This window comes from Mixophyes fleayi, chromosome 7 (genome assembly GCF_038048845.1).
Source record: "Mixophyes fleayi isolate aMixFle1 chromosome 7, aMixFle1.hap1, whole genome shotgun sequence".
NCBI classification, from domain to species: domain Eukaryota; kingdom Metazoa; phylum Chordata; class Amphibia; order Anura; family Limnodynastidae; genus Mixophyes; species Mixophyes fleayi.
Window position 1 is genome coordinate 12,516,501 of NC_134408.1, and position 58,743 is coordinate 12,575,243.

The 58,743-nt window shown below is 44.8% G+C and overlaps 3 protein-coding genes across 6 annotated transcripts; 2 read left to right on the forward strand and 1 right to left on the reverse strand.

Moving 5' to 3' along the window:
• The first annotated feature begins 823 nt into the window (after positions 1 to 823).
• ATXN2L (ataxin 2 like) lies at positions 824 to 19,873 on the forward strand. Of its 2 annotated transcripts, none has more exons than XM_075179082.1 (23): positions 824 to 1,272; positions 8,839 to 8,872; positions 9,828 to 9,884; positions 11,950 to 12,021; positions 12,104 to 12,254; positions 12,543 to 12,667; positions 13,140 to 13,231; positions 13,339 to 13,539; positions 13,706 to 13,884; positions 14,071 to 14,172; positions 14,283 to 14,447; positions 15,667 to 15,735; positions 15,823 to 15,887; positions 16,055 to 16,314; positions 16,436 to 16,505; positions 16,770 to 16,916; positions 17,183 to 17,273; positions 17,437 to 17,612; positions 17,701 to 17,830; positions 17,914 to 18,026; positions 18,127 to 18,336; positions 18,429 to 18,624; positions 19,237 to 19,873. In XM_075179082.1, exons 1-23 carry the CDS (start codon positions 1,124 to 1,126, stop codon positions 19,284 to 19,286), a joined length of 2,904 nt encoding a protein of 967 aa, XP_075035183.1. In that variant the 5' UTR covers positions 824 to 1,123; the 3' UTR covers positions 19,287 to 19,873. The 2 variants fall into 2 exon arrangements, with proteins under 2 accessions (XP_075035183.1, XP_075035184.1); XM_075179083.1 differs by having other exon boundaries at positions 17,204 to 17,273.
• A 3,199-nt stretch (positions 19,874 to 23,072) lies between these two features.
• On the forward strand, positions 23,073 to 30,999 carry TUFM (Tu translation elongation factor, mitochondrial). The gene is made up of 11 exons (XM_075179084.1): positions 23,073 to 23,145; positions 25,453 to 25,490; positions 25,917 to 26,076; positions 26,519 to 26,685; positions 26,781 to 26,885; positions 27,478 to 27,642; positions 28,012 to 28,144; positions 29,296 to 29,400; positions 29,479 to 29,630; positions 29,720 to 29,839; positions 30,366 to 30,999. Exons 1-11 carry the CDS (start codon positions 23,106 to 23,108, stop codon positions 30,537 to 30,539), a joined length of 1,359 nt encoding a protein of 452 aa, XP_075035185.1. The 5' UTR covers positions 23,073 to 23,105; the 3' UTR covers positions 30,540 to 30,999.
• A 3,295-nt stretch (positions 31,000 to 34,294) lies between these two features.
• On the reverse strand, positions 34,295 to 48,091 carry CDKL4 (cyclin dependent kinase like 4). 3 transcript variants are annotated; one of them, XM_075179086.1, is made up of 10 exons: positions 48,040 to 48,091; positions 44,032 to 44,223; positions 43,505 to 43,626; positions 42,356 to 42,428; positions 40,444 to 40,534; positions 38,433 to 38,633; positions 37,788 to 37,876; positions 37,049 to 37,105; positions 36,204 to 36,323; positions 34,295 to 34,959 (listed from the first exon to the last, which is right to left on the reverse strand). In XM_075179086.1, the coding sequence occupies exons 2-10, from the start codon at positions 44,197 to 44,199 to the stop codon at positions 34,858 to 34,860; spliced, it is 1,023 nt and encodes a 340-aa protein (XP_075035187.1). In that variant the 5' UTR covers positions 44,200 to 44,223; positions 48,040 to 48,091; the 3' UTR covers positions 34,295 to 34,857. The 3 variants fall into 3 exon arrangements, with proteins under 3 accessions (XP_075035187.1, XP_075035188.1, XP_075035186.1); XM_075179087.1 differs by lacking the exon at positions 48,040 to 48,091 and adding an exon at positions 47,938 to 47,982; XM_075179085.1 differs by lacking the exon at positions 48,040 to 48,091 and adding an exon at positions 47,655 to 47,930.
• Between the last annotated feature and the right edge of the window lie 10,652 nt (positions 48,092 to 58,743).

The window sequence follows — 58,743 nt, forward strand, 5'->3', positions numbered from 1 at the left end:
TGCATATGTCCTGCCCCCACGCTGAATCTTGTGGGCACAGCAGGAGCGACACAAATTGTCTCTGAGTTACAGGACAATAGACAATGCACATGTATAATACACGCCATAGACATATGTTCTGATGCCATTGCAGAGAACCATTATGATCTGAGGACATTAAGTTTTCATTAGGAAAACCAGTGTATAAGGAACAGCATACACCTTGCTATAAAGAATTTATCATGCCTTTATATTATAATAAAATGTTAAGGATCACCCTGACAAGAGAGCAAATTACCAGTGGGTTGCATGGTAACTTGGTCTTCTTAAATAAATATAATTAAACACGCTCAATAGTCTTTGAAATGGCGGGGAAAGCACCACGCCACGGACTAGGTTTGCTCGTCTGAGGGATATTGTGCACAGGTGTGACGTCATGCTACAGAATACATGACGCAGGGACCGGCTGCTGCCGGTGATGACGCAGCCAATGAGCTACGGTAACGCTATGGAGGGGGGAAGGGCGCTGCTACGAGCCTCCAGTCACGTCTCTCTCCGCGCACCGGCATCACCTCAGCTCTTGGCCGCGTGACGTACGCCTGGTGCGAGGGGAGGGAAGTCGCTACCGCCGCCATTTTGTAGCTCCGCCTTTTTTCCTCCCCATGCACGAGCTCCGCTCCCTCCTCCCCTCTGAGCCAGCAGCCAGGTAGGCAGCCGTGGTCCGGCCCACCACCTCAGCCCTCCCTACGCCATTGGCCGCTGGCATGGTAGCCCCTCCTCCCTCGCGCTCTCCCATTGGCCCGCATTCTCGGCCCAGGCCACGCCGCATCCTTGCCGCGCGTTGAAGGTGCACTGGTGGAGACGAAGAAGGGTCAGCAGCAAACCAGCGAGAGCTTTCCAGGCAGCGGGGTTGGACGGCCAGCGCCCCGCCCTTCACAGCCGGCTGCTGCCATTGGTCGTTTGCGCTGCGCTCTGTCCCGCCTGCTCTCTCGCCCGTCCACGCGCAGTGTCTCGCGGCGGCGGCGGTTGGAGCGAGTAAGGCGCGCGCCGCTGTTGGACCATTCTCCCGGCAGCCCCCGCGCCCCCCGTCCTCCTCCCGCTCGGTGTCCGCTGTCCCCGGCAGCACCGGAGCTCTCCGCACAACATGCTGAAGCAGCAGCCGCCACCGCCTCAGGCCAACCGCAAACCTGCCGCAGCGGCCATGGCTGTCTCCACGCCGGGAAGTGGCTCTCCGGGGAGCCCCAACGGCAGCCTGCCCCCATCCGGGAGCCAGGAGCGAGCTGGAGCCGGCAGGTAAGAACGGGAGAGGGGGGCGGGATGTTCTGGGGAAAATGCCTGTTTACCGGGAAAGATCCGGCTGATTGATGGGTTGTGAGGCCAATGGAGCGGCTGCCGGAGAGGGGCGTGTCTGCTCCGGGGTCACATGGTCTCAAATCCCCCCCACCTTCCAGCACCGCAGTCTTCAGCGTTACCGACCATGCGCTGCCCTGCCTGGGCCTTGTACGGGCACCAACCCTGTGCCCCCCCCCCCACCCCTAGATGTACGGGCACCACCCCCTCCCCCCCCGCACCTAGATGTACGGGCACCAGCCCTGTGTACCCCCAACCCCTGCACCTAGATGTACGGGCACCAGCCCTGTGCCACCCCCCTCCCCCCCCGCACCTAGATGTACGGGCACCAGCCCTGTGTACCCTCCCCTGCACCTAGATGTACGGGCACCAGCCCTGTGTACCCCCCTGCACCTAGATGTACGGGCACCAGCCCTGTGCCACCCCCCTCCCCCTAGATGTACGGGCACCAGCCCTGTGTACCCCCCCCAACCATTGTATTTAGATGTACAGATATGATCTCTGTGCCCCCCTTGAACCTAGCTATACAGGTATTATCACTGAGACCTCTCCCTCCCTGAACCTATGTGTACAGGTATTATCTCTGTGACCTTCTCCCTCTCTGTGCCCTCCCTGCACCTAGACGCACAGGCATTAGCTATGTGACCTCCCCTCCCTACATCTAGATGCACAGGCATTAGCTATGTGATCTCCCCGCCCTACATCTAGATGCACAGGCATTAGCTATGTGACCTCGCCGCCCTACGTCTAGATGCACAGGCATTAGCTATGTGACCTCCCCTCCCTACATCTAGATGCACAGGCATTAGCTATGTGACCTCCCCTCCCTACGTCTAGATGCACAGGCATTAGCTATGTGACCTCCCCTCCCTACATCTAGATTCTAGATGCACAGGCATTAGCTATGTGACCTCCCCTCCCTACATCTAGATGCACAGGCATTAGCTATGTGACCTCCCCGCCCTACATCTGGATGCACAGGCATTAGCTATGTGACCTCCCCTCCCTACATCTAGATTCTAGATGCACAGGCATTAGCTATGTGACCTCCCCTCCCTACATCTAGATTCTAGATGCACAGGCATTAGCTATGTGACCTCCCCCCCCTCCCTACATCTACATTCTAGATGCACAAGCATTAGCTATGTGACCTCCCCCCCTCTGCATCTATATGCACAGGCATTAGCTATGTGCCCCCCCCCCCCTGCACCTAGATGCACAGGCATTAGCTATGTGAACCCCCGACCCCACGCACCTAGATGCACAGGCATTAGACCACTGACCACCAGTTGTGGGCACTAACCTCCCAACATTTTTCAATGCTATTAGTATTACTATTGCCCCCACCCGGGTGTTTCTTAATGTTTTCTGGGAACAACACTGCAGTCATTAACTCGGTGGCCCTTATAGCCACATCATCATCTATTTATATAGTGCTACTAATTCCGCAGCGCTGTACAGAGAACTCACTCACATCAGTCCCTGCCCCCATTGGAGCTTACAGTCTAAATTCTCTAACATACACACAGACAGACTAGGGTCAATTTGTTAGCAGACAATTAACCTATTAGTATGTTTTTGGAATGTGGGAGGAAACCGGAGCACCCGGAGGAAACCCACGCAAACACAGGGAGAACATACAAACTCCACACAGATAAGGCCATGGTTGGGAATTGAACTCATGACCCCACTGTGAGGGAGAAGTGCTAACCACTTAGCCATCGTGCTGGACACACATCTGCACTCGTCACCAGCCAGTGGGACCCCATGCACCCAGATCTAAAGTCATTAGTTCAGTGCCCCCAAAACTTATAACTACTATCATAAGTGATCTACACCCAGACCGATGGTTATATTAGCTCTGCCCTTGTCATATGGCAATGTGTATTATTTTCTAGAGTACAAAGTTAATGGCCTCCTGCACCCAGGTACCTCCCAGGCCAGTATTAATTTCTACAGATCAGTAATGCCTATACCCAGATCTGTATACATCATACACTATTATTAATGCTTTGTGCACAGATAATACTCAAATCGTTCTGGGTTCAGTACTGCAATCATCCCAATTTTTAGGGGCACTGTGGTGGTGGTGGTGGGTCTATGGACTTCTTAGATGGTACTGTGCCAGGAGTTCTGCCCTGCGAAATACCTGGTTTAAGCTACACCCATAAAAGTCTAAGGGTATTCCTTACATTAGTAAAATACTTTGTATAATGCAAGCAAATAAAGCTAAGATTAGTACTCATCAGACAGTTACTGACATGAAGAGTAAACCTGAACTAAGGGGGGAATTCCGTTCCCCCCAGAATATCGCCACGGTTAGTGTATTACCGTTAATATGATAAATTTAACCTGGCTTTTGGATCGGGGAGCTGCAAGCAAAAAGCCGGTGTTGAAATTACCGTATGAACTGTAATTGCGCACACTGTTACCGTAATAGTGCGCAGGTAGCGTTATAGTAATGAATCTCCCCCCCCCCCCCCTTCCCCTATCTGTTCATTTTGACCACATTGCCATGTTAGGAGGCATGTGCTTTTCTAAACAGTGGTGAATGATACATTCACTGTGCTGGTTCACAGCGGCAAATCACAAGCAGCCTTCAACCCCCCCTCCTGTTTAAATCAAACTAAATTGATTTGCCATTTCTGTGAATGGCAGAGCCCTGTGGGTGCTGTCCTGGGGCCTTGGCGAGGGGATGGGGTGTGTTAGTACATAAGTTGCTATAGTTCTTAAATGTTTCTGTTGGCATACCTTTGCTTCCTGTACTAGCATATAATTGGGACAGGAAGGCAGGGGTGTATATGTAAATTACCCTACAGCAGATCTCTTTGAAAATCAGTCTGACCACGTCTCTCGGTCCTCCTCTTAGTTATCCTATGCTGGTCATGTATTCCCTGTTGGTTAATTACAGTCACAGTCAAGCTGATTATTTTTCTTGTCTTGTACTTGAGAGGTTCCTGAAATGCTTGAGCCATTTGGACTAGTCTGGGGGTGTTGGTGTGATCAGTAGGTTTATAACTGTCCTTTCTCTGTTTTTCTGTGTATCCTTGATGCAATTGACACTGATACTGTTATGCACTTTGCATTTTTCTTTGCTGAACTGTTTGTGTTTCTCCATTTACTGTATTAGTTTATTTATATTGCTCTATGGTGCCCCTACCAAAGTAGGGTTGGTTACTATAGGTGTTGACTATGGATAATTTAGAATGCAGGCACTAACCAGGGGTAGTATCTACCTTGTTTTCTACAATAGATATTCAAAATGTTTCATTTGCTTTTATGAATAGTGGTTTACTGTAACCCAAAGCATCCAATCAGATTTTTACTTTAATATTTTTATGTTGTGCTACAACAATACTGTTGCTACCAGCACACTTACTACTTCCCTTTTGCATGGTTAGCTATGCACCAGTATTCAGGTATGAACAATTCTCAGTTCCCTGTTGGGGTTACTGTACTGCTTGTGTATGAACTGAGACCATAGTTTAATCATGAGAACTTATCTTTACTGTCTGTTAAACAAGTTGCCTCTGTTCTGCATGTGGTATTGCTCATAGGTCACTTGCTATCTCTTGTCTTCTCTATGATTCGATTTCCCTCCAAGTATGTGTCAGATGGTGCCTCTGGTTTTTGTCTTCACATTTCTTTGACGAATTGAGTGACTCCCTCCTGTAGGTCACACTTAGGTGATCCGTGGTCCTCCAGGAGTTGTACAATCATTTTATGAGCTTGCAAAAATCAGAAAATATGCCTAATCAAATATCTGTAAGATGTATAAATGATACCATGATTGGCCAAATGTCCACTTTCTACAAGTGTAGATATATACCATCAGCCACAACATTAAAACCACTAACAAGTGAAGTTAATAACAGTGATTATCTTGTTACAATGGCACCTGTCGAGGGGTGGGATATATTAGGCAGCAAGTGAACAGTCCGTTCTTGAAGTTGATATGTTGGAAGCAGGAAAAATGGGCAAGTGTAAGGATCTGAGCAACTTTGAGAATGACCAAATTGTGATGGCTAGACTGGTTCACGGCATCTCCAAAATAGCAGGTCTTGTGGGATGTTCCCAGTATGCAGTGGTTAGAACCTACCAAAAGTGGTCCAAGGAAGGACAACCAGTAAACTGGTGACAGGGTCATGGGTGCCCAAGGCTCATTGATGCACCTGGAGAGTGAAGGCTAGCCCCTCTCTTCCATCCCACAGAAGAGCTACCGTAGCACAAATTGCTGAAAAAAGTTAATAGTGGCTATGATAGAAAGGTGTATTACACAGTGCATTGCGGCTTGCTGCATAACCACAGACTGGTCAGCGCCGTTGCTGACCCCTGTATAACGATGAAAGCGCCTACAATGGGCACGTGAGCGCCATAACTGGACCATGGAGCAATGGAAGAAGGTGGCCTGATCTGATGAATCACATTTTCCTTTACATCATGTGGATGGCCTGGAGTGTGTGCGTTGCTTACTTGGGGAAGAGAGAGCACCAGGATGCATTATGAAAAGAAGGCAAGCTGGCAGAGTCCGTGAGATGCTCTGGGCAATGTTATACAGGGAATCCTTGGGTCCTGGCATTCATGTGAAACTGATACGCATCGCCTACCTAAACAATGTTGCAGACCAAGTGCACCCCTTCATGGCAACGTTATTTCGTGATGGCAGTGGCCTTTTTTTGCAAGATAATGTGACTTGCCACACTGCAAAAATTGTTCAGGAATGGTTTAAGGAATATGAGAGAGTTCAAGGTGTTGACTTGGCCTCCAAATTCCCCGGATTTTCATCCAGTGGAGCATATGTGGGATGTGTTGGAAAAACAAGTCCGAGCTCGGGAGGCCCCACCTTGCAACTTACAGCATTGAAAGGATCTGCTGCTAACGTCTCTGTACCAGATACCACAGGACACTTTCAGAGGTCTTGTGGAGTCTATACCTTAATGTGTAAAAGGTGTTTTGGCGGCTTGAGGGGGACCTACACAATATTGGGCGAGATGATTTAATGTGTTAAGGTGTAAATATGCCTTTCCAAAAGTCTGATACTCTTCCAGATAACTCTCACACGTCGTACACATGAGACTGGTCATGTGGACTGTCGGAGAAAGGAAAACAGCAGTGCAGCTATAGAATCCTGCACTGTGTCTGTTGCTAGGGACAGAGCTGTTGCATTGCTAAGGAGGCTCTAGCACAAGCCCTGCCCCTCAAATGCTGCGTACAGTAATCTTGCATCATATTGTGCACATGGATTGTCCTGTTGGCTTTGCCTAGCCAGTCTCACATGGCTGGAACCCTCTAAGTTCTGGGGTGTGTGGTGGCTGTGTAAGATAGACATTTAGTACATGAACAGTGTCCATCATGCTAAGGTGTGTTGAACTGCTTGGGGTCCTGGTAAAATGCACTTAAAATAGACTTGATGACAGAACTGTACACCGTACAGGGAGGAATGTGTAACTTGCACTAAATATTGTGGTCTGTATTGTGACCCTTTCTATGCTGCCCCTGAACAGGGCTGTCCATGCCTGATGCATACTTTCAAGATGTAGATAAAGAAAATGTTTCCATACAGTCTATACAGCTGTGAATGCAACACATAGACTGGATTGGATAACTGACACTAACAATGTCTTTAACTTGAGAGGTTGGATAAGTGGTAAAGGCAATACTATTAAATCCAAGGTGTCAAATAAAAGAACATTTAGCTTACAACATCGGGATAGAAGTATAAACACTTTAGTCATTGTATATACCTCCTTTAGCTCCATACACTGCATATGGAATAGGTATACTGCCATACTACTTAAATAAGAAAAAGTTGAGGCGTAATCTTACGTCACAGGAGAAACCAGTATAACATATGTGAACATAACCGCGTACAAAGATGATGTATAATTAGCTCATGGTTCTTCTATGAATCATGGTGACATGGTTGGTGAGCAAAGTGTATAACCACAGATGCAATATACACATGAGATCTATTAATACCAAAACACAAAAAGCAGCAGAAGTGCCGGCAGAACAATGGGAAGGGAGAGGAAGACGACAGCTTGGTGTGGTGTTGCTTAGTGACGGTGACATCATGCACATGTGACAGCTGGTTATTCTCACGATATTTTGTTGCTTTTTATATAGTGGATGATTTGTGACCCTTATTAAAGGAGACCTTGTGAAAGGAATTATTATGAAAACATTAAGGTTTCTTTTCTGATTTACATTTGGTTGGTTTTATTCTGTGGTTCTGCACTTTGTTCTCTAATCATGTAACCATGAACTCCATAGGCTATGTGTACCTTAACTTTGTATTCTTTGTTCTGGTATAATGTTGTAACTACACACTTTCATAAAGCTGCTTTATAAAAATTTGATTATGTAGTAAAATTTTACATATTTCCCTCTTTCTTGTGAGTGTGCCATTATATATATGATATTACCTGTTTAAGCTGGTTTCTTTACTGTTTGCCACTAACGCTAGAGAATTAATAGGTTTCTTTTTCTTTAGTTTCACTGGTTTAAAGATTATCCCTATACTCAGTGTTTGGTCCTCAAGGAGACCCTGGTGTGGGTGGTGTAGTAAAATCGAGGCTCTATATTCAGCATTGTTAAATCTATAGGATATATTTTCCTAATTCATGTCTAATCTAAAATGTATGTTGATTTGTACAACTGTCGCAGATAGAGGAAGTGTAAATTGCTCAGTGTGTTTTTATTTATGAAATTTTCCTGCACACATCCAGCCTGATACCCTGCCTGAGTGGCAGAAACATTGTCCAGTTTATTTACACGTGGGTGGCAAAAGTAGACAAGATCAGGCAGTTTTGTGTTGAGGAAGGGGGTTTGGATCTTTCCCGGGCTGTTACTGCGGTCGGATTACTTGGCAGTGCATTGACCAATTTTATTGCTTTAGTCATTTGAATACTACCGGTTGGTGGTGTTGGTTGGCTACAGGTTGATGTAATGTGATAGTCATTTAAACACTGCAATGCTGACCTATAGACTGCCCATTATTGGGTACATGCCAAAAAACAATGTGCATATTGATTTAACTTTTGGTCTTGGCTTCTAATATTGGGATGAATTTTTTCCAGGCTTGGGTATAGTGATCCTGTTAGTGTCATTATGGAGCTTTGATAACCAGTGACTTCCTGGTGGTAAGAATTGCTGACTATAACATTTCTTGATTGGCACATCGTATTAATGTGAATGGTTCAATATTCTCTGGCAATCGCTGCATAATTTGGTGGCGCTATACAAAGGATGACGATAATAATTAGGAGTTATTTGCTGTACACCAATTACCTTCTTTATAGTCCAAACTTGGTCCGTATCCCAGCATTCTCTGTAGGAGTGATGAATTACCCGTTAATACACCTGCTGCTGTGCTTGTTGCACCAGATACCTCTTTAGGAAGTTTTCGGCTTTGTGTTTATGGATGCTAGGGGAATAAAACAGCTAAATGTCAAATTGTTTAGATTTGTGTTCTTGTTTCTGTACTTTAATCATTGTTGTCCATTCCAGGGGCCGAAGCATAGTGAAGGGACTCCAGCCTCCGGTAAGTCATATGAGAAAGTGGTTCAACTAATTCCTACATCACTCTGATGTATTACTTATAGGATTAAATGCTTGTTTAGTGCTTTTCCTGAACAGCCTAATGATCTACTCATCAAACCTTAATACATGTAGTGGAGCAACAGTAGGTGTAAGATCTGCTCTAGGATTGTTATTTGTGTATTCATTTGAAGTGGAAGACTAAATGGGAGTAGTTTCCTGCAAATTTGACCAGATATAAACTTATTGCAGCATTTGTTTAGTTTACTTGTCCACTACCTGTAACTAAATTTTCTATGAATATCGCCAATATAGCCATCTGTAATTGCTGTTGTAGTAATCGTAACTCTTGCCTGACTGAAGGCTTGCGGTTTGGGGAGTATCTGTTCATATGTTTAAAGGTGCAGTCCTATAGTCTTATTTTTTTTCTTATTGCAAGTTAGCTCTTTAATGTGATGTTGATAGTCATTTTTCCTTGAGGTCTTACTATAACTCGGTGTTCCTTTTGCTAAATCAATTTGTGGGGAAGATTGGTATGGCTGCCACAGCAATAAATTCTCTCATGGAAGTATTTGGTCTCTACTTGTTCCCAGAAGATTTTAACCCTACCTGAGTCTGAGCCAGTTGATCACCAAACTCCTTAGTGGTCACATGATGACTGAGGAAAAAGGGGGAGATTGGTTTTTGTGAATCGTTAATAGCAGCCTCAATAAAACCAGAACTCCATGTGTTTTTACAGGGAGTGTACCTTTAATTCCTATAGCAATATTACTTCTGCAGTTTTTTTTGCTTTGTTTAAATTTGATTTAATTTGCTTGGGGTATTATATAGTTTAGCCTCAGTTCTGGTGTTATATAAAGCTTGTTTGTTAAGTTAGATACTTTGATCATGTAGCCTGTTTCACTTAATGGTCAGTGTATGGAAACTGCTAATAGGGTTTCACATTTTTGTCTTTCTAGGTTTTTGAAGGAGTCTATAATAATTCTCGAATGCTGCATTTTTTAACTGCTGTGGTGGTAAGTAACTGGTTAAAGTATAACTGTCTCAATCATGATCTTATCCAGCATAGTGAAGGCATTTACTTGCATAATGTTTCTCAAATACTCTAACACAAGATGTTTGATGGGACATGATGGCTGCAGACACAAGTCATCTCTTTTGCAGTGTGAAGTATCCAGAGTAGAAGAGTGCAAGATATCTACATGTCCTATAGTAAGACACAGGTGGATTGTATTCCATCCTCATGGGTAAGGCCACTGGACATGAAACTTGTCCCCCATATAACAATCTGCTCCTCTGCTGAATGCTCACTCTTCAGTTGCTCCGCCTCTGCTGCTATTGGAGTTTTTGCAACAAGTCGGGGGTCGTCCCCTCCCCAGGAAGAGGGGAATGCAAGAATAGGGAGGATGTGGATGAGTCTGAAGCATATTTCTCTGCCCCATACGAATCCCACAATTCTCTTCCTGTTTCCGTTTTATTTCAGCATGCTCGATAGCTGATGTACCTTCATCACTGGGTCCAGGAGTCTTTGTACGAGTCCTTCTTACCAATTCATGTCTGGCAAGTTACCTGGAGCTGACCGCCACAACATGGCTCTTTGGCTAGTGTCCAGGTGGCTTACCTGTAGTGTCCAGGGCTGGTCCCACAGACCCCACATTGTGATGAAACCAACTAGAATTTGTCAATCTACATCCCAAGGTAGAAAACTAGGAGGTGGCCACTCGGCGTCCAACGCCTAGACTCGTCCTACTAACATCTTTTAAGATTCACCAGACATCTGCTGGCATCATGACTATAATATACTCCCTCGCTCCACTGTGACAGATCCTGTCAGTCATGCTGGTTGTTCCTTAGCTGTTCCAGTTAATCTTTACTCTTTCCATTGGTTCCCCTAATTCTCTGCAAAGTTAGATCTGGATATTTGTCACTGCCCCAGATTTTCCCAGTGTCTTCTCCAACCAGCCACGACATCTCTCCGCAGCCTGATCACCTCTCCCAAGGAACACACTCATTGGAACTGAAAGAAGTTTGCTTTAAACAATGTGGATCTTGAATCTGCTATTCTTAAATTGAAGGGCTTTGCCAATATTGAATCAGATGATGCTTAGGTGCGGAAACATTTCTTTTCCTGTGTGTACTGCAGGGTTTGGAATTCTGAGTTTGTTTGAGGGTTCCGTGTCTGTCTTGTACCCCATTCCACAAAACACTAAGAAGACGAAGCTTCACTATATTCTGTGGTTTGCCATTTCATAGTGGCCCTGTTTATTTTTTCCTCGAAAGCTGCAATTTGGATGTTACTGACTTGGTTTGAGCTGTCTGTGACTGTTGGCAAAACATTCCCCCTCCTGTGGAGTGGCTACGAGACATTTCATCACCTTTCCTAGTCTCTCTGCTGCTCATGGGGTGGCACAGACCAGTCCAACTAGGAATATCTGGTGTCTGTCCGCTGCAGGTGCTCACCTCCTTCTTGGGTTTTCTCCTTGCTTTGCGAAGTGTAAAATAAGGAGGAGCAGAGTGTTAAGGGAGAAGAGTTGTCACTGTGATATCCCCTGACCTGTCTCCTAGAAGGTGAAATATGACCCTGTCCTACAGATCCACATTCTCCTGCTGCCTCAGGGCTTGTGCACACAGACTCTGACATTAGGTGTTTAAGTTCTTCTTAAAGCCAACTAAATGCCCTTTAGAAGTCAAACAAGAATTTAAACCTGCACACACACTTGACGCTCTCAAATTCCCCCAGTGTAAACAAATTTTGTGCAAAAAAAACCAAAACTTAACTATATGCACATTGACATTTTTCAGTACCTTTTGCGGATGGTGTGGTATGACTGCTGCATCTTCAGAGTGAATTAATGCGTTTCATTTGTAACTTGGAAGTGTGAAGTTGCCTTCTTATAGGTCTCTCCTACAGTAGTGTTGTATTCTGCAGGAAGCCTTAGCCAATATTCATGATGAAGCCTACACCACACTGCGAACCATTAATGATGTTATGACAGGAGATTTGGGCTAATGGTACTTTAATGGAATAGGAGTTTGTAATGTAGTCGCCTGTGGTTAATAAAGCAATGCTTCTTTTTAAAGGGCTCCACATGTGATGTCAAGGTGAAAAATGGGACCACTTACCAAGGAATCTTTAAGACTTTAAGCTCCAAGGTAAGAAAAGCAGAATGAAAGCTGCCATATTGTTTTGCCTGCTGATATGTCACATACTTGAATGAAGCTTCTCTTCCTGCAGTTTGAGCTGGCTGTTGACGCAGTGCACAGGAAAGCGAATGAACAGGTGACGGGGCCGAAGCGTGAGGACATTGTGGACACCATGATCTTCAAACACTCTGATGTGGCGGTCGTTCATTTCCACAATGTTGATTTCAACTATGCTACGAAAGGTAGGAATCCTAGACCCACACAGCCCTATAGCTTAGTTTCACCAAGCTGATGACTCGAGTCCATCTAGTCCTACTCCTTAAAGCAGAATATACACGTTCTAATGAATAGGACTGGGTCGGATTGAGTCTTTGGGTACCGAGCTGCAGCCCCTCCATATGTATGTTTGAATCTGACATGTTGGCATTCTGAGTACTGAGAATTCTACCAGACTTTCGCTGTAGACACTTGTCAGGTTTTTTTTGCATTTAAACATCTTGCATGAACTTCCTATTCCCCTCATTTTGCAGATAAATTTACAGATTCTGCCATTGCTATGAATTCCAAAGTGAATGGGGAACACAAGGAGAAGGTTCTTATGCGCTGGGACGGGGGAGAAACTAACAGCGATGACTATGACTTGGAGTCTGACGTGGTATGTGAGAAGGGTGGTGAATATGGGTATTGGGTGGTGGTCCTGTGGTAATAAGTTTGACATGCTATCGCAGTCTATTCATTCTGGGTAAGGTTTAATCTAGCAAATTAACATTTTGAATCAGGAGAGATTAGCTGACATCCCCCCATTGGCAAAATCTAGACCGTACTGGTAAAAGCATCTCTAACATTAAACACACTCACTCCCTTGACTAAAATCCCTGCTGGAGAAAGCTTCAACACTGAGTCTGCCCCCTCTTTGGCTCAGCAGCCGTGCATGTTTGCACAGATGGCAGTCTTCACTTGCAGCCTGTAGACCAGCGATGGACAGCAGGGGACAAAGCACGGATGTTGCAAGGAATAGCTAGTTCACACTTTACTAAATGCATTTAGGGGAGGTTTATTGAGAACATATAGCTTTCTGGTGGAGTTCTCCTTTCCCCTGCTTTTCTAATACCCTGCTTCTTTTGCAGTCCAATGGCTGGGATCCCAATGACATGTTTAAGTTTAATGAGGATAACTATGGAGTGAAGACAACATATGACAGCAGTCTCTCCTCATACACGTAAGTTACACTGTTAGTGTTGTTGTAATGTAATAGAAGGGTTACATTGAGAGGGAATTACAGCACGTCACTACGAGGTATCACATACTATATTCTCTGTACTTCAGGGTCCCTCTAGAGAAAGATAACTCTGAGGAATTTAGACAGCGGGAAGCACGAGCTGCTCAGCTGGCCCGCGAGATAGAATCTAGTCCGCAGTACAGGGCACGGATCGCCATAGAGAATGATGACTGTCGGACAGAGGAAGAGAAACACAGCTCTGTCAATCGTCCAAACTCTGACCGTGACAGTCCCAGTCTTGGTTCCCGGTGAGTCTGAAGCCTCCGATTTGAGGCCTCTGTGTTATTCCAAGTGTTTACATCTAAAAAGAAAAATTTAAAATTTAAGAAACCAGTAGCACGAGTGGAGAAATTAGTTTAATTTTAGGTTCAGCATTAAGCCTGTACTAACAAATGGTTGTAACTGTCTACTCAGGGATGGAAAATACATTCCACTTCCACAGCGGGTCCGAGACGGATCACGTGGAGGACTCCGAACAAACTCCTCCAGAGGAGGTAGACCAGGCATGGGCTCCATTCCTCCCCGTGCCACCCCTCAACATTATCCTGAAACCAGTTCAAGCCCAGTGCCAGAGCAGAGAGGCATCAACGGAGGTAAGAGCTGGTTTGGGCTTGACTTGGAAGTGGATCATGGAGTACATTTCTGAAGCATTTAGTTGGCTTCAGTTCTTCCTCTCTTGTATATGCTCATTTTCATTCTTGGAGGGTCATTTTCTGCCTCATGGTCATTTTTGTTTTATTTTTCTATCTTTTTAATCATATTTTTTAACATATATTTAGGCCCTTCAAGGATGTCTCCCAAATCACAGCGCCCAGTCAGGTGTACTAAGACGATGTCTTCTCCGTCCAATCGTCCTATAGAAGTGTCCACATCCCCTTCAGGTTGGTTTTACATGCTTTAGATTAGTTATAAGTAAAAGGTCAAATAAAGGTTTAAATAATTACTGTAGCGCGTTTACAAATGAATTGTCTTAATTCCTCTCTCGATACAGCCGCCTCCCGAGTCTACGCACCCCTATCTCCAAAATCTGCCTCCTCCGTCAGTTCCATGGACTCTTCTCAGGCTTCCACCCCAGACCCTCGATCTGCCGTGGAGCCCAGCATCTCCACTAAACCCTCCTCTCCAAAGAATGTCACTCCCACCCTGATAGTGGAAGGTGAGGACATCTGATCAGCCTCGCACATTGAAGTGTTACTTTTTAATCTGGTTACTTCCATCTTTGTTTCGTGTTTTCACCTAATTTGATACGTTCACCTCTTAATAGATGTGTAAATAAAGTTCACTAAGATATTTCTCCTAACACCGCTGCACCGTTGGACTTGTTCTAGGGCAATAGTTATGGGAAGTTAATATTTCAATGTTTGAGTGAAATGGGAAGTACAGTGTCAGACTTCACCATTGTACACTAGATTTTAGTTTACATCCGAGTAGTAGATGAAGTGTGTAATGACGCTGACCTCGTGTGTATGTAAGACGTTTCTAATGTGCCATTTACTTTTCTTATGTGTTGTCTTGGAAAGATGGCACCTATTTAGAATGAAGAACATAAATAAACATGATTTGTTATCTGAGAATGTGCCTATATTTTAATATTACACATGGCTATTCAGTAAGAGGAATCCGTGCAAGACCGTTTTGAACTAATATCCAATGTATACACTTCTAGAATGCATAAGATTCTTATTTTCTTCCATGTTTATTGCATGGTTATTGCTAGTTCTTATTACTCCTGGGTTTTGCACTTCAAACATGTATGAAAGTGACCTCTTGCAATGTGTACTGAGTACATCGCTTTTATCCTTCTGGGTTCTGTGTCTTGTTTTTGTTGCCCTTGGATATGACGTAGCTCTGCTCTGCGCATTGCATACAGAAGCAGTGTTAGGTCCTATTTAACGGAATCAAAAATAACACTAACTGTAGATTAGGGAGAGAGGCTTTAGTTGAAGACCTAAAAGGGGTAAATAAAAGGAAAAACAATGTACTAGATAAAAATGAGTAAGACCCTATACATGGTCTGAAGGTGGGAAACTCCTTGAAGGGCGAGATATGTGCAAGTTACCTGCTAAAGCTGAATGCTTCAGTTCAGAACATTGATAGTTTATATTCCTCCTGACTCATACTGTGCAAATTACCTTTAGCCTATAATTAATACCTTTAGCCCCCACTTCCTTGTGAAAGCACATTTAGTAACTTGCTACCTGCCCGCTATAATGCCCCCTTCGGGTCAGGCTTTTATTTTTTTGCCACATAACAGCTTTAAAGATAGAATATTTTTGGAGGATTATGGGTTTAATGAGTAAAGTGCGGTTTAAGTTGTGTTTCCTATCGGTTGTATACAGAGATTTAGGACCTCATTCATTGTGTCTGTTATTTAGGAAAGGACATCTCGCCCTCTGTGATGAAGGAGCAGAACGCCCCGTGCGATGTGAAGCCGCCATGTAAAGGTTTGTGACTCCCTCCACATCCTGCAGTGATCGGTTACGTCTCTAGATTTACACGTTTCCTATAGTTCCCGTCTCTTCTCCCCGCAGTGCTGCAGACCGACCAGAAGAGGAACCAGCTGGATGAGCTGAGGAAATTTGGGGCCGAATTCCGGGTAAGAGATGGCAGGGAGACGGCTGTATTACCTTAACACAAATATTTTTCAATGCTTTAATGTGCAGGATTGTCCAACACAACGACGTGTATAATGCCGAGAGGCTGTATGTATGGAGGTGGTGAGATGGTCTTGGTCTGACTGGTTTATGTGTCTTCCCGCTCTAGCTGCAGGCAAGCGCATGCTCCGACTCCTCTATAGAAACGTTCCCATCGAGACAGCGGGAACCTCTAGAAAGTAAAATGGCTCCACAAGACCTAGCTCACTGCGATGGTGCCGAGCCGCATGATCTGGGGCAGAAAGTCCCGGAGCCAGCAGAAGAGACCAAGGAGGAGAGAGGATGCGAGATCAGTGAGCGGCAGGAGGAAGCAGCCAGTCCCGCTAGTAAACTGGAACCAGAAGAGAAAGAGGAGCCAGCAGTGTGCGAGTACGTGCTCCTGTATATATAGGTGGCTGGTGCTGGCGTACAGTACAGCTCTAAGTGATATACTGGGACGCTTCTCAGAACTCTGGTCCTAACTTTTCCTTTTTCTTCCCATTATTCTCAGCCAAGTGAAGAAATCCACTCTGAATCCCAACGCTAAGGAGTTCAATCCTTCCAAGCCCCTCCTGGTAGTGGTGAGTAGACAGACAGTGTTAGGAGCCCATATTGGTGTTGGTGTACTTGCTGCCTTGACACTCTTCATGGGTGTGTAGCATATCCACTAATGTGGATACAATGACCTCAGTGGTTGCTGGTGATTTATCATTGGTGCAGCTTAGGCTATGGTTTTCATGTGTGGAACAGGTACACTGAACCCTTTCTTGATGCAGGTTCACAATCTAGACTACTCACATTTTTAAAAATTATATATATTTACTTGTGTTTCCCCCTACCCCCAGAACAAAGCAACTAGCACACCTACATCCCCTGGACCAAGAAACCATTCTTCCACCACCACCATCCCGATGCTGACAGCGGGGCAGGGTGGGGTATACAGCCAGTATATCTCCTACATCCCCCAGATTCACATGAGTCCGGCCGTGCAGGTCAGTTACTACCCAGAGTCCTCCTCTTCCTGTCTTAGCCCAGTTTGGTATATTCCTAGTAGGATAGTGTTGGTGCATTAATCACATGAAGGAATGTACACCTTTATCTCTGTATTATACCAGTCCTTCGGTAATCACTGTAATAATACTGATCAGTAGATGTTATGGAATGTTAATTAAATATGAAATAATGTGACAATTATGAAGGGATATGGACATTACATATGATAAACAAATCAATCTTATTGTTCTATAATCTCATATAGCTGTATAACGGACTCTTCCAGGCTCCTCAGATGTACCAGTATCCAGTGTCTAACTCTGTACCAGGCCAGCAGGGAAAATATAGAGCTAAAGGTAAGAGGCCGGTGTGTGCGGATCAGCGCAATGCCGCCATTAGGGCTATACTCCCGGGCGCCATAGATCTCATTGTAAATACGTAGGGTTCTCCGCATAGGTAGACGTTGTACAGGACATTATAGTGTGTTCAATGTATGTTTATCTCCTGTCTCTCATGCAGGTCCTCCACAGCGCTCTGACCAGCCTAACTCTGCCCCTCCCATAATGCAAGCAGCGGCAGCCGCCGGGCCCCCCCTCGTGGCAGCCACACCGTATTCTTCCTACATCTCTTACAGCCCACAGCAGTTCCCAGGGCAGCCCACCATGATGCAGCCCATGGCCCATTATCCCTCACAGGTAGGTGTGGAAAGGGATTCAATGCTGTGACTCCATTGCTGCATCTTCTTACAGCCCGGTGTAATATTGTGGTGTCTTCCTCCCTCAGCCCATGTTTGCTCAGATGCTTCAGGGGAATCCACGCATGCTTACGTCTGGAAACCACCCCCAAGCCTTAGTTTCTTCCTCTAATCCTCAGTACCCTCAGACAGAGCAGCCCACTCCCCAGACACTATATGGTGAGTAGCCCTGTACCTGCCCACCAGTACCATGGCCACCCGTAATGCCAGACACTCATGGGTAACGCCTGTTTCTCTTTCAGCAACTGTCCATCAGTCCTACTCCCATCATGCAGCCCAGCTGCACCCACAGCCAGCCAGCACCCCTACCCAGAGTCAACAGCAGTCTCAGCATGCCAACCCCAGCCCCGTGCAGGTGAGTTCATGTTTGTGCTTAAAGTTCTTCATGTTCATAATGAAGTGTGTAAGAATGGCTCCTCGGTGCACAGAAGCCTGAACAGTATCTTTCTCTCTAGCACCAGGGAGGCCAACCTCCCCACCTGGGCAGTGCTCAACAGCAGCAGAATCTGTATCACACGGCAGCCCTGACGGCTACACCCCCCTCCCTGACTCCTGGACCCTCTGCGCAATCCCCCCAGAGCAGCTACCCGCAGCAGGCCGTGTATGCAATCCATGCCCATCAGCAGCTACAGCATGGCTACACCAACATGTCGCATGTGGCCCAGGTAACAATCTACGTGGATGGCAAAGCACACTTCCTCTATTTGTGGTTTGTTTTTGTTTTTTTCCTTCATAAATCTGTTTTTCTTCCTTCTAGGCCCACGTACAGTCTGGAATAACTGGAGCACCTCCCCACCCTGGAGCCCCCCACCCATCACATCCTGGAGCACCTCACCCTACACAAGTTATGCTCCTGCACCCCTCACAGACTCATGGCGGCCCCCCACAGGCTGCTGTGCAACAGACCAGTGTATCCACACCTTCTCCATACACTTATATACCACATCATCAAGGTGGGTGCAGCCATGTATGACTGGTGGTTATCTGCAGTGTAAAAGTGAGATGAATGACGACGATGTTGACACCAGCACGTGTGCCTGCGGAATAATAGCGCTGTTCTTTAGCAGTAATCTGCTGATGTGAGATCAGTCTGCCTGGGCCTCAGCCTTGTCCTAAAGTCCAGTATGAGCGACAGCCAAAGTGCCAAAGCACTCCGTATATATACATAACATTGCATGAGGTGGGGGGGGTAGCAAATTAAACATATCTTCAATTTTAGATAAAAATGAATTGTATAAAACATCCCAAGTATTATCAGAAGGGATTGCCAATCTTTATATAGAAATCGCACAAAATAAGATGAGCGCTGGGGAGTTAAATCTGAGAATCAGCATATAGAAGAGATGGATTGGAAACCACGTCCCATACAAATTGTCTTTTATCCGTTTATATAAACGGTAATATACCGATAAATATCTTTTTGTTTAAAAAGAAAAAAAAAAGTGTTTATTGCCGGGAAAGTAAGATACATTACAAGAGTCAAAATATATTTTACAACATATAGAAAATACTAGTTGAAAAGCCTTTGTGTCTGTGCTTCATCCATCTGTGTTACTTTCTTTCAGTTCAGTCTCATCCGTCTCAGCAACTCCCGTTCCACCCTCCTGGTAACTGAGCTTACTCCTGAGCTGTGATTCCAACCTCCACGCAGTCATATAACCCCGCAGCAGCCAGTCCTGCCTCTGGCTTCCCCTATCCACATTGTCCAGGATACTGACTGAGGCAGTGTTCACGGGCCCAGGGCCCCGCACAGACTTCCGACGAAGCGATGGCTCTGATGCTTCCACGGGCAGCGCAGTGGGGCCTAGCAGACAGGAGCGTCCGGCCACGTGGAGAACTTTCCTAGGTGTGGATCCTGCAGCCGGAGGCAGCCTTAGTCCCCATATTGGCACCACAAGGAGAATGTTTTAGTTTTTTGGTTTGATCTGCAGAGGGAAAGGGGTGCAGCCCTTCTCTCACAGAGACTGGAATAAAAACCAAGATTTTATTTTTTATTTATAACTAAAATCGGGCAGTTTCAAGGCAGAGTCCACTTTCATCTCCCACCCTCTTCCCTTCATCTCCTTCCCCCTCCCCTCAACTTGAACGGAGTGATGGACTACTTTTACTTTTTATTGAATAAAATATTTAAAAAGAGAGAAAAAAAACTACAAAAAAATTACAAAAAACACCAAAAACTAAAAAATAAAGTTTTAAACTAAACTAGATTCTTCTTTTTTGGGGGATTTGAGATTCTCTTGCTGAATGTGTAACAAGCTGCTCTTTCTGACAGTGTATGAGAGAGAGGGTTTTGATTTCTAGGATTTCATGAAAAGATTGGATTTGTGGGTGTTATATAAATATGGACCATGTGCTGCTGTAGGTGAGTTTGGCTGGTGATGTTTTTGAGATGGGAGTGCAGAAAGTTAGCACCTATACCTGCAGAAAGTTAGCACCTATACCTGCTTATTTCTATTACAGCGCTGGGACTCTGCAACTGTGACAGACTTTGCACTGTAGCTCTTGGGGTTCATACACAAGTCTTAAAACAAACAAAAAAAATTGTCTCTAATAAGTACAGATAAACCTGGTACTTAACCCTCGCTTCTAACATAAAGCCTGCCTATTGTAGGCTGCACTATGTGAGTGCTCCCATATTATAAAACATTGTGGTTGTATGATACGCTGCAAATTTGTCACAGTATTTGTGTCTGCACATGAATATATCATCACCATTTATTTATAATGTATAAGAATAACGCGTATAGGAAGCCTTTAAGAAGTAAGGTGGAACTGAGCAGAGCAAACAGCTGAAATAGCTAAGCACTGCATGTCTGCTTGCTTTGACTTCACTGGCTCAGCTGTTCGTGTAGGAATCTCCAGCCCTATGAAGCCCTTTTCCTTCAGAAACCAGGAAAAGCTCATTTCTAAGTTATGCTAGATAAAGAAGCCCCACCGACCTAGACAATGGCTGCTTTCTTTTAATGATTGAACAAATAGCTGGATAATGTAGTGCTATATTCTTGTATTAAAAATATTATTGGCTCCAAACCTATAAAAAAACAAACCCTGGAATAATAAACATCTGCCAGAGGTTCTTCCAGACTCACACTTTTATTTAGAATAATTGTTGAACAAACTAATTGGTCATTACAATAGTATCATACCTATTTTACTATTGGACAAAATTTTTTTTTTTTTTTTTTTGGTGCTGACATTTGTCTACTGGAGGAATAATGTGAGTTACTGGATTGCTTCATCTGATACCTATCCCCAACATTATAACCTTGACACTTGGTTGTATTTATACCACTGGAGGGCAGAAGTGAAGCAGAGTCCAAAACTAGCAGCTCCACTGACATCTGCTTCCTGAACTATAACTAACAGCTGATCTCTGCTGTCCATGTACCACGTTGTTATAGATATATTCATGGGGGGTGTATGTATATACACAATGTTTTGAAACAGACAGTGTCATGGCACTACAATATAGATGTGTGGATTAGAGGGATGACTATTCCCAAACTTAGATTGGCCTGTATTAAACGTGCATTCACAAATGTACATACAACAGTGTTAGGCCCAGGTGCGAGAGGCAAATATTAGAGATAATGGAGGGGGGAGGGAGATCATTTGCTGTGGACAGTGGCGTCCTTGTCTAATCTCACTGAAGGACACTGTGATCTGCCTTAGCTGAAAGTGGCTGAAAACTAAACTGCAAAAACGTGTTAAGGTATGGAATCTTTTATATGTGTACATGGTATACAAGTGTCAGTTACATTTATATATGAGGGTTAGAATTGCAGTGTGTGTGTGTGTATAATCTATATCTACTGCATGTGAGGAGGGGAATGGAGGCAGCAGGAAGCCACAGTTATATAGTGGAAGGAGCATGGTCCTCCAGCAGCACATAGTATATCAGGAGATGAGTGATGTGTCAGTGAGGACAGGGCTACATGTGACAGGGGCAGTGACATGATGTGAGGAGGGGAATGGAGGCAGCAGGAAGCCACAGGCTGAGAGTTATATAGTAGAAGGAGCAGGGTCCTCCAGCAGCACATAGTATAACAGGAGATGAGTGATGTGTTAGTGAGGACAGGGCTACATGTGACAGGGGCAGTGACATGATGTGAGGAGGGGAATGGAGGCAGCAGGAAGCCACAGGCTGAGAGTTATATAGTAGAAGGAGCAGGGTCCTCCAGCAGCACATAGTATAACAGGAGATGAGTGATGTGTTAGTGAGGACAGGGCTACATGTGACAGGGGCAGTGACATGATGTGAGGAGGGGAATGGAGGCAGCAGGAAGCCACAGACTGAGAGTTATATAGTGGAAGAAGCAGGGTCCTCCAGCAGCACATAGTATAACAGGAGATGAGTGATGTGTTAGTGAGGACAGGGCTGCATGTGACAGGGGGAGTGACATGATGTGAGGAGGGGAATGGAGGCAGCAGGAAGTCACAGACCGAGTTATAAAGTTGAACCGGGTCCCCAGCATTGATGGATGTGATTGGAGTTTGCCAGCACTCTATATGCCTCAAAACACCAGGGGAAAGAGTGTTTCAGTTTTGAGTATAGTTCTAAATTAATAAACTACAACTAAACTGTGAATTGTCTCTTCCACCATTTACATGGAAGTTGAGTGGTTTCAACACAGATATAGTACATTTTAGCTTCTTATCACAGCACTGAGTTTAATAATTGCAACATGAAACTGAAAATTATTAATTAAGCACTTGTCACCTGTCTGGTTTTCTGTGGTGAAGACAATATGCACTCTATTATACAGCGACCAATAGAATATGAGTTCTGCACTGTACTGTGGTCACGTAAACATGGTGGGGAAGTAGCAATCACAATAAAATACAAAATTATTATTGGGAGAGTACATGCATTTTATATAACAGGCTTATTTATGGCCTGACTCTATGTGACAAACCTCAGGCTACAAACTAGAATAATTCACAGGGGAATAAACACAATTCTGAAACAGAAATGTGTAATAATATAATACCCAGAGCTTGTATGGTTATTATGAATGTAAGAGCTAAACCATCACTTGTGTGATCTGATGTGAAAACTTACTATCAATAATGGATCAACTGAATATAAAAAAAAAATAAAGTGGTCATCAGTAAATTTACTGACAGAATAATATAGGTATAAAAACAAACACGTTCTATACATATGAGAGCCATACATTATTATTAATAATAATAATAACAACTGCTGCTTCAGTAATCCCTGCAAACAATGACAAGGATCTGGTATGTATAGAGCTGGCATTACTGCTAGGACATAATATATATATTAATGTACAATTACATTATCTGAGCATTGGATATGAACCCTGCCACCACCAAGATGGCCGCCGTCGCCGCGCTCGGCGGCCGCCATGTTGCTGGTGGCACAGGGCGCTATTTCCTATTCCGAGTCGCCGCTTCCGCAACTTCCAAGATGGCCGGGCGCGTGGTGCTGTCAGCATGCCGGGCGGCGGGTGAGGGACGGGTGCGGGATCCGGGCACCGGGGAGGCTGAGTGGTGCTAGGGGCCCAGGGGCGGAGCATTGAGGAGGGAGAGGGTGTGAGGGGCCACAGACCCCCGGGGCCAGTGACGAGTGAAGGTCATGTTAGTGTAAAGGTCACATTAGGAGCCTCATGTGTGGGGCAGTTACCTCCTCTGCACTGACCGCACCATCTAGATATTACCCCATATGCACTGCCCCCCCCCCTCCAGATCTCACCCCTCTGCACTGACCCCCACCCCTCCAGATCTCACCCCTCTGCACTGACCCCCACCCCTCCAGATCTCACCCCTCTGCACTGACCCCCCTCCAGATCTCACCCCTCTGCACTGACCCCCACCCCTCCAGATCTCACCCCTCTGTACTGACCCCCACCCCTCCAGATCTCACCCCTCTGCACTGACCCCCACCCCTCCAGATCTCACCCCTCTGCACTGACCCCCACCCCTCCAGATCTCACCCCTCTGCACTGACCCCCACCCCTCCAGATCTCACCCCTCTGCACTGACCCCCCTCCAGATCTCACCCCTCTGCACTGACCCCCACCCCTCCAGATCTCACCCCTCTGTACTGACCCCCACCCCTCCAGATCTCACCCCTCTGCACTGACCCCCACCCCTCCAAATCTCACCCTTCTGTACTGACCCCCCCCCCACCCCTCCAGATCTCACCCCTCTGCACTGACCCCCCACCCCTCCAGGTCTCACCCCTCTGCGCTGACCTCACCCCTCCAGGTCTCACCCCTCTGCACTGATCCCCCACCCCTCCAGGTCTCACCCCTCTGCACTGACCCCCCACCCCTCCAGATCTCACCCCTCTGCGCTGACCTCACCCCTCCAGGTCTCACCCCTCTGCACTGATCCCCACCCCTCCAGATTTCACCCCTCTGTACTGACCCCCACCCCTCCAGATCTCACCCCTCTGCACTGACCCCCACCCCTCCAGGTCTCACCCCTCTGCACTGATCCCCACCCCTCCAGATTTCACCCCTCTGTACTGACCCCCACCCCTCCAGATCTCACCCCTCTGCACTGACCCCCCTCCAGATCTCACCCCTCTGCACTGATCCCCACCCCTCCAGATTTCACCCCTCTGTACTGACCCCACCCCTCCAGATCTCACCCATCTGCACTGACCCCCACCCCTCCAGATCTCACCCCTCTGCACTGACCCCCACCCCTCCAGATCTCACCCCTCTGCACTGACCCCCACCCCTCCAGATCTCACCCCTCTGCACTGACCCCCTACCCTCCAGATCTCACCCCTCTGCACTGATCCCCCCCATCTAGATATAACCCCCTATGCACTGCCCCCCCCTCCAGATCTCACCCCTCTGCGCTGACCCCCCCCCCCCCTCCAGATCTCACCCCTCTGCACTGATCCCCCATCTAAATATTACCCCCTCTGCACTGACCCCCCCCCCCTCCAGGTCTCACCCCTCTGCACTGACCCCCACCCCTCTGCACTGACCCCCACCCCTCCAGATCTCACCCCTCTGCACTGACCCCCACTCCTCCAGATCTCACCCCTCTGCACTGACCCCCACCCCTCCAGATCTCACCCCTCTGCACTGATCCCCACCCCTCCAGATCTCACCCCTCTGTACTGACCCCTACCCCTTTAGATCTCACCCCTCTGTACTGACCCCCACCCCTCCAGATCTCACCCCTCTGCACTGACCACCACCCCTCCAGATCTCACCCTCTGCTCTGACCCCCACCATCTACAGATCTCACCCTTCTGTACTGACCCCCACCCCTCCAGATCTCACCCCTCTGCACTGACCCCCACCCCTTTAGAAATTCCCCCCTATGCTCTGACTGTCATCCCTCTAGAAATTACCCCCTCTGCACTAATCCCTTCTAGAAATGATCTCTCTGCACTGACTCTCCTGAACCCCCAAACAGTTATCCTCTGCATTTGCCCTGACACTCCTCATCCATCTAAATATGACCTCTCTGCATGGCTCCTAAAGATTATGGGATTGGGGGGGGAGGGGACATTTGTGATTCTTTTTTCAAAATATTAATCTTACACTATGTTATCAAATATGATTTATGTGCTTTACTTTGAACTCTTAATTCTTTTTCTTCAGATCTGTCACTGGGGCCCAGTTTACTCATTCAATAAACGTGTTATTACCCCCCCAAACAGGAACCAAATTATATCAATCGCTCACCCCACTATAGTCACTGTTAGGTTAAAGGCGGCTGCATGTACATATGCATCTGGAACCTGTTACATATCAATTCTTTAATTTGCCATCATGTCTGTGTTTCAGTTTTCAGCCGGCTCCCAGGCCACAGTCTGCGTATTGCGGTAAGTAAATTGTCGGATAAAACTCTTAACACTGTACAACAAATAACATTTAATTTTTTTTTTCTATTGTTAAATGTACAAAAGTAGGCCAAATCATTTATTTTGCAGATATTGCCCCTATACTAACAGAGGGTGTATAACCATCAGTTGGTAGGTTAGATACACTCTGCTAGAGGGTGTATCTAACCAACAGTTGGTAGGTTAGAGGTTATATTTGGAATATTGTTTTTACAGTTAATCAAACAGAAAGGTAATGAGTACAGGAAATTAATTCTGAATTTCAAGTGGTTTCTCTATAATATAATCTATTTACTGTGTGCATATCAAACAATCAGTCTGCCAACCCTAGGGCAAGACACTGGCTGGCAGGATCAAAGATTTTGCCTATTTCTTTATAAAAGTTGTGATAAATTCTCTTCCTGGCAGACATGGCCGAGCCCTGCTACCCGCTTCTGCCCCCTGCTGTACAGGAATTACGCCACAGAGGCCAAAAAGACATACTCGCGGGACAAGCCACATATTAATATCGGCACTATTGGGCACGTCGACCATGGGAAGACCACGCTGACGGCTGCTATTACTAAGAGTACGTTTTTACTAGAATACTTTGCACCGATTGTCTGGCTGAGGTGATATGATACCAACATAATGGTCTCCATAGAGGCTCTCTAACTAACGAACATCCGTAGGGGGTGACGGTGCTTGTGTTTTGATCATTGGCACCCCCTCTGCCCTGTACTAGACATTTCACTTACTATTCGGTATGATAGGATTGAATTGCTTTACCCCGATGTGAGACTCTGCTCCGGAGAGTGATAGACGTCCATAATTAGCAATTAATTGGAGATCCATACACAGAATGTATTGCTAATTGCAGAGTTTAGCAGAAATGAGCCTTCGTTACATTGTACAAGTTATGAAGAGAGCGTCAGGTGTCCTCCTCTTTTGTAGAGAGCTTTGTATAGAGTTTGATAACCGAATCGAGCCGCGCTGCACAGTTTGTTGACCCGGCACTTGTGTCCTTTCAGTCCTAGCAGAGGCTGGTGGGGCTCAGTTCAAGAAATATGAAGAAATTGACAATGCCCCAGAAGAGAAGGCACGTGGCATCACCATTAATGCGTCCCACGTAGAATATACCACCGCTAACCGCCATTATGCGCACACAGACTGCCCGGGACATGCTGACTATGTGAAGGTGGGTACTGCGTGTGACAGTGAGTACCTGCTCGGGTATGGTGGGCAGGTCTAGTTTGGTTTCTAAACTGATGATTATCTCTCTGTACCGCGCAGAATATGATAACGGGCACCTCTCAAATGGACGGCTGTATTCTGGTTGTGGCAGCAACGGACGGACAGATGCCGCAGACACGGGAACATTTGTTGTTAGCTAAACAGGTGGGTCTAGGTCTCCCCGACACTCTTCAAAAGAGTCGTTTTACAGTCTCCAGACTTTAGTCTTTGTTTTCCAGAACTCCCGGTCAGTAGCGATATGACACCTTCCTGAACTCTAATACCCTGAATATATTTAGATGTTTGTACATGTCCTGTGTCTGATCTCTCCTCCTAATGTTTAGCACCTTTAATTTTTTCCTGACAAGTTTTGTTCTCTATCTGTTCTCTGACTATTCTCTAGATTATTAATTTGCTTTTGAAGCTAGAGCCTCCAGAACTGTACACAATATAAAATAACCTCTCACTTCCTGTTATTGGTCTCTTCCTATACAACAATTCACGTCACGTCAAATAGCCTTGATGACATTACATTATCTTTCGCTCCCCATTCATTTAGTATCTGGATTTGTGCGTCCTACAAATTATTCCATTTCAGATATCAGAGTTTATATTGCCATAATATATATCGCTACACCGACTCGCCCCTTATTGAGTTATTGGTACTATTACAAATCTTTGGACGTAAACAAGTCCTCTCCGTCTCTCCTGAACCCCCTTATGCTGTTCTGAAACAATGTCTGTTTTCCTGCCGCAGATTGGGGTGCAGCACATTGTCGTGTACATTAACAAGGCGGACGCCATCGATGACAAGGAGATGCTGGATCTCGTAGAGCTCGAGATCCGAGAGCTGCTGACGGAATTTGGATACGACGGGGAGAACACGCCGGTGGTCACGGGATCCGCCCTCTGCGCTCTTGAGGTACATTTGGGAGTCGCCCGCTGGCTTCAGTCCAGTGTTTATAGCTTTGGTCCGTTGTCTAAGTGGCATTGTCTCCAGCCAGTGCTGGTTCAATGCCTGTACATGTTATTTGTTGGAGTCGGCGGTGGGGTTAAGGTGTTGAATATCATGGCTAGGTTGCTGTAGCGCTGGTTTTGGGGGATGTAACAGTCCTGACTGTTTGGATATATTGTTGGATTGGAGAACATGTTGCTGTTTGATATCGAAGTTTTTTTTTTATCTTGAAGTCTCAGTGACTTTAAAATGTTCTCTATTCAACTGATTATTGATTTGGCTTCTGAATTTGACAGTTTTCGGTTAGCTTATGACCGGCCGTTATTGCTTTTACAGAACCGCAATCCAGACATTGGCTTGAATTCTATTATGAAGCTTCTGGATGTTGTGGACAGTCACATTCCCGTCCCCGAGCGTGACTTGGACAAGCCTTTCCTGCTGCCAGTGGAGTCTGTGTACTCTATTCCAGGTAGGAGACCTCTGCTTTCAACTTAAAGTACCACTGAACCTCAAACTTCATGCTTTTCAGATATAAATCATGAAAGTACAATACATTATTTAGTGTTGCATTCCACTTCAATTAATCTATTACCTCCCCCACTCCATTAGAGGGCTCTGAAGCTCCTCCCAAATGTTTAGGACTGTGTCCTGATGGGATCAAAAAGCTGAGACTGCAGTCATTTGAGTTATGATAAAACTGGTCCATCCCCTTTATAGGAATCCACCAATCCACACATTGCAGTTCTGCAAAGCTGTCAGTCACTCTGTGCCTGCTGCAATTTCCTCCTAATATAGCAGCCTGCTGTAGAGATTTGGTGGAGAACACTGAGGACATGTTTAGTATAAACTTCACTGACTTTGATCAATGGACTGTTCCTCTAGCAGCTGCATATTCCATTTCAGTTGTTAACTGTTCAGTATAGACCAGTGGTTCCCAAACTGGGTGCCGTGGCTCCCTGGGGTGCCACAGCTAGGGCCGGTGGTAAGCAAGGCGGGTGCAACTTGGTAATTATTTTGGCTTGGGGGTGCCTTGAAAACATTATGGTTACCCTAAGGGTGCCTCCAACTGAGAAAGTTTGGGATCCACTGGTATAGACCATACGCTACTGTGCACTTTGAGAGTTATTATGACACAAACCAGATAAATACACAGTACTGTATGTGGCAGTAAAGAGGCCCCAGCAAGTTAATTGAAAATTGCATTTATTGGGAAACTTCTAAATAAGGCTGCCAATTTTATCCATTGGATCCACATCTCAGACTTCTAGAGAAGAAACTAATACAAACCAATCTTTTCTTAATTGCTGACACGGACATCCCGGAATTAAACAATTTTGGGAAGTAATTCAGAAATGTGACCACTTGTCCATAAAAGTGACACCGTGTTGATTACATACACCACTGTACTAGGCCACCAAAGGGGGGATCGCAAGAACTGGCTCCCACCTTATCTGCTCATGTTGCTCTAAGACGAAATGCCTCACACTCAACTGGATGCTTAAAATGAGCGTCTTCCAGGAATAAATGTGGTTTGTAGAAGACCGTGTACACTACACATGTATGACTACTATATTCTATTAGCCTTCTGCTCTTTCCAACATCCTGACTTCTGTGTTTCAGGCCGGGGTACGGTGGTGACCGGAACCATGGAGCGTGGTACAATTAAGAAAGGAGACGAATGCGAGTTCATTGGGCGCAGCAAGTACTTGAAATCGGTGGTAACAGGTACGGTCTCGGGCCTTGTTTTTAGGACTGTTTGACCCATCACTAGCAGACACCTGATCGATGTTCTCTCTAAACCAGGTATTGAGATGTTCCACAAGAGCTTGGACAGGGCAGAGGCTGGAGATAACCTCGGTGCTCTGGTCAGAGGGTTAAAGAGAGAAGACGTCCGGAGAGGGATGGTCATGTGCAAACCAGGCTCCATAAAAGCCCACCAGAAGGTGACGGCTCAGGTGGGTATCCATGTGTATGTAACATGACTCGGATATCGGTGTCTCTGATTACTCGGCCTTGGTGTAGTTACCATTTGTGTGTCTTGTAGGTGTACATCCTCAGCAAAGAGGAAGGTGGACGTCACAAGCCTTTCGTCAGTAACTACTTACCGGTGATGTTCTCTCTGACTTGGGACATGTCGTGCCGTATAACGCTCCCAGAGGGCAAGGTTCGTGGTGCTCCTTACAGTGTACATATTGACTGCATGGAGTGAGGGCGGCTGTCCTGTGGGCTGTACCAATATGTGTGAGAATATAACCTATTGGGTTAGTGAGGTGTGAGGCTATGGCTTGCTGACATAGGATCCTAGTGGCTGAATTTTGGCTAAGCCCACAAAATAACTGCCTCTATTGTACATATACGTCAAGTATAATAGGAGCTTAATTATGACCAGACAGTCGATAGGTTTTCTATTGGTGGGTGTACCCAAAGCCGTCCCTATTGGTGTGATGTCATTGAAGAGGGCGTGGTCATACAGTAGCAACACACTCTTGCAACTTGGGTTGGAGAGATCGTACAATGACACCACTGACGGAATGTCGGCCATTTATATTAGATCCTCTGTGTGCTCTTTCGCTTTGCACTTTTATTTTGGGAACAGGCTTTCTCCTGCTTATCTCCATTATTGAGAGAATACCCAACCCCCCCATATATTTTCTTCCTGATTACTGATGGTACCATGATCCTCTTTCCAGGAGATGGTGATGCCCGGAGAGGACTCCGGTCTAGTCATGACCTTGCGGCAGCCCATGGTCCTGGAGAAGGGCCAGCGCTTCACGCTGCGAGACGGAAACCGAACCATCGGCACGGGAATCGTTACGGACATCCTAGAGATGACGCCGAAAGACGAAGAGGGCTGGTTGTCCTGAACACCACAAACATGAACTTGTCTCAGTGGGGGGGGGAGCAGAAAATGTTTCTACTGAATTGTAGATGAACCAAATATCGGCAAAAGAAGCACTTGGACTCCCCCCTCGCCCCGTCCTCTAATTCCTCTGTAAAATACTCCACATCCTCAATAAAATGAGTTCTGCCCCTGTTACTTGTGAAGGAGTCACTGGATGGTTCTTGTCTTCGGGTGGTTTGATTTGGGTCTCCTAAAAATCCCACTTTTTGCCATTGGAAACCTATTATTTGGTTATTTTTCTTCCTGGTGGAATAACAGTAATATAGAATCCTTTTGGTAAAACGATCTGTTATGAACCAGGTAACGTGTTCCATTACAGTCACAGCTTTCTGACACATGAGAGCGCTACCTTAAAGTCGTCTGTGTGTGTTTCATGTTTTTTTATTTTTGCTTGTTTGATTAAATATTTTTTTGGGACAATGTACTGCCTAGAAGATGTGTAATTCTTATATAAGGATATTATCACTCTCCTTTAAAAGTTCTGTGTAAAGCTTTATAATAAAAAGAAGCTCCACATTCTAAATGATTTATTAATATATAATTTTATATTTTTAGGTTTGTTTAATAGATGTATCTAACTTATCTATAATTTGAACACAAAGCACGATCTAAAAAACAAAAAGTAAAACTATATATTTTTATCTAAAAATATTTCTAATAGTACGGCCACCATATACTTGTTCATTCTCTTGCAGTTCATTTGGGACAACAGGAATGGTAGGTATAGTCCCTATCTGCTGGAGATTGGACATTTTAAGTGAAAGATTAGCCAAATACTTGGCTATTGTATAAGATTTTTCTATTCTCTTCAAATAATAAATGAGATGAGCAGGTTTCCAAAATATTATAATTCTATTTTTTATTAAAAAGATATTATGCATAGATACAGCCATACTGGACGAAGCAGACATACGCCCAGGGTCTCAAATGCCAATTGACACTCTATATTTGATTAAGTCATTCTTTTATAGAAAATGTTACTCATCATTGCCAGAAACACACCGTTCCAGCTTACATCACTGCTGGCACTCTTAGGGCTAGATTTACTAAGCTGCGGGTTTGAAAAAGTGGGGATGTTGCCTATAGCAACCAATCAAATTCTAACTCATTTTGTAGAAGGTACTAAATAAATGAAAGCTAGAATCTGATTGGTTGCTATAGGCAACATCCCTACTTTTTCAAACCCGCAGCTTAGTAAATATACCCCTTAGTCTCTATCATTGCCATAAACATTACTTGTACTTGCCAAAAACCAAATATTTGACCCAGATCAAAGCTGCCATTTCATCATTAAAGTGACCTGTTCTTGGAGGGGTCTATTGGATAGGTTCATCTCAACCTTATTTGGAGCCAATATTTCTTTGGCCTTATCCGGCCATTGTGAAATAATAGAAATTTACTAAAAACCATGTCTCTTGTTGTTTTTCCTCTATATTGTGTAATATGTAAAATAAATATCCGTACTTTTCCTCTTAAAAACACAGGCACGTAAAATTCAAGTTCATTGGTTCATTCTATTGAACTAATTGGTAATATAGGGTTTTTGTTAATTATTACTTCGACACTATCTAACCAGTAACAAAACAACTTAAAAGACAAAACAAACAAGAAATAGGCAACGAGCCAACCACAGAGAAACCAGATGAAAGGATGGGGAACGCTCTGTCTCCTAGTGAACTACAAGAGAAAAGGGTATGTATGAAGGTCCTATTTTCTCATTTGTTTCCTTGGGTAACTGAGATGTTCTAAAACAATTCGCAGGACCAACAGAGAACAAGAAAGATGAGGTGGACTAAGCCAAAAAGACAATGCAGCCTGTGACACCTTGTGTCCAATACTGATGTCTACGAATGTGCGCTGCGGACCTCGTTGCTTCCTTACTGCTGTTCCAAGGAAGACTGATTCAGAAAGGCACAGTAAATACTGTGATAGAGTGAGCCGTCACCCTGAAGGGGGGAATCCTGCTCTTTGATGGGCCACGTCCTGAGTATGCGTACATCGATTTCTAGCACTAAGGAACGACCATGGTCTACAATCCATTGCTAGGTGGTCTTGGTACTTGGCCACGAACATTGAAGTCATGATACGGCATGAGGTCCACCAAACTTGTCACATCTGCCGAAAAAAATTTGGTTGAAGTGCCTCTGTTCTTGACTTGACCTCGAGTATGAATGGTTGAGATCTTGGAGACGTGCCCTTACGTCAGTTGCTTTCCTGCTCGCCGTGCCTTCCGGGGATTGATAGCCATCCTCTAGGATTTGGAAGCGAGTCAGATACCAATACATCCTGGTACCCCACTACCAATCTAGGGCCGGGACTCCTACTTTCTATCACAAGGCATCAACAGAACACAGTAGGCATCTAATGCTACCTTTAGGTTTGTGGGTCCAGGGGAGAAGGGAGTAAAGTATTGAGATCTAGAATTGTTGTAGCGCAATTAGGCAGGAGATGAGTGCCCTTGAAGAGTGAGGGAATTTAAATTACTGCCCCCCCCTGTCTAAAGATGCCACAGTGAGGCTAACAGAGAGCATCCTAAGATGTACAAGAGTAGAGACTATTGACGTGTATCTTGAATCCTACTGGAACCATCGGGATCAAAGAGCTAAGCCTCAAAGGTCAAATGGAGAGCTTTATGCTGTAACCCCTGAGACACCAATTCTTGTATCCAGGAATTATTTACCAACCGTCCCTCCTGAGGCCACTGAGCTCTTTGCAATGGCTTCAACCTGCTGTCCATCGGTGGACCCTGGGGCCCTTACCTCCCCATCCTGATAAGGGTAAAGCCCCAAACCAGGGTACAGATTAGGAGGGCAAGGGGTTAGTTCCCCCGGCCCAGCCAATGTTGTCTCCAATATTTACCTGAAGAATGTGTGAGACTACTTTAGACCATTTCAGTCTTCATACATCTCACTGATCTATTGCCTGAGGTGCAATTAAAATTCTCCCCTTCTCTTCCCTTACTATAAGTGCAGTATATTAAGTGCACGGACATTTTATCTTTTTGTTACCTCGTTTGCTTAACAAAAACAAGTTACCCACAATGCCTTTCAAAGAGATTTTTAATATATAGCGGGTTTTTTCTTTGAATTAAGGTTTTTGCGCATGTTCTAAGAATGTTATCCTTCTTACGTCGCCTATTATAGCGGAGTGGAAATTGACAGAGGTAACTTACTATGGTCAGACGCTAAGTTGGGGAAAATCTGCTGCTATGTACTATTTTTTATTTTTGCATTTTTGCTCAACTCCTGAGTGCTGTGGGGTATCAGCACTATAGAATACCTATTACAGCTGCAATATAGCCACAGATAAGGCCTCTAAATAAATATATATATATATATATATATATATATATATATATATATATAATTTAGAGGCCTTATCTGTGTCTCTTAGTACCTGAAAGGCCCTCTATGCCTAAAATAATACTAAATATAAATGACCTTATTTAATAAAGGCAGTAGTAAGATTCACGTAAATATTTACAATGGTTAAAGGCAGGCTCGTTGATTAGAACGAGGACATCATCCGTTGAGACGTAACTGCTGTGCGAGAGTCTTATAGAGAGATATTATAATTCCAAAAACAAAAAAACTATAAAAAAAAAGAACAAGAAATAAACTTTTATTATAGCGTTCTCTTTCCATGTTTACAATCTTACACTTTAATTTGTAATGTTTTGCGCTGTTCACTAGTACAATTGTACCATATATTCCCCCCCTCTTCTTCTCATATCTATATCTCAATACAGGTTTAATCTAAAGTCATAACTGGAAACCAGACGTGACCAATATTTTAAGATAAGGCAATAATGTCTGTAAGGCCTAGTGGAGGGTTCTCACATGAAGTTACCTAGGTCTGATTGGCTTTTTGTTGTCATTTCAATAGAAACCATCTGTGCAAAAAAAAACTACTTGTATGAGGTGGGTCATGTGACACACGACAGACGCATAAATCATGTGGACGCAATCTGCATTTACCGACCTTCACCTGACTAGCCCTCCGCAGTCAGCGCAGATTTAACAGTACATGTGACAGGGCAGAAAGGAATGTTCAGTGGATACGTCCCACAGGTTCATGCTGCTTGTAGCAATCTCACTTCTGGGAATGTTTTATTAAGAAAAAAAAAATCAATGTGAACTGTAGGTCTACAGCTTGAGGGCCATGTCCCATCTCAGCGTCCGGTTCTCTGTGGTAAAGGCTTCATGTCGGTAACAATGGTGGACTCTCCCTGTAGATTATGCTTAAGGTTCCTTGAAGTCAACAAGAAGCATCTGGAGTCATTAAATGTTGGGGAAATGGTCAAATTTGTGGGCTCGGGGTTTGTTTTTACCCTCCGGAGCAGGAGAGACGCCATTACCAGGAATCTGAGGCAGCAACTGAGTCTGGAAAGAATGAGAAAAGTAAAGTAAATCCCCTCGCCGGTAATTAAACTGGAATATAAAGTCTCCGTAAGACTCTGCAATGTTTGTAAAACAGACGGAGCAGGTCGTCTAAATGCCACGTCTGGTGAACCTCTCACTCGCATAATCTGTGAGGTAGAGGCTCGAGGCACCATTGGTTTATATACATATATAGGAGGCACCATTGACATGGTTAAGGACAGAAGGCGCCAGCGATGTAGATAGACAGCAGGTGACATTTGTGAATTTAGCAATGGGCGCTTGATTACTCCTTATCTCTAAGCTAGCTCCATCTTTACATGTTGATTTTGTTATTAAATTATTATGTTACCAATGACAATACCAAACCATAGGTTAACAGTTGTGACTATAGGATATTCTCGCATAAACAAACATACAGGTCTCCTGGTGCCTCTGTCATTGGACCGATTAGAAGATCAGGAATGGAAACGCGTTTGGATGGAAGGCTCACTGAACAGTATCAGTCAGCCGAACCTCCAGTCAGGGGATAACCCAAAGTTTGGTAATGGAGGGTGTAGAAACAAAAGTATCTTAATAGATCAAATGTTTATTGATACTTTTAGTAGTGTAGTAAAATTGCACTTGTGCCAGGTTGGCTTTGACAAGTGCCTCCAGATTGCCTGTAGAATGCGAAACGCGTAGCAGGAGAAGGACACTGGGATCTTTCAGGCTGCAGCTTATTGACATCCTGATTATCTTTAGATGATGAAGTGCAATTTTACAATATGAATAAAGTATCAACAAAAGCGTTATCTATCCAGTGCTTCTGTGGTTTCTGTATTCTCCAGAATGAAACTCATTTAACAGATCAGCCCAACCTCAAGATCCTGAACTTTCCTATCTACGAAGAGTTTGATGCTATTTATCTTCCTAGAAATATTCTTTATGTCGTATACCCCCTGACATTCAAAATGTAAAAATCAGGACATGTCCCACAAATGACTCGGACCATGGCAGCCATCCATCAGACACCCCAAATCATTAGACTACGCCCCTTTTCATCCAGTTGTGGACATTAACCCACCCCCTGCTGCATGCTAATATGATTGACAGTCCTAGTGCTATAATCTACACTACCTGCATGATATCGACTAGCAACAAACTGAAACCCACCCTGACAGTCAAATACTCTCATTTTCAACAATACTCCTAATAAAGTTACAGTGTAATAACAGCCTATTGCGGCCATTGAGAGTTGTTATCACCTGTCTCCGCCTCCCCTTTCCTTTTCTCCTCTCCGGCTCCTCGCGGGCGGGGTTTAAGTAATTACTCTCCAGGAGCTGCTCGCAGGCCAGTCTGTCATCAGGATTCATGCGCAGGCACCCCTGTAAAGAGGAGTCAGAGGTACAAGAGCATCTGAACTGGAGAAACACAGGATTCAGCGTGCAACATCTAGAGGGGAAATTGTTGAGAGCACGGAAGGCATAAGGAAGTGCTTTTTGTACAGAACGGATGCTAGATCCACGGTATAGTCACTCAGCGGGTGTGGTGGGGAGCCATAGGGTAGAAGAATGCATGGGCAAACATATTGCTATTAAGGCCTAAGAAAACAAAAAATAAAGCCAAAAGAGGACAGACTAGATGGACCTGTAGGTTCATTTCTCACTTCATTTTCTGTTTCTATATCTGTCACAAGGTGGCGCCAGAGGTCAGGTAATAGAGGGGGGGGGGGGCTGTTTGTAGGATACAAGGAGGTGATTCAAGAGTTTCAGGACCAGATTTCTGTTTAATTGTTAAAATAATAATAGCCCAGTGTTGTACATCCGCGCTCTAGGTTAAACAACCAAAACTAAAGAACTAGTAAAAAGAGATACGCGTAACATTACTGTATGTACAGATTTCAGTAAATTATAGGAAATTCCTTATGGGAAGATTGTCAGCAGAGCTATGTGTGTGTAATGTGGGGCAGTATTACAGGGACCCCTATATCTGGGATATTATAGAACAATTGTCTGGGGCACAAGATTACAAATAGCCAACCAGAAAATATGTCAGAGGGAGCTTCAACATGTGCTACTTCCCAGAATCCTCTTGGAAGCCTCCACTTTACCTTCATGAAAGTCATGGCCATCGGCTGAATATTTGGGAATTTTTCCTCCAGGGTCTCCTACAGAAAAAAAAAAGTCTGAATTGGCGATATAGCTTTCAACAAACCCAACATAATACCAGAAGCAACAAATCATGAAATCATTATTTTAGAAAAGAAAGGTAACATTTTATGGCATCCATAATCATGTGTGTGATGTGTGGGTTTTTATTACACCAGTATTCATGTAACTGCAGCCTATCAGCCTATCAGTACAGTAAGAGGTGATGACATCACAATGTGTCTCAGTGATGTCACTGGTTCCTGTGATTGACAGGCTGCAATCTCATGAATGTTTCTCTGGGCCGTAAACTGTCTGCCCCCAGTGAGTGCAGACGACAGCGCGGTTTTGTTATAACGTCCCTATACGCGGGCAGCACTGTCCTGGAAATGGTGAGGGCAAAGACACCTCTGATCATGGAAATTATTTGCTGCGATTATCTTGAAAAGTGTGTAAAATAAACAGATACCTTCCTCCATCTAAAGCAAAATTAGGGCAAAAAAAGTAATGTCCAATCTGCCAAGACCACTCCCCCGATCAGTATAACCACGCCCCCAATCAGTATAACCACGCCCCTATCCGGCTTTACTAAAAAATATTTATATATATAAATATTTTTTATAAGATGGGTGATATTATTATTATGACTGGTAAGCGTGTTTGACATTTTCTGATCACATGACAGGAAATGAGTGTACCTACCACATCATCCGGGTCAGGCTCAGGAATGCTGACTCCATGGAAGAACTGGTTACTGTGGAAAATGTACTGGTGCCTGGGGATAAGTTTTCCTGGTAGGTTGGAAAGACAGTTACCATTACTACTAAACACCAAAATGTTAAGATTTCTTACATGAAGCCAGTAAATTGCATTGTTCAGTCTCCCCACTTCATTTTTATATAACGGTAAAGTGTAATGTGAATATTTCCATCCAACATCCACCAGAATTATGCTATAAACTACCAGTATGTTGCTGACATGTGACAAAAAGCTTAGATTGTAAAGCATGACATGTCAGTTATTTTCATTCAAAGTTACTATAATATCAGGTCCCCATGTGTGACAAGCATTTCAGTTACTAAGGAGCCTGCAAGCCTGTCACTGCCTCAGAGTAATGTAAAATAGACAATATATCTACCTGTGGGCAGATTGTACTGTTACCAGGTTTGTTGAGGTAAAGGAGTGTGCGGCTCTGCAATCGGTGTGAAACCAAGGGGTTTTTTTGGTGCGCTTTTCAACCCACCTCAACAGAAAGACAAAATGACCCACGAGGCAACATGGCGCCAAGCGTGGAAGTGACAGGGCTGGGAATTGCTTTCATATTTAACGTTTATCCATCTTCCCTACCAAGGGTTCTGATGATGAGGTAGAGCTGGTCCACGTCAGATTTCCCCGGCCACAGGGGCTGTCCAGACAGCAACTCAGCGAAGACGCACCCGACAGCCCACACGTCCACCGCTGCACCGTATTGAGTATCCCCAACCAGCAACTCGGGGGCCCGATACCAGCGGGTAGCCACATAATCTGTATAATCATCACCAGGCCGAGCTGTGAAGAGAAGACAAGTACGGCCAATGTGAATCGGCTACACGCGGGGGGGGGGGCACCATTTCTGATGCCACTGGTGCCAGGGGCTCTGGTATGTAAATGAGGGGGAAGGAGACAGACTCAAAGAAATGTGGCTTCCAACACTGTAACTTCTCATTCATATGGACCAATCCTTAACTGATTACTGAAAAACATCAGTGTAGTTTTATGTGGGTAGAGGATCCCTTTAATCAAACTTATAGGTGGGCAGCAGAGGACCCCTTTAATAAAACTTATAGGTGGGCAGAGCACCCCTTTAATAAAACTTATATGTGGGCAGAGGACCCCTTTAATAAAACTTATAGGTGGGCAGAGGACCCCTTTAATAAAACTTATAGGTGGGCAGAGGACCCCTTTAATAAAACTTATAGGTGGGCAGAGCACCCCTTTAATAAAACTTATATGTGGGCAGAGCACCCCTTTAATCAAACTTATATGTGGGCAGAGCACCCCTTTAATAAAACTTATAGGTGGGCAGAGCACCCCTTTAATAAAACTTATATGTGGGCAGAGGACCCCTTTAATAAAACTTATAGGTGGGCAGAGCACCCCTTTAATCAAACTTATATGTGGGCAGAGGACCCCTTTAATAAAACTTATAGGTGGGCAGAGGACCCCTTTAATCAAACTTATATGTGGGCAGAGCACCCCTTTAATAAAACTTATATGTGGGCAGAGGACCCCTTTAATAAAACTTATAGGTGGGCAGAGGATCCCTTTAATCAAACTTATATGTGGGCAGAGCACCCCTTTAATAATACTTATAGGTGGGCAGAGGACCCCTTTAATAAAACTTATAGGTGGGCAGAGGACCCCTTTAATAAAACTTATAGGTGGGCAGAGGACCCCTTTAATCAAACTTATAGGTGGGCAGAGGACCCCTTTAATAAAACTTATAGGTGGGCAGAGGACCCCTTTAATAAAACGTATAGGTGGGCAGAGCACCCCTTTAATAAAACTTATAGGTGGGCAGAGGATCCCTTTAATAAAACTTATATGTGGGCAGAGCACCCCTTTAATAAAACTTATAGGTGGGCAGAGGATCCCTTTAATAAAACTTATAGGTGGGCAGAGGACCCCTTTAATAAAACTTATATGTGGGCAGAGGACCCCTTTAATAAAACTTATAGGTGGGCAGAGGACCCCTTTAATCAAACTTATATGTGGGCAGAGCACCCCTTTAATAAAACTTATATGTGGGCAGAGGACCCCTTTAATAAAACTTATATGTGGGCAGAGGATCCCTTTAATCAAACTTATATGTGGGCAGAGCACCCCTTTAATAATACTTATAGGTGGGCAGAGGACCCCTTTAATAAAACTTATAGGTGGGCAGAGGACCCCTTTAATAAAATTTATATGTGGGCAGAGCACCTTTTTAATAAAACTTATAGGTGGGCAGAGGACCCCTTTAATAAAACTTATAGGTGGGCAGAGGATCCCTTTAATAAAACTTATAGGTGGGCAGAGGACCCCTTTAATAAAACATACTTTTAGTCCACCACCATCGAGCAGGCTGCAAACTGCGCTGACGTTTGTTAGCAGAAGCGCTTAAGCTGCCAATGAAGGTAAGGGCTAGATTTACTAAGCTGCGGGTTCAGATTCTAGCTGTCATTTTGTAGAAGGTACTAAATAAATGACAGCTAGAATCTGATTGGTTGCTATAGGTAACATCCCCACTTTTTCAAACCCGCAGCTTAGTAAATCTAGCCCTAAGTCTCCGATAATCAACAGATACAGTTTCATTCATGTCAGGAGACAAAACACTTACTTAAGATTCGAGCAAAGCCGAAGTCACAGAGTTTGATGACCCCTTGTTTGGTGAGCAGAATGTTTTCCGGTTTGACATCTCTGTGAATGCACTGCAAGACAGGAAATTATAGTCACAGCTAAATACATTGTCATGAATGTGGCAAAAACACTGACAATTCTCTCTGTACGGTATATTAATGACGTTCCCCTATCATCCTCGTTCTTTACAGTGAAAACTGCAGTTTAGCAGTGGAACAGACTTTGCCCAATCAATATATTAACAAGAAATACACAGCCCCCCATATATCTGTGAGAACTGACCCCAGGCACTTATCAATGTCTAAGATCTGTCAACGCACCCTGTTGTATAAAACTGTTTGTGACTGTAAGGCCTAATGCCTCCTATCTGTAACCAGGTCAGTATTATATTTATTTTATCAGAACATACATGAAAACCAGAGTTTTTATCTGGTGAAATACTTATAAATAAATGTAATATGACAACCAAGTGTGACAAAATCAGAGATGGGTAAATAGCCGTTTACTAAATCACACTGACAACTAGAAATATAATCCCCTCCCAAACCAGGATTTAACGCTTATGATTGCTGTAGGTTATGGCCACTGATTCTACTATATAACTTCCTTCTTTAGAATTATCTGTATTAGTCCTCATGTGTACTCTAGAAACCTGTACTAACGAAACTGTTTACAATTAAGCATCCCTTAATCAAAATTGTCATGATTAATGCACTTCATGGTGGGGCTTCTCTATCTTACATCAGATAGGGAAGGAGAGGAGAAGGCAGTAAAGGGAAGGAGAGGAGAGGAAGGAGAAGGCAATAAAATGAAGGAGAGGGGAAGGCAGTAAAGGATATGAGAGGAGAAGCACTTAAGGGAAGGAGAGGAGAAGGCATTAAAGTAAACGAGAGGTGAAGGAAGTAAAGGCAAGGAGAGAAGAGAAAAGGCAGCAATGGGAAGGAGAGGAGAAGGCAGTAAAGGAGAGGAGAAGAAGGAGAAGGCAGTAAAATGAAGGAGAGGGGAAGGCAGTAAAGGAGAGGAGAGGAAGGAGAAGGCATTAAAATGAAGGAGAGGGGAAGGCAGTAAAGGAGAGGAGAGGAAGGAGAAGGCAGTAAAATGAAGGAGAGGGGAAGGCAGTAAAGGAGAGGAGAGGAAGGAGAAGGCAGTAAAATGAAGGAGAGGGGAAGGCAGTAGAGGAGAGGAAGGAGAAGGCAGTAAAATGAAGGAGAGGGGAAGGCAGTAAAGGAGAGGAAGGAGAAGGCAGTAAAATGAAGGAGAGGGGAAGGCAGTAAAGGATATGAGAGGAGAAGCACTTAAGGGAAGGAGAGGAGAAGGCATTAAAGTAAACGAGAGGTGAAGGAAGTAAAGGGAAGGAGAGGAGAAGGCAGTAATGGGAAGGAGAGGAGAAGGCAGTAATGGGAAGGAGAGGAGAAGGCAGTAAAGGAGAGGAGAGGAAGGAGAAGGCAGTAAAATGAAGGAGAGGGGAAGGCAGTAAAGGATATGAGAGGAGAAGCACTTAAGGGAAGGAGAGGAGAAGGCATAAAAAGTAAACGAGAGGTGAAGGAAGTAAATGGAAGGAGAGAAGAGAAAAGGCAGCAATGGGAAGGAGAGGAGAAGGCAGTAAAGGAGAGGAGAGGAAGGAGAAGGCATTAAAGTAAACGAGAGGTGAAGGCAGTAAAGGGAAGGAGAGGAGAAGGCAGTAATGGGAAGGAGAGGAGAAGGCAGTAAAGGGAAGGAGAGGAGAAGGCAGTAAGGAATATCCAATAGCATGATATATTGTAACACTGGAAGCATAACACAAGGGTGATTACTCTGCGTCTTTGATCTGACCTCAGACACAATGTGTGATCAGAAGCTGATCACTCCGTCACTCTACCGAGCGCTATGATACACAATATTATTACACTTACATTGTTCCTATGGCAGAAACTCACAGCCTGCAATATCTGCATCACTATGTTCTTTGTCATCCCATCAGGAACCCTGAAACAGAAGCCATGGAAGGGTTAAAGTAACATCCAGCTAGAGAAACCGACCCATGAAATGCCATATACTGATATGTGGGATAAATAGCCTATAAAGTGAAATATAAGGATATTAGGAGAGGTCTGCACGAGGCCACAGGCCAAGTATTTTTATAAAGATCTACAAACTAACCAGTATTACCCCTATATTCCCAGCAGGGGGATAGCATCTAACCTCCCAATCTGCACCGAGAACCAACATCGTTCAGCCCATCGAACAATAGCAGAGCGAGACACTACTAGTGCTACCTCTGACCTTCATTATCACTATACTGTATTGTGTTATTCCCTGTAACACCTTCCAGCATCCCTCAATGCTGTTCATATACCACCGCTTCCCCACTTACACCCTAGCAGGGCCATAACTATGGCTATGCAACAGGGGCGACCGCCCAGAGCGCAACACTGAAGGGGGGGGGGCAATTTAGAAATATTTTAGGTTCATTTGGTTAAAAATGAGGGCTAGGGGGGCGGCATTTGTCTTTCTCGTCCCAGGCGCTAGAATTCTAAGTTACGGCTCTGCTGACCCTAGTTTTTCCCATATAATAAATACGCCTTCCAGGGGTAAATGCAGGATATGTAGAGGGGGGTTTCCACACCTCACCGCCAGTGGACGTGACCAGCATGCATGGGGGCGTAGCTATAATATTAGACCGTGCTTGGCTGCTCTCCAACTCTTCCTATCCCCATAATATACATGGGCAGTGCTGCGTGTACTACTGTTAGGTGCATGCAGAGCTGTGTGTAGCGGGAGGAGGGTCCAGCCACCTCAATTATACAGTGCTCCAGGCTTGGAGGGGGTTTCCAGGCACTAGGAAACCCCCCCCCCCCTCGGTTTGCCTATGACTTCTGGGGCTTTTATATACCAGCTGTCTTTGTGTCATTGTGTCATCCCTCCCTGGACGTGACCAGGTGACCTGCCTCCACTACCCCTTTACCAAACATCATCAAACCATGGGTAACATTATAAAACCTTTATTTTTTTTATGCACCAGGCATACCAGCACCTGCCCCATTCACAACACATGCACTAACCCGTTGGGGTGTCTCTCCAGCTCGTTAAGGACGGTGTGATCACAATACTCAAAGACCAGGTGAAGCTTCCTCTTCCTGCGGAACACTTCCAGCAAGTTCACCAAATTGCTGTGTTTCAGTTGCTGGAATAAAAAAAACGGGAGTTAGAGCAGGTTCTGGGCCTGAGAAGACAGAGGGACATGTATAGGAAGTGTTATGGTAAAACAAGGACTCTGCTGGTAAATGCTGCAGGGATGAATATAGTGAATTGTTGCAACATATTGTTTTTCTTATGGAGCAAATGTGACTTTTCTACAGTAGAAAATGAGAGCAGAAATAATACGGGTAAAACAAACCTCTGGAAAAGGGAACATTTTAAAAACTCATTTGGTCTTTGTAATGGTCGTAAGGACTCGTACGTGCCAAAAAGTTGCAGGTCTGAGTAGCCAGGGTCGGATACGTTCACTTTCTGAGCAGTGTGAATTAGACGCAAAGAGATGCTACGCAGACGGGCGCATGTACAGGCCCATGGAGCCCAGAGATCTCACCTTTAACAAACGAATCTCACGTAAAGCAATCTTTTTAATGACGGGGTCATCCTCCGACTCCACAAACTTCTTGATGGCTACTACTTGCCCGGTCTCCTTGTTCCGACACTTAAAGACCACCCCGTAGGATCCCTCGCCTATCTTGGCCAACTTCTCGTACTTCTCCATTCCTTAAGCGCAATGACAGCCTACCTGTTGGAGTAGAACAAGATTATTGTGTCCTGTAAGCTATACTGCATATAATTGTTAAAGGTGTTGTACCAACTATACAGCGCTGCATTATATAACACCATGCAAATAGCATTGTTTAAAGAGGTTTCCAGTCTACTGCCATGTTTACTAACAATCATCACAGAAAACTATTTAAAAGGGTAAAGGCAGAGAGATTTGTTCTTGGTGACATGTGATTGTAAATGAGTATCTACCAATCACATTCTGAGAGGCTGTCACTAGTCAGTAAACTAGTATATGTTAGAGATAGCTCCACTGTCAGACTGCGGTCCTTAAGGTCTGCTGGGGAACCAATTTGTATGGAGCAGGGCTACAATATTTTTATATAGTATATGAATAAAGTATGTAAATAAATTGTAAAAATAGTGGAGCAGGAACTAGCACAGTGCCTGTATCCACCAACTGCCTGGAGCAGAAACTAGCACAGTGCCTGTATCCACCAACTGCCTGGAGCAGGAACTAGCACTGTACCTGTATCCACCAACTGCCTGGAGCAGGAACTAGCACAGTGCCTGTATCCACCAACTGCCTGGAGCAGTAACTAGCACTGTACCTGTATCCACCAACTGCCTGGAGCAGGAACTAGCACTGTACCTGTATCCACCAACTGCCTGGAGCAGGAACTAGCACTGTACCTGTATCCACCAACTGCCTGGAGCAGGAACTAGCACAGTGCCTGTATCCACCAACTGCCTGGAGCAGGAACTAGCACTGTACCTGTATCCACCAACTGCCTGGAGCAGGAACTAGCACAGTGCCTGTATCCACCAACTGCCTGGAGCAGGAACTAGCACAGTGCCTGTATCCACCAACTGCCTGGAGCCAGGAACTAGCACAGTACCTGTATCCACCAACTGCCTGGAGCAGGAACTAGCACTGTACCTGTATCCACCAACTGCCTTGAGCCAGGAACTAGCACTGTACCTGTATCCACCAACTACCTGGAGCAAGGAACTAGCACAGTGCCTGTATCCACCAACTGCCTGGAGCCAGGAACTAGCACTGTACCTGTATCCACCAACTGCCTTGAGCCAGGAACTAGCACTGTACCTGTATCCACCAACTGATGGAGCCAGGAACTAGCACTGTACCTGTATCCAACAACTGCCTGGAGCAGGAACTAGCACAGTACCTGTATCCACCAACTACTTGGAGCAAGGAACTAGCACTGTACCTGTATCCACCAACTGCCTGGAGCAGGAACTAGCACTGTACCTGTATCCACCAACTGATGGAGCCAGGAACTAGCACTGTACCTGTATCCAACAACTACCTGGAGCAAGGAACTAGCACAGTGCCTGTATCCACTAACTGCCTGGAGCAGGAACTAGCACTGTACCTGTATCTACCAACTGCCTGGAGCAGGAACTAGCACAGTGCCTGTATCCACCAACTGCATGGAGCCAGGAACTAGCACAGTGCCTGTATCCACCAACTGCATGGAGCCAGGAACTAGCACAGTGCCTGTATCCACCAACTGCATGGAGCCAGGAACTAGCACAGTGCCTGTATCCACCAACTGCCTGGAGCAGGAACTAGCACAGTGCCTGTATCCACCAACTGCATGGAGCCAGGAACTAGCACAGTGCCTGTATCCACCAACTGCCTGGAGCCAGGTATTAGCACTGTACCTGTATCCACCAACTGCCTGGAGCAGGAACTAGCACTGTGCCTGTATCCACCAACTGCCTGGAGCCAGGAACTAGCACAGTGCCTGTATCCACCAACTGCCTGGAGCCAGGAACTAGCACAGTGCCTGTATCCACCAACTGCCTGGAGCAGGAACTAGCACAGTGCCTGGAGCCAGGTATTAGCCCACTGTCTGTATCCATGACCATGAATCTCCACCAACAGCTTTAATTATTATTCCGCTACCTTATGTATCATGTTTACCCCGCAGCTTCTTTGGGCAGCTCCACCTTCTGTTTCATTTCATTGTATGTAATTTTATTTTATTTGCATAAACCCCCCAATGTAGAGCTCTAAGTATTAAATTGGTGCTTAATAAATAAAATAATACCAATAACCAATATCTTTGTACAGTTGGCAGTATATATATATATATAAACAGGAAATGTAAATTGAGCTGTGCTCTGGACTCCCTGGGTAGGAGCCGCTGACATCTGCAGACAATGTAGAAAGGTTGTAGAAGTGTCAGCTGTGCAGCTGAGTGATACTCGTTAATACTTCCTGAAAGTGTTAAGAAAAGTCTAACTGCTCCACCAGCCAGTCCTGGATGCATATGCCCACTCGTGGCTCACTGGACTGTACAAGCATGCACTGTGCACTGTGGAGCAAGAAGCCTGGACTCTTTATTAACAATATGTAAAAAAAAAAAAAAAAAAAATGATTGCCCCCTATTCTATTAGAAGCAATGCTTTATTTAGTCAAACAAAGGATTTTTCTATCAATATCCTCTGCTGTCACCATCCTGACATGATTACAGCAAGAGCAGGATTGCCCATTAACGACCCTTGTTAAATTGGCTTCCGCACATCCTCTCAATCTATGGCCCATCATAACCAATAGAGGGGGGGCTTAGTAATATTTTGTTGTTCCTAAGTATGCGTCACATGCTGTGAGCCACAAGGTTCTTTTTTTTTCCCAAACAGATCTGTACCCCCCCCCCCTCTACAAATCCTGTGTTTGCCTCTGGCAAGTAGAGATAAAGATCACAGACTATGTCACTGTGGATCACACAGATAATACAAGAGATTAAATCTATCCCGCAGTCCTCAAACATCTATTCTGCCACTAATCTGCGACATGGCTGTCCGGATACCAGATAAGTTTTATGTACTTGTGGCAGTAATCACACAGTGATATACACCGAGTCAATATTTATCCTGGGCACAGACCGCAGGCGGCAGGACTTGCCTCGTGGTGTAAATAAATTATTGGGAAACTGGCACAATTCTAGACGGTCCAAAAACGAGCGCACGGCACGCGTATCCAAACTGCTGGGTGGGCAGCAAAGTGCAAAGATAGCAGCGTATCTGCCAAAATGACATAACTACCAATAAGTTGGGCTCAGCTTCAGAAAACAGTACTGAAATTGACAAACGAACAAAATACGATTAAAAACTTTTACGCTGCATCTGGCAACTCCTGAGTAATGGGATTAAAATCGCTTTTGCCAACTTATTTGTGCATACGGTATACACTCCACAGGACTGCACGATTATCTTACAGGCTGTGCTCTTAGGAGCTTGCAATCTACCAGGCAATGCTCACGCTATGAGATACGTAACCCTATATACATGCAATCGCCAGCTTCGCCGTGCCTCAACAAAATTCAAAGCCGTGACAGTAACACACTGCAAACGTACATATATGCGCGTCACATCATGTCCAGACACCGTGCAATTGAAAAATGTTATAAAATACGTCACCCGCTGGCTGGTTGCAATCTCGGAGGAGGTCGGCTACCAGTGTCCCTTGTAAACCACACAATAAATTCTCCACCAGCAATCCTGATGGTAATGGGAGTCTATGGGTTGCCCGGAGCGACCAGGCACTAGGCTGCACAGGGGAGCACTAGGCCGAGACTGCCTTCCTCCCTCCCTCTGGAGACTGAACTGCTTTTTGTTTGCAATGTCAGACAAGGAGTTTCTATGGTGACCCTGGTATGTAGGCCTAGGATCACATTCAGGGCCTCCTCCCCTGTCTGCATACTCAATGCACGGCCGGTGCTAATGGCTGGCAAGGAACTTCATTAAGTCGCTCCACCAAGTCCTGTAGGTGTCCATTTAAATCTACGTCTGGCTGTGTAGTCACCTGTTACTGCTAACACCAGGCACTGGCTGCAAGAGAACACTTTGTATCCAAATATTATCTATTTATTTTGCATTATTTGCTTGGAAAGCTATGCAAATACTATAACGGAGAAAACAAGTGGATACACTGTATACACAGCTCTCATTATTATTTTTTAAACAGAAGACTTTAGAGGGTCGCATGATGTACGCCTGCGCGCAATGCGGGTATTAGGGGATCTAAAACATTGTTGAGTATTTCTGCCTCACAGCACTGAGGTCATTAGTTCAATTCCCGACCATGGCCTTATCTGTGTGGAGTTTGTATGTTCTCCTTGTGTTTGCGTGGGTTTCCTCTGGGTGCTCTGGTTTCCTCCCACATGCCAAACTGGTAGGTTAATTGGCTGCTAACAAATTGACCCTAGACTGTCTGTGTGTTTGTGTGTGTGTGTGTGTGTGTGTGTGTGTGTGTGTGTGTGTGTTAGGGTTTAGACTGTAAGCTCCAATGGGGCAGGGACTGCGGAATTAGTGGTGCTATATAAATAAACGGTGATGATGATGATGATTTTAGCTCGCACCTCTATGATGGGAAAGGAAAAAATCATTGATGTTTTAGTGCCCTAACATTCTGCGGAGTGTTATCATACAAGACTCCGGCAAGACTTCGCTCAGAACGGAATTCTCCCCTAAGAGTCTGTACATCATTCCATTCTCCCCTTCTGCCAACTTGGACTTCGTACCAGGGGTCATTACCCCCCCTTCTTATGTGGGGGAATATAAAATGTAAAATATATTTGCAATATATGCGTAAGGAGCCGCGGACCGTAGACCGGCTCAGCAGCATTCACCTATTACAGCTCTTTTTGCAACCTGTGAGAATAGGGGGCTGGGACAGGTGAGGACAATGGGGTGTGTGGCCGTGGTGGGCGAGAAGTAGCGTCCTTTAAGAAAGAAGAAAGAAATGGAACCAATATATGTGTAAAAAAAAAAAAAAAAGGTAAAAGGGAAAACAAAAGCCAGAATCAGCAATTCTACAGAAGCGCTAAAGAGCTCAGACAGAGAGAGTCAGATTTACAAGTAAAGTCTTGTGCCTTTGACCTAACACAACACAGTGCTATGACACAAGATGGATCAGCTAACGAGGTGTTGGCATCGCTACGAGACAGAGCGTAAAGACTTTATGGGGCCTATTTATGAAGTCCTAGACCATGCGGAAACGGCTTTTTCCGCATTGTTTAGACATTTTTAAGTAAAATATTAATTTAAGAAAAGCCTCAGAGATATCTCCTGTGTTTGGCAAATTACCGCACTAACCGCAGTCCCCAAAATAATCAATGGGGCTGTGGTCTGGGCAATTTTATCAAGTTCCAAAAATTGTAGCTTTTTCTCTAACATCACCGCAATTTATTTTTTGTTCACTAAAAGCTCAAGCCCGGACTACCCTGGTCACGTATGAACTGACTACCCCGGTCACGCGTGAACTGATTGCCCTGGTCACGCGTGACCTGACTGCCCTGGTCACGATGCGTAAATCCCCCCAAGACTGGTCTGGCAAAGCCGAGCTTCGGTCCGCTCTCCTGGGGATATTTTATTGATAGTTTTCCTTATCAATGCGCAATGTTAAATATGGTCCCGAAGTCTTGTACCTCTTAACTTTAAAGCTGCTCTACCACCTACATAAGAGACCCTCCCTCTGACCGTAGCCCCAGAGGTTATGCTACAAGAAGTCATTTTTCCTCGGGCTCTGCCGATTCAGTAACACTGAACTGTCAAATTAATTTCATTGACATACTTGCCCAGTCTCCCAAAAGGTCTGGGAGTCTCCCGAATTCCGGGAGAGCAGGCAATTCTTCTGCACCCTGCCTGCTTCCTACTAAAGTGGGCTAGACGGAGACCTCCATGACGCGATTCATTGAGGATTGCGTCATCTTGATCCCGCCCCCTGCGATGAAATGTCACAATAGCGCCACTGGACTGAACCAATATTCCTAGGAATCCAGTCTGTTCACTCACAATGAAGCAGTACCCCCTCCTCCTCCACACCCTCCAGTCCTTTGGCCTCTCCGGCCCAGTCTTGTCCTGGTTCACCTCTTACCTTGCTGATCCATCCTTCTCTGTCACCACCACTGAGTCTCTCTCCTCCCCCCCGTCCACCCTTCCAGTCGGAGTCCCCCAGGGCTCTGTCCTGGGACCCTTACTCTTCTCTCTATATACACCTCTTCCCTGGGTGAACTCATCAGCTCCTATGGCCTCAACTACCACCTTTACGCTGACGACACTCAACTATACCTCTCCTCTCCTGATCTCTCTCCCTCCCTCCTCTCTATGGTGTCCGCCTGCCTGTCTGCCATCTCCTCCTGGATGTCCTCTCAAACTTAACCTTGCCAAAACCGAACTCATAGTTTTTCCTCCCCCTCACACCTCATCCCCTGTCGACCTCTCCATCACTGTCGACAACTCCTCTATCTCCTCTGTCCCCCAACTTCGCTGCCTCTGTGTCATCCTCGACTCCTCTCTCTCCTTTGGCCCCCACATCCTCTCTCTTGCTAAATCCTGCCGCTTCCAGCTGCGTAACATCGCTCGCATCCGGCCCTTCCTCTCCCAAGATGCCACCAAATGTCTTATTCACTCTCTGATCATCTCCCGCTTGGACTACTGCAACCTCCTCCTTACTGGCCTGCTCCACTCTCATCTCGCTCCCCTTCGATCTGTACTTAACGCAGCCACTAGGCTTATCTTCCTTTCTCACCGCTCCTCTTCTGTCTCCCCCCTCTACCTATCCCTTCACTGGCTCCCCTTCCCCTACAGAATCCTCTTCAAGCTCCTCACTCTTACATACAAGGCCCTCGCCAACTCCACAGCGACCTACATCTCCACACTCCTCTCTATTCATGCTCCATCCCGCCCTCTCCGATTTGCCAATGACCGTCGCCTCTCTTTCCCCCTGATCACCTCCTCCCATGCGCGTATCCAAGACTTCGCTCGCGCTGCCCCCCTCCACTGGAACAAGCTCCCTCCCTCTATCAGAACTTCCCCTAATCTGTCCAGTTTCAAACGGGCTCTAACCCACCTTTTTCTTAAAGCCTTCCAGTCTCCCACTTAATTTCCTACCTTTTCTTCTACCTCTTCCCCTTCATTCCCCTTTCCTTATCCTTATCTCTCCCTCTCTCCCCTGTGTCTCTCTGTCTGTCTACCCCTCTGAGCAGGGTCATCTCTCCTCCTGTCCTCAGCACTCTTAAGCTACCTAGCCCTCCTCCTCGAGGACCCTCTTCCCCCCCCCCCCCGTCCCCTCTCGCTCCTTCCTCTCCCCTCTGGGGGTTTCCCTGTCATCCGGGCCCTCCCTCTCGGGCTCAGCCGTATGCAGCACCTTCCCCTCTCCCCTCCCCCGCCCATCTAGCTGTGCTTTGAGCTCACCGAGTTACTGTGCTTATTGTTTACTGTACTGTGCTGTCTCACCTTGTATTGTAACTTTGTCCCTGTATGGCGCTACGGACACCTAGTGGCGCCCTGTAAATAAAAATTAATAATAATAATAAAAAAAGCAGTAGGTTTAACTACCCAGACTGCTATAAGGTGCAAAATCACAGCAACAATCAGACCCCTGCTGATTAGTTTCACCCAAATACCATGGCCCCATTTAGAGCTTGGAGTAAGCCCAGCTGGAAGGCGCACCTCAACAAAACTTGGCATGGGGTGGGGGACAAATATGCAATGTGCAGACACATTTTGACCTGGGGTCATGTCCGAGCCAAACTCAAAATCACAGTGTAAACAAGGTTAGACAGTATTTGTGTGCTAAATGCAAACACAGATAGTATTCTCCTGCAGGCAACTTTCTATATAAACTAAGCCCAAGGAACGTTTTTGACGTCTGTGAAGCCGCTTTATAAGAAATCTCCGTAATTTATAATTCTAGCGCCTGGGGGCAAGAAAGACAAATGCCGCCCCCCTAGCCCTCAATTTTAACCAAATAATCCTAAAATATTCCTAAAGGGCGCCCCCCCTTCCGCGTTGGGCCCTGGGCAGTCGCTCCTATCGCACAGCCCTAGTTACGGCCCTGAGAAATCTTAATGGCTGATGTCACCTTTTTAATATTTGAAAACCATAATCTCTCAGCCGCCTCTTATTCTCACTCTCCTATAGAAACAACATTTTAGGATCCCATCATCATCATCATCATCATCATCATCATTTATTTATATAGCGCCAACATATTCTGTAGCGCTTTACAATTGGGGACAAATATAGTAAACTAATAAACAATCTGGGGTAATGTGAGGTTAAGAGGGTGGTTAAGGAATATTATAAGCTTGTCTGAAGAGGTGGGTTTTCAGAGAACACTTAAAAGTTTGTAGACCAGAGGAGAGTCTTGTTCTGCTAGGGAGAGAATTCCATAGAGAGGGTGCAGCCCGAAAAGAGTCCTGTAACCGGGAATGGGAAGATGTAATGAGGGTGGATGAGAGACGCAGATCTTGTGCAGAACGGAGTTGCCGAGTTGGGAGATATTTTGAGACAAGAGAGGAGATGTATGTTGGTGCAGCTTTGTTGATGGCCTTGTAGGTTAGTAAAAGTATTTTATATTGGATTCGGTAGAAAACAGGCAACCAGTGTAGAGACATACAGAGTGATTCAACAGAGGAATAACGATTTGCCAGGAAAATCAATCTTGCCGCATCATGCAAAATAGACTGTAGGAGTTTGAGTCTGTTTTAGGGAAGACCAGTAAGGAGGGAATTGCAATAGTTGATGTGGGAGATGATAAGTGCATGAATTAAGGTTTTTGCAGTGTCTTTCGTGAGATATGTGCGAATTCTGGAAATGTTTTTTAGATGTATGTAACATGATTTAGATATAGAGTCAATGTGGGGAACAGAGAATAGGTGCAGAGCCGTAACATAGAATTCTAGCGCCTGGGGCGAGAAAGACAAATGCAGCCCCCCTAGCCCTCAATTTTAACCAAATGAATCCAAAATATTCCTAAATTGCGCCCCCCTACAGTGTTGCGCCTTGGGCGATCGCCCGTGTCGCACAGCCCTAGTTACGGCCCTGGATAGATGTGAATCAAGGATTACACCTAGGCAGCGAGCTTGTGGGGTGGGATTTATGGTCATGTTATCAACAGAGATAGAAATGTCAGGTATGCTCTTGTTGGTGGGTGGGAATATTATTAACTCTGTTTTAGAAAGATCAAGTTTGAGTTGGCGAGAGGACATCCAAGATGAAATGGCAGAAAGACAGTCAGTTACACGGGACAACACAGATGGTGAGAGATCAGGAGAGGATAGATAGATTTGGGTATCATCCGCATAGAGATGATACTGAAATCCAAAAGAACTTATTAGTTTTCCAAGAGAAGCGGTATAGATAGAGAACAGCAGAGGACCTAGCACTGAGCCTTGTGGTACTCCAACTGATAAAGGAAGTGAAGCAGAGGTGGCCCCAGAGAAATTAACAGTGAAAGAGCGATTAGAAAGGTAGGATGAGAACCAGGATAGGACAGTGTCTTGAAGACCTAGGGATTGCAGTGTTTGTATGAGGAGAGAGTGGTCAACGGTGTCAAATGCAGCTGAGAGATCCAGGAGAATTAGCAGAGAGTATTGGCGTTTAGTTTTAGCAGTGATCAGATCATTGACAACCTTGGTCAACGCAGTCTCTGTGGAGTGTTGAAAGCGAAAGCCAGACTGAAGAGGATCCAACAGGTTGTTTTCAGAAAGGAAGTGTGTGAGGCGAGGGTAGGCAAGTCTCTCTAGAAGCTTGGAGGAGCACGGGAGCTGAGAGATGGGACGGTAATTTGAGAGAGAGTTTGGGTCGGAGTTTTGTTTTTTTAGAATAGGAGTAATCACTGCATGCTTGTATAGTGATGGAAAGATGCCAGTAGAGAGCGAGAGATTACAGATTTTAGTTAGAGGTGAAATGAGCACAGAAGACAGGGATCTACCAATTTGCGAGGGAATAGGATAAAGAGGACAGGAGGTAGAGTAGGAAGATAAGAAGAGCTTAGAAATTTCCTCTTCATTTGTGGGGTCAAATGAAGAGAGGGTGTCAGAGGGTAGTGGGAAGGAATTGAGCCGATTGCTTGTCGAGGGAGATGATACCATTTCTAGTCTGATCTTATCAATCTTGTCCTATGAAGTAGGAAGCAAGATCCTGGGCACTCATAGTAGATGGAGGGTTTGGGGTGGGAGGATTGAGAAGAGATTTAAATGTGTTAAAAAGGCGTTTGGGGTTAGAAGCCTGAGCATAGATAAGAGATTGGAAGTATGTTTGTTTTGCAGTGTCCAGAGCATTTCGATAGGAGCAGTAGATAGAAGTATAGGTGAAGAAGTCATTAGTGGTGTGAGATTTACGGCAGTAATGTTCTGCTTTACGGGAAAGTTTTTCAAGATTTTGCGTTGCTGTAGTGTGCCATGGCTGACATCTAAGTCGACGTGTAGTATGTAGTGTCGCTGGAGCCACTTGATCAAGGGCTGTTGTTAAGATTTGGTGAAAATGGGGTACTGCCATCTCAGGGAAGGAGAATGTAGAGATAGGTGAGAGAAGGTGTTGGAGAGAGGTGGAAAATTGTTGAAGATTAATAGAATTTAGATTTCTGCGGGTATGAGGAAGCTTGGTGGAGTTAGACAGTAGAGAGATTAGAGCAGTGTAGCTGATAAAGTGATGATCCGAGAGGGGAAAGGGTGTGTTAAGAAAATTAGAAACTGAGCATAGTCTAGAGAAAACAAGATCAAGGCAGTGGCCATCCTGATGAGTAGATGATTCAATCCACTGGGAGAGGTCAAGTGAGGAGGTTAGAGAGAGTAGTTTGGAAGCAGCTTTGGAAGGTGGGTTATCAATGGGGATATTGAAATCACGCAGGATGAGGGTGGGGATGTCTGAAGATAAGAAGTGAGGGAGCCATGCAGAGAAATCTTCAATAAACTGTTGGTGTGGACCAAGGGGGCGATAGATGACAGCAACACGCATAGAGGACGGGTTAAAAATCCTAACAGCATGTACTTCAAAAGATGTGAACGTGAGTGATGGGACATTTGGTAGAACTGTGAACGTGCACTGTGGGGAGAGAGGTAGTCCAACCCCCCCCCCCTCCTTGTCTACCTTCAGGTCTGGAGGTGTGGGTGAGATGGAGGCCACCATGTGAAAGTGCTGCAGGTGAGGCAGTGTCTGATTGCATGAGCCATGTTTCTGTTATTGCCAGAAGGTTGATGTTTTTTGAGAGGAAGAGGTCATGTATAGAGGTACGTTTGTTACAAACAGAGAGAAACAGATTGGTGCTGGGACTTCATAGAGTTGTTGGGCCGTAGTATCAGGAAGACGCAGCCAGAGGAGGGGTCTGATTTGATCGGGGAGCGTAACAAAGCTGTAGGAGACCCCACAATTCAGCAGAGGTGAGGACTGCTAATTACAAATAATGGATTCTTATTTCTTTAATGTGTCATCCTAACATTAGAAATTACAGAATGAAGACAATTATATGACCCCACCACTGAAGAATGAAGAAAAAACATGGAGGCTGTGACAGCTGTCAGGACTTGTTGGATGTCAGTAAGAGACACAAACAGGAAGTCAGGAACACAGAGTGATTGTGAGAGGTCACTAAATGCCAGTCTCTGGCTCCCAGTGTATAAACATTATAATGGGCACATAGCCTGTAATCTGTGCATATTTGCATTTCCACATAGCAATGTGACAGAAGCTGTTTATCCTGATCAGGAGACTGATTGTTCTATCCCGCCAGGACACCATCATAGGAACACAAACAACACAGGACATAAATGCTGATAACAGGAAAATGGCCGCCCCACGCAGGATGGAGAGGTCAGAGGTCAGGGTGACAATTTGACATTATGGAAAGTCAGGGGTTCTAAAGTGGGGAACACATTTTAATGTACTTTTGTGCTGAGAGAATACCTGATAGCATGATATAGGGTACTTACAAAAAAAAAAAAAATTTATCTGTATATACACTTTCTGTAGTTACACATTCCTCTTACCCCTGCCTGCGGGTGGAGCTGTGGTCTCACCAAGTTGAACACGCCTTTTTTTTCCCCCCATGCAAAGTGACCAACTTGTTGCGTTCATCGTGTAAATGTTGACAGTTGACAATTATGTTATTGTGGCAACATGCAGTGAACATGTCACTGCCCCAAATATGCAATGTGTAGATCACTGCACCAGTGTAGTGATGTTGTGTACATTATTTTGGTGCAACAGCGTGGTAATGTGCAGCGAGTAACACTGTGATCTAGGTCCATAATCACATTACTATGGCCATGATGGTAACATCCATCATTTATAGTACTGTAACCCCATGTTGGTGCAGTAATATGCTTTGCATATGGTGTTTTATCCGCACAAGTCTTTCTGCATTGTTATTCAGCTGAGGTGAAATATAAACACCGCGTGGAGGCAGCCATCAGTGATCATAATATGGTCTCATTTGAAATTAGTTTCCAGAAGCAACGGTATAAGGGATCAACTAGGACTTTAAACTTTAGAAAGGCAAATTTTAAATATGGTAAAGGAGTCTATAAAGATCATAGACTGGGAAAAAGTTTTTGAAGGAAAAAATACAGAAGAAAAGTCGGCTGTCTTTAAAATGTTGTTGGAAACATACACGTATAAGTTAATTCCTATGGGAAATAAATGTAAAAGAATTAAGTATAAACCAACGTGGCTAAATAAAAAGGTAAGGGAAGAAATGCAAAGGAAGAAGTGTGTATTTAAACTGTTTAAGTCTGAAGGGTCAGAGGAGTCCTTCCGTAGATACAAGGAATGTAATAAAACATGCAAAAAGGAAATTAGATTGGCTAAATTAGAAAATGAAAGGCACGTTGCAAAAGAAAGTAAGACAAAACACAAAAAGTATTTTAAGTATATAAATGGCAAAAGGATTAAAAAAGATAATATAGGACCCCTAAGTAGTGAGATGGGTGAATTGCTAAATGATACTAAGGAAAAAGCAGAGGTATTAAACACTTTATTTTCTTCAGTATTTACTAGAGAGGAACAAATGGCAGGAATAATACATAACAATGGAAATGAAACCGTACCATTAATTAATACTTGGTTGTCAGAGGAAGAAGTCCAAAGACGACTGAAGACTATTAAGATAAATAAAGCTCCAGGTCCAGATGGCATACACCCAAGGGTCCTTATGGAGTTAAACTTGGAAATAGCTAGACCGCTATTCTTAATTTTCAGAGATTCAATCTCATCAGGCTCAGTACCAAGGGATTGGCGAATAGCAGATGTGATGCCGTTGTTTAAAATGGGGACGAGATCACAACCAGGGATTTATAGACCTGTAAGCCTGACATCAATAGTTGGGAAACTACTGGAAGGTATTTTAAGGGATAGTATTCAGGATTACTTGGTGCGCAATAAGATGATTAGTGGGAATCAACATGGATTTGTGAGGGATAGGTCATGTCAAACTAATCTAATTAGTTTCTACGAGGAAGTTAGTGGGAGCTTAGACCAGGGCAGCACAGTAGATGTGGTCTACCTAGATTTTGCAAAGGCCTTTGATACAGTGCTACACAAGAGGTTGGTTTACATCAGGGGTCAGGGAACTTTTTTACCTTTTACCCCCAAATATATTTAGATACGCCGACGTTACCCCTTTGATTTGAAAAGGAAGGAAATCATATATTATTAATTATTGGAATTTAAAATTTCTTTGAAAGCTTCAACTTCAAACCTTCAGGTTTTGGAGAAATGATGTTGCTTCATTTTTGATACGAGAGCATCAATATTGGGGCATTTTTATGTCACAGCAATTTGAATACAGTCTTCAGCGTCCAATCGATTTCTCTGCTTTGTTTTTATGTTCGTTAGAGTGGAAAATCCTTGTTCACAAAGGAAGGTTGTTGCAAAAGGCAGCAGCTTTTTGACTGCCTCCTCATGTGCAATGTTGCAGCTGTTGACATCCAAAAATATGACAGATCTGCTTTGTTTTCACATGCAATACGTGCTTTATTATTGCATCGAAGCTCAAGAAGTGCCTCTGCCAACCCTTGAGGCTCTTCTGGTACAACAGCAATTTCACATTTAAAGTGGTCTACAATCCAACTGACAGCATGTGAATCGGCAGCATTACCCCCAGGAATTTCATTTTTACCCCATTTGGGGTAATTTACCCCTGTTCCCTGACCACTGGTTTACATAATAAGGGAACTGGGTCTAAGAAACAACATTTGTAATTGGATCAAAAACTGGTTAGAGAATAGGGAACAGAGAGTTGTGATAAATGGAACATTTTCTAATTGGTCAAAAGTCTTAAGTGGAATACCTCAAGGTTCTGTGCTGGGGCCTCCCCTTTTTAATATATTTATTAATGGCCTTGGTGATGGTTTACAGAGTAAAGTTTCTATTTTTGCAGATGACACTAAACTCTGTAAGGTAATAAAATCAGAGCAAGATGTAGCTTCTCTACAGAGGGACTTAAATAAACTGGAGGATTGGGCTGTCAAATGGAATATAAGGTTTAACACAGATAAATGTAAGGTTATGAATTTATGGATCAAATAAAAGAACGCAATCTATAAACTAAATGGAATTAATTCAGGAGAATCTATAATGGAAAAGGATTTGGGAGTGCTCGTAGAAAGTAGACTTAGCAATAGTGCTCAATGTCAAACAGCAGCAGCAAGGGCAAATAAAGTATTGGCATGCATAAAAAGGGGCATAGATGCAAGGGAAGACAGTGTAATTTTGCCACTGTATA

Bases quoted from the DNA above. Each gene is read 5' to 3' on its own strand.
- ATXN2L (XM_075179082.1), top strand. From the start codon at position 1,124: ATGCTGAAGCAGCAGCCGCCACCGCCTCAGGCCAACCGCAAACCTGCC. The intron at 1,273-8,838 runs GTAAGAACGGGA...TGTCCATTCCAG, and splicing joins GAGCGAGCTGGAGCCGGCAG to GGGCCGAAGCATAGTGAAGG. The intron at 12,022-12,103 runs GTAAGAAAAGCA...CTCTTCCTGCAG, and splicing joins TTAAGACTTTAAGCTCCAAG to TTTGAGCTGGCTGTTGACGC.
- TUFM (XM_075179084.1), top strand. From the start codon at position 23,106: ATGGCCGGGCGCGTGGTGCTGTCAGCATGCCGGGCGGCGG. The intron at 25,491-25,916 runs GTAAGTAAATTG...TCTTCCTGGCAG, and splicing joins GCCACAGTCTGCGTATTGCG to ACATGGCCGAGCCCTGCTAC. The intron at 26,077-26,518 runs GTACGTTTTTAC...GTGTCCTTTCAG, and splicing joins GACGGCTGCTATTACTAAGA to TCCTAGCAGAGGCTGGTGGG.
- CDKL4 (XM_075179086.1), bottom strand. From the start codon at position 44,199: ATGGAGAAGTACGAGAAGTTGGCCAAGATAGGCGAGGGATCCTACGGG. The intron at 38,634-40,443 runs GTAAGTGTTTTG...TTCTCTTCACAG, and splicing joins CGGCTTTGCTCGAATCTTAA to CTCGGCCTGGTGATGATTAT. The intron at 34,960-36,203 runs GTGATAACAACT...CATTCTTTCCAG, and splicing joins GAAAGGGGAGGCGGAGACAG to ACTCAGTTGCTGCCTCAGAT.